This window comes from Pseudoliparis swirei, chromosome 6 (assembly GCF_029220125.1).
Source record: "Pseudoliparis swirei isolate HS2019 ecotype Mariana Trench chromosome 6, NWPU_hadal_v1, whole genome shotgun sequence".
NCBI lineage: Eukaryota > Metazoa > Chordata > Actinopteri > Perciformes > Liparidae > Pseudoliparis > Pseudoliparis swirei.
In genome coordinates this window covers 27,952,031-28,017,940 of record NC_079393.1, presented here as the reverse complement: position 1 = coordinate 28,017,940, position 65,910 = coordinate 27,952,031, and the positions used below count along the sequence as shown (strand labels likewise).

The following is a 65,910-nucleotide window of genomic DNA, read 5'->3' as shown; positions in this document are numbered from 1 at the left end:
ACATCGTGCTGTAGTGGCGTGCTGTAAAGGCGTGCTAGCTGAACAGGGCGTGCTGTGAGGCGTGCTGTGAGGGCGTGCTGTGGTGGGCGTGCTGTAGGCGTACTGTGGTGGCGTACTGTGAGGCGTGCTGTGGCGTACTGTGAGGCGTGCTGTGGTGGCGTGCTGTGAGGCGTACTGTGGGGGCGTGCTGTGGGGCGTGCTGTGAGGGCGTGCTGTGAGGCGTACTGTGGTGGCGTGCTGTGGTGCGTACTGTAGTGGCGTGCAGCAGGGCGTGCTGTGGTGGCGTGCTGTAGGGCGTGCTGGGGCGTGCTGTGAGACGTACTGTAAGGCGTGCTGTGAGGGCGTACTGTGAGGTGGCGTGCTGTGGGGGGCGTGTGGGGCATACTGTAAGGCGTGCTGTGGTGGCGTGCTGTGGTGGCGTGCTGTGGGGCGTGCTGTGAGGCGTGCTGTGGCGTACGTGCTGTGGGCGTGCTGTAAGGCGTGCTGTGAGGCGTGCTGTGGTGGCGTGCTGTGAGGCGTACTGGGGGGCGATACTAACAGCGTGCTGTGAGGCGTGCTGTGGGGCGTGCTGTGAGGCGTACTGTAAGGCGTGCTGTGGTGGCGTGCTGTAGAGGCGTGCTGTAGTGGCGTGCTGTAGGCGTACTGTAAGGCGTGCTGTAGGGCGTACTGTGGGCGTGCTGTAAGGCGTGCTGTGAGGCGTACTGTGTGACGTGCTGTGAGGGCGTACTGTAGCGACGTACTAAATATGTGTGACAACGTTACATCACAAGTCTTAAGACAACTTTTACTTCTGATTTCTCCTGGATGAAAGTATTTTGTTGATCCATCTACCAAAAGCCCTAACACCTACCTTTAGTTTTTTTCTTCTCTTTCACGAGTTATACTTGTTATTATACCACATAACTTTCACTAATGATTGCAAAAATTCAACATTTCTTACCATGAGACCGGACTCTTTTTCCCCCCTCACGCTTTTGTAGATCATGATGTACATTTGAAATGTTTAATTTAAGCAGCTAAAGCTCATCGTATTTCATGATATTCATGTAGCTCAAGCGTTAAAAGAAGAGTAGACGTTGTATACATGGTACACTTTCCACCTGAGTGTTAGAGAAGGTCGATTTCCACAAAATATGTGCACAAAATATGGAGCTGGGACCAACAGGCGATTAGCTTAGCTTAGCATGACGTGATTCGCTACTTAGAAGCACAAGATGTCCGCACTGGATCGTTAAATATATTTAGCATACAGTTGTATTTTCTCACAGTTTATACGGTTGACAGCAACGCATACTTCTGTGTGCAGCTCCCTGACACACCATAAAATATGAAAACAGAATTAAAATGTACGTATTGATGACTGAAGGAATGAACCCGAGGTAGAACTCATCTCACTGCTCTAGTGAAACACGGGGATGTTTTTGAGACCTTGACATGTCGGCTTTAAGTGCGAATGAGAGGTGAACAACCCGTCTGACGCCCAGCTCATGTCTGACTAAAATAAACCAGCCGTGTTGTTGCATGTGTGAAGCTCAACTTATGAAAAAAACAGAAGACTTCTCAAACAGATGCTGTAATGGTTCTCGCAAGTTTGTGAATTTTAGAGTTCAGACGTTAGCTAAGTCGAGTTAAACGCTGGCGTAAAGCACTCGCGGTGAAACAGAACCACGACAGTATTTGACGTTGAAGTAGTCATCAAATAAAAATGTGTAAAAGTGTGTAGCCATATGACTATATATTACCAACATATATATAGTTAATGTTCGTTTTTTAAGAATAGTATTGTATGGTTTCGTATGATAGTGTAACATTAGTAAGTATAGTATGCTATAGTATAGTTGAGCAGTATTGTATAGTAATATTGTAAAAAACATAGTATTACCGTATAGTCTACTATAGTAAAGTATGATAGTGGAATAGTATATTTTGGTATAGAAGAGTACAAAAGGGCCTTGTATTATGATATAATATTGTATGGCATAATATCGTATAATGTAGTATTATATAGTATAGTATGGTATAGTAGAGTGGAGTTTTATTTTAGTCCCATCTAACAAAAAGCAAAAATTAAACAAAAAATACTAAAATACAACTCGTGTTTACCAGCTCATTAATTCCACGTTGACAGATATACGGCTATTCGTTATGTGTGTCATGGCGTTTTAAACCTATTCCCCTCAATCCGTGCTGGCTCGCACAGCATTTGAAGGCATGTAAAATAACAAATGTCTTTTTACGATTCTTTGAGCTTTTGTTTTGAGGCCCCATGGTGGGCAACATGCAGCATCTAGGGGCCTCGACTGGTGGAGCCACAGCTGGTGGACCGCCTCCATCCTGAGTATCAGCCTCAGTGATATATTTAGCCATGTGAATCTACAGATATCCATCTTCCACCTCGTTTCTGTTGACTCTGACTGTTTACCCCAGTGAGCCGGCCAACAAAGGAAGATGAGGGAGGACACAAAAGACAACAAGATAAGAAAATGGAGAGAACAGAGAGGAGAGAGAGAGGAGAGAAGAAGAGCGAGAGCAACACACACACACACACAGGCGCATACCTTCCAATCCCCCGCCGGCATCAGCTGTTCACAGCTTTCCTGCACGCAGACAAGAGACACGACTTCAGGACAGAGATCAGTGAGTCTGAACACACACACACATACAGGACTGTCTCAGAAAATTAGAATATTGTGATAAAGTTCTTTATTTTCTGTAATGCAATTAAAAAAACAAAAATGTCATGCATTCTGGATTCATTACAAATCAACTGAAATATTGCAAGCCTTTTATTCTTTTAATATTGCTGATTATGGCTTACAGCTTAAGAAAACTCTAAAATCCTATCTCATAAAATTTTAATATTTCAGACCAAGTTAAAAAAGATTTATAACAGCTGAGTGTTTGTCAAGGCTCAGGAAACCCTTGCAGGTGTTTGAGTTAATTAGACAATTCAAGTGATTTGTTTAATACCCTACTAGTATACTTTTCATGATATTCTAATATTTAGAGATAGGATATTTGAGTTTTCTTAAGCTGTAAGCCATAATCAGCTATATTAAAAGAATAAAAGGCTTGCAATATTTCAGTTGATTTGTAATGAATCCAGAATGCATGACATTTTTGTTTTTTAATTGCACAAAAATAAAGAACTTCATCACAATATTCTAATTTTCTGAGACAGTCCTGTATACATAGAAACACACACACACGCACACACACATACACACACACACAAACACACACACACACACACACATATACAGTACACACACACATACACACACAAACACATATACATAGAAACACACACACATGCACACACACACACATATACACACACACATGCACACACACACCTACACACGCACACACATATACATAGAAACACACACACACGCACACACACATACACACACAACCAAACACATACAAACACACACACACACACACACATATACAGTACACACACATACACACACATATATACATAGAAACACACACACACACACATATACATAGAAACACACACACATGCACACACACACCTACACACGCACACACATATACATAGAAACACACACACACGCACACACACAAACACACACACACACACACATATACAGTACATACACACACACATACACACACAAACACATATACATACGCCCCCCCCCCCCACACACACACAAACATACACATACACATACACACATACACACATATAATTTAATAATAATTAATAGCGACAAAGTTCCATGCTGTTGGTAGTCAACTTGTACCGTAGACTAAATGTCCATGACCAATACGGCTTCTGACGAGGTCATTAAAATAACAATAAAGAATGGATGTAATGAATATTTCCGTGTCTGGATCATTGTCCTCTGACACGTCTCCAGTTGTTACATCACTTTTCTTCGTGCTTTAATTAGTTTCTATCAGTATTAGTTTCTACTTGACAGACTAACATTAGTCAAGTGGCTCAAAATGTTTGCTGATATATCATGAAAATGGTTTGAAAATAAATGTTCTTCCTTAGCATCAGATAACAATTCATACAGTGAAATTAGAATGAGTCCCCTGAGTTTGGCAACACATTTCAATTGAAACGGGCATATCCTAGGACACGAGCACTACTATGTGCCCACGTTGAGATAACCCTGGTGACATCATTATGACATCATCAGGGTTATTTTGTAGAAGTTGTGTTTCAACTGTTAGTAGAGAAAGAGTTTTTCTTCACAGTGAAGGTTAAAATTGGCGCGGTGGCCCTTTACAGTTTTTCTCGATTGCTTAAACACATTTTTTGAAAGCATGCCTCGTTTTCTCAAAACTCTAAACACAAATCCCAAAACCACTCACACAAAATACAAAACCCTTTATATCTCCTGCAAAATGCAACTTTGCTTTCTAAACAGTGTTATGTCACCTCAAAAGGGTATTTTGTTTTCAAATGACAAACACAGCCCATCATATGAGTAGACATTCTGAGCATCGATTGAACACTGATGTGCTCAATGGAAAACACGATGAAATGGGAAAACACCATGAAGGCCTCATCAGGAGCATCTCTGGTCTCCTCTACCTTCCATGTTTTCATCCATTCTTCTTCAAATCAGGAGGTCACCTGTGGCCCTTATATTGTTTGATTCCAAATTACACAACAGCCGTGGAAATGGAAGTTTTGCCAATTGAACAGCAGTGTGTTCTGTCTGGACACAAGGAGGTTTTGGCATTGATGACGTGTGCAAAGTAGAGAAGATGGTGTTTAGTGTTTTGAAGAAAGTGTGGTTAACAATTGAAATCTGTGTCTAAAGCAGATAATTGTGCTTATAGTTGAGCAGAATTGGTTTAGGGAGTTGGCACATGAGTTACAGGTTGTGGTCATTGTGTTATAAGTTCCAGTTTTTGTGTGTAATCAATCGAGAAAAACTGTAAGAGCAGCAACACGTCCTCTTTGCACACCTGTTGTTATTCTAGAGGGACAGTGAAGCGTCACATGGCTTTCTCATGCAACTGAATGGCCCTCGTTTAAAGGGGACATTGATTATTTCCTGGACTACGGTTGCAGTCTGAAACACAATAATATAGTAATGTTGTAAATAGAAACAAAAAACACAACAAAAATACTTAAAATCACAGGAATATTACACAAAATGTCCCGTTTTGCCCCGCCCACCACCCTCACCCAATGTGGAGTTATTTGTAATACGTCAAACGCAAAAATAATCCCCAAACTAAAATAAGTATCTCTTTGATTCCCAATGTTGTTGTATGTAAAAGTCACGTCGAGGACACTGTGTGAGGAACCTGGCCGTGACTCACTGTCACATGCACACGGCTGTGTTGGGAAATGACAACACGCCTCAGAGCAACACTCTGACCATCTCACGTGTTTTTCTCCTTTGTGTCATTTCGCAACACATCAGTTGCTGCTCTGGGCCTCCGTCACCGGAGCAGCACAGGAGCATCTGGACATCTGGACCCGAGAAGACGAAGGACATGCACATGAGTCCCGCCGCCTCATTGTTAGCCATGCACACGGTGATATTCATGCCATTATTTCAGGAGGAGGAGAAACATGTCAGGATTAAAGATGGCACACGGAGGAAGTGAAAGGGAAGAGTTGAGGATGAATGTGTGTCGGGGGAGGGGGACATGTGAAGGTGTTAAGGAGAGGCGTCGACACAGTTACATCAGGGACACGCCTGAAGGAAAGGAAGGAAGAAACAAGACAGCCACAGGACCGGGAGCTGCCCTTTAAGTTACGCGTGACATCATCGAACGCCATTTAATGAGCAGCTAGGTCGCCGTGGACTTCATGCAAATGACTCGTCGTCTTCAGGGGGAAGATGTTAGTGGCGACGCTCCGGTGGTCGGCCAGCAGGGGGCACTCTTCTCTTTCTCATCACCCCCCAACCCCCCCACCGGCCTTTGGCCCAGTGAGACGGGGGCAGCACTGGGAACGGGAGGCGAAGGGCGTGGCTCGTATCTCTTTGGGGGAAATGACCTGGCGTGGATTCCCTGAAGGGTCTTTCTCCTGGTCAGGACTAAAGTCTGAGGCCGGGGGCCTTTAGTCTAGCCCAGGTAGGGAAAACTATTTCTAGGAAACTGTCTGCGAGGTCAAAAGGCTGCTAATAAATGAAGTGTAAAGCTGTTCAGAGGATGATGTGTTGAGTGGCTCGTGACCATGTGGTCAGGAGGATGAGTCATCGCTGTAGCTGGAGGTCAGCAGACGAGTGAGGCTGCTCAGTGTTCAAGTGCTGACAGAGGATAAGGAATATAAACCAAGGGAACACATTTACGTTTTATTATTGTTCATTATGGAAAGAAACGGATTGTAACTAAGTGCACTATTGATTATTCTACTTCACTCAAATGGAGATCAATATATTCTATTCTCCAGTTCAGATAGAAATACTCAACTTATTATATTCATTCAACAACCAAAGTAACTTTGTGGATTAAGATTTTATATATAATACATATGGTATTCATAATGTGTTACTCTATTACTATAGTAAGGAGTACCTAAAACCGTAATAAAAAAATGGGTGTTAGGGTTCTATTCTTGGTCACATTGGATGTTAGGGTTCTACTTGTGGTCACATTGGGTGTTAGGGTTCTACTTGTGGTCACATTGGATGTTAGGGTTCTACTTGTGGTCACATTGGATGTTAGGGTTCTACTAGTGGTCACATTGGATGTTAGGGTTCTACTTGTGGTCACATTGGGTGTTAGGGTTCTACTAGTGGTCACATTGGATGTTAGGGTTCTACTTGTGGTCACATTGGATGTTAGGGTTCTACTTGTGGTCACATTGGGAGTTAGGGTTCTACTTGTGGTCACATTGGATTTTAGGGTTCTACTTGTGGTCGCATTGGGTGTTAGGGTTCTACTTGTGGTCAACTTGGATGTTAGGGTTCTACTAGTGGTCACATTGGATGTTATGGTTCTACTTGTGGTCACATTGGATGTTAGGGTTCTACTAGTGGTCACATTGGATGTTAGGGTTCTACTTGTGGTCGCATTGGGTGTTAGGGTTCTACTTGTGGTCACATTGGGTGTTAGGGTTCTACTTGTGGTCACATTAGATGTTAGGGTTCTACTAGTGGTCACATTGGTGTTAGGGTTCTACTAGTGGTCACATTGGATGTTAGGGTTCTACTTGTGGTCACATTGGTGATAGGGTTCTACTTGTGGTCACATTGGGTGTTAGGGTTCTACTTGTGGTCACATTGGATGTTAGGGTTCTACTTGTGGTCACATTGGTGTTAGGGTTCTACTTGTGGTCACATTGGATGTTAGGGTTCTACTAGTGGTCACATTGGATGTTAGGGTTCTACTTGTGGTCACATTGGGTGTTAGGGTTCTACTAGTGGTCACATTGGATGTTAGGGTTCTACTTGTGGTCACATTGGGTGTTAGGGTTCTACTAGTGGTCACATTGGATGTTAGGGTTCTACTTGTGGTCACATTGGATGTTAGGGTTCTACTAGTGGTCACATTGGGTGTTAGGGTTCTACTTGTGGTCACATTGGATGTTAGGGTTCTACTTGTGGTCACATTGGATGTTAGGGTTCTATTCTTGGTCACATTGGGTTTTAGGGTTCTACTTGTGGTCACATTGGAAGTTAGGGTTCTACTTGTGGTCACATTGGATGTTAGGGTTCTACTTGTGGTCACAATGGGTTTTAGGTTCTACTTGTGGTCACAATGGGTTTTAGGTTCTACTTGTGGTCACAATGGGTTTTAGGTTCTATTAGTGGTTGCATTGGGTTTAGGGTTCTACTTGTGGTCACATTGGATGTTAGGGTTCTACTTGTGGTCACATTGGATGTTAGGGTTCTACTAGTGGTCACAATGGGTTTTAGGTTCTACTTGTGGTCACAATGGGTTTTAGGTTCTACTTGTGGTTACAATGGGTTTTAGGTTCTACTTGTGGTTACAATGGGTTTTAGGTTCTATTAGTGGTCGCCTTGGGTTTAGGGTTCTACTCATGGTCACATGGGATGTTGTGGTTCTACCTGGGTCACCGTGTGTGTGTTAGAGTTAGTGTGCTGGCAGGATTCTGCTTGTTCTGGTTGTTCTGGTTGTTCTGGTTGTTCTGGTGGTTCTGGTGGTTCTGGTGGTTCTGGTAGTTACCGGGAGGACCCCGCTGGCCCGGCGCGTCTGGCGGAGCCAGTGCCGCGCGATGACATGCCAACGGTCAGCGGGGCGGCTGGGGGGAGGGGCCTGGCTACTGGGCGCGGGGCGCGGTGACCCCCCCGAGGCCTCCTCTCCTTTATCCTAAACAAAAAACACAACGTGGTTATTGCGTTGCAGAGAGATGTGACTTCAGGACTCGGTTCTCCAAAGACTCTCCTGGCTTCACTTCTGGTCCAGAGAGGGTTCCTCTGAAAGGAAAACAGGAAAAACCAGGACTCTAAAACCCGCAATATGCTGCATTCAGGGCACATGGAATTACTGTAAATGCAAGCTCCGTAATTAGTTATTTTTGATCAAGTTTAGTTTTAATTGTAGAACGCTACATCCGGTTTACCCATAAATAACCTGAAGGAATGATGGTTATGTTGAAAACAGAATGATCAAAACGAATGACGCCCATGTGGTCATATACAGTACTGTCTAGAATATAAGGACGATTAAAATGCATTGCCAAGAAAGAAACCCGTCTTTAAGCTTTAAATCACTTCCATAGAATAAAACTCTCTGTTGAACTAAATGCATCATGAGTCCAACATGACTCCCAGTGACCAGGAGGCAATCACCAGTAACACCAGAGCTTCGCACTTTAAATGAGCTGGGAGAGAAGAGAGGATGGAGATATGAGCAGGCCTAATGTGAATCATATTCATGCACAATATGATGGAACCCTCTGCTCTCTCAGCTTGCATGAGCTTTCATCTTTTCACGGGGTTGTTGTTGTGGCCGACTGTCTCAGCGGGGAGCGGCTCGTCCTTCCATCAGAGGATCGGTGGTTCGATCCCCGGCTCCACTAGTCCATGTCGTTGTGTCCTTGGGCAAGACACTTAACCCCAAATGTCTCCCGTAGCTGTTCTACGGTGTATGAATGTTAGAGACTGCTGATGAGCAGGTGGAACCTTAGCTCCTCCCATCAGTGTATGAAAGGGTGAATGATGTCATGGAGTGTGAAAGTGCTTTGAGTGGTACAGGTCCATCTACCATTTATCAAAGAGTCAAGGTCGGAGGGAGATCCTTCATTTCCTCCTCCGTCTATAGACAATGCATATTGTCCAATTATGAGCCAGTACGACTAATGAGCACAACACCTCTCAGTCACTTTCTGAGTGGCTTCCTGTCACACTCATCGGGAGGGTACTGAGAATAAACCAATCACACTCATTGGGGGGTACTGAGAATAAACCAGTCACTTTGATTTGGCCGTACTGTAAATACACACTCCGTGAATTGCCACCTTAACGTGGCGGAGGTGTTTGAGAGGCTCAGTGATCCTGTGATCTATGTTGTCCAGGGCATTCGCCCCTGGTAGGGACTCCCAAGGCAAACAGGTCTCGGGTGAGAGTCCAGACTAAGAGCGGTTCAAAACACCCTGATGGATAGCAGCCCACAGACTTCAGCTACCTCGCCCGGACAAGGAGAAACCAGGGCACCCTCCCGGAGCCACTCACGAGCCCCCGGCTGAGCGCTGCTGTGTTGGAGTTTTCCCCGGAGAACCAGAGGGTCGCCTCCCTGCGCCTACAGGTTGGGGAGTAAGGCTCTGACTGTGGTTTGTGCTCATGCACCAAACCGCAGTTCAGAGTATCCGGCCTTCTTGGAGTCGGTGGGAGGGGTCCTGGAGAGGGACCGCCTGCCGACTCCATAGTTCTCCAGGGAGACTTCAACGCTCACGTGGGCAATGACAGAGAAACCTGGCAGGGGGGGGGGGGGGGGGGGAATGATTGGGAGGAACGGCTTCCTGATCTGAACCCGAGCGGTGTTCTGTTAATGGACTTCTGTGCTAGCCACGGCTTGTCTTTAACGAACACCATGTTCCAACATAAGGTGGCTGATAAGTGGACCTGGTACCAGAACACCTGAGGCCAGAGATCAATGATGGACTTTGTAATTGTATCACCTGATCTGCAGCCGTATGTCTTGGACACTCGGGTTAAGAGAGGAGCAGAGCTGGTGGTGAGTTGGTGGTGAGTTGGATCAGACGGCGGGGGAGTCGGCTAGAAAGACCTGGCAAGCAAAGTGTAGTGAACTGGGAACGTCTGGTGGAGGACCCGGTCCGGGAGGTCTTCAACTCCCACCTCCGGATCAACTTCTCTAACATCCCGAGGGAGGTTGCCAACCTGGACATCGCCAGGTGGTGGAAAGAGTTCAACATGTCCCCTCTAGAGGGGGCAGTGCCTGTCGACTTGGGGGTGGCAGAGGCCGCTAAGGTTGTCAAAAAGCTCCTTGGTGGCAAGACGCCGGGGGGCAGGAACAGGGCCCTTGGACTGGGCTGGTGGTTCCCGTTTTCAAAAAGGGGAACCGGAGAGTCTGCTCGAACTATCGTGGGATCACACTACTCAGCCTCCCGGGGAAAGTTTATGCCAGGGTGCTGGAAAGGAGGCTCCGACCGTTGGTTGAACCTCGGATTCAAGACCAGCAGTGCAGATTCCGTCCCGGGCGTGGAACTGTGGACCAGCTCTTCACCCTCGCAAGGGTCCTCGAGGGGTCCTGGGAGCCCAACCAGTCTACATGTGCTTTGTGGACTTGGAGAAGGCTTTCTTCCGGGTCCCTCTGGGGTTTTTGTGGGCGGTGCTGCAGGACAATGGGGTTTTGGACTTGTTGTTATGGGCTATCCGGTCTCTGTACGCCTGCAGTAGGAGCTGTGTTCACATCCTCCATGTTCTCAGTGGGAGTTGGCCTCACCAGGGCTGCCCTTCATCACCGTTGTTTGTGATCTTCATGGACAAGATACCCGGGCGCAGCCTGGGGCTGGAGCAGGTCAGGTTTGGGGGTCTCAGGATCGCCTCTCTGCTGTTTCTAGATAATGTGGTCCTGTTAGCATCCTCAGACCGTGACCTCCGGCAAATCTGAGGCCATGGTGCTCTGCCGGAAACCGGTGGATTGCTCCCTCCAGGTGGGGACAGAGTGCCCACCCCAAGCAAAGGAGTTCAAGTATCTCGGGGTCTTGTTCACGAGTGAGGGTAAGATGGAGCGGGATGGACAGGCGGATCGGTGCGGCTGCAGCAGTAAAACAGGAGCTGTACCGGTCCGTCTTGGTGAAGAGGAGCTGAGCCGAAAGGCAAAGCTCTCAATTTACTGGTCGGCCTACGTTCCAACCCTCACCTATGGTCACAAACTTTGGGTCGTGACCGAAAGAACGAGGTCGCGAATACAAGCGGCTGAAATGAGTTTCCTCCGTAGGGTGGCCGGGCTCAGCCTCAGGGATAGGGTAAGGAGATGAGTTTCCTCTGTAGGAGCCTTAGAGATGGGGTAAGGAGCTCGGACATCAGGAGGGAGCTTGGAGTCGAGCCGCTGCTCCTTCGCATCGAAAGGAGTCAGCTGAGGTGGTTCGGGCATCTGATCCGGACGCCTCCTGGACGCCTCCCGTTCGAGGTTTTCCAGGCACGTCCAACTGGGAGGAGACCCCGGGGAAGACCCAGGACCCGCTGGAGGGATTACATCTCCTGGCTGACCTGTGAACGCCTCGGGGTCCCCCAGAATGAGCTGGAGAGTGTTGCAGGTGAGAGGGAAGTCTGGGTCAGCTGCTGGGTCTGCTGCCGACCCCGGAATAAGGGGATGAAAATGGAGGGATGGATGGACACTGATCGGAAAGGTACTATAAATAAACCTGGTGCACTGATGGATGGTACAGTAAATAAACCTGGTGCACTGATGGATGGTACAGTCAATAAACCTGGTGCACTGACCATGTCTGAGTCCACGCCGCGCTGCTCCGGCAGCAGGGGCTTCTCTTCCGTGAACTGCTGCTCCTTCATCCCCGACATTCTGGACAGCAAGCTGCAATAACCACGGCAACAGACACACACACACACACACACACACACACACAGTAAGGTTACACTTTTATTTCAGAATACTGTTTGACCTTAAACTCCATGCTTCTGCATGTGCTTCCCGTGTTGATGATGATGAGTTCGGTTTCAATTGAGTGGAATGAAACTTTGAGAAGTCAGTTCACGTCCTTATTGTGAAATGATGGAAGGACTCGCTGACTGAATGATGTGCATCATGCGAGCAGCTGATCGATGAGGACTGATTGGAAACGGAGATGGAACCAAGATGGGAATTAGAAACCTGCCCTAATTTATCGGAACAATTACTAGGAAAAGAAAGGAAAAACATCCACAGCTACAATGCAGATCAGGTTAAGTAAAAACTGGACTTTTCCCAGAAGAAAGCTGCTCTCTGGATCATAAAACAAATTTTTTTTAAATGTTGAACCCTGCCGAAACTAAAGCTCACCATTGACTTGAGGAATATAGCCTATTTTACTAATTTGCTTACAATGGTACATATACATATACAATTAATCAAATATATAAACATGGAGCGAACTACCCCACATCCATATCATGACAAGATAGGTTTTCTTCCTAATGTTTAGCATCCCCCACTGACCAATAACTCAAAAATGAACGAAGAACTCTCTAATATCCCAAAGAACCACATAACAAGTATGTAGAATCACCTGAGAGATGAAATAGTTCTTCAGTAGGTGATGCTTCTGCGTAAGACCACAAAGCCTTTTAAAGAACCATTTAACAACCATTATGTGTATGTGTGTACCAGTATGTAACATTATGTAACATTATGTGATGTAACATAACAATATGTAACATTATGTGACGTAACATAACATTATGTAACATTATGTGATGTAACATAACAGTATGTAACATTATGTGACGTAACATAACATTAGTTAACATTATGTAACATTATGTGACGTTTCATAACGTTACTTAACATTATGTGACGTAACATAACGTTACTTAACATTATGTGATGTTTCATAATGTTACTTAACAACTGGTCCTTAAACGCAATTGACACCATCTTCTCGACGAGAAGCTCGGGTTCGGGGGAACCTGCCTGTCCTGCCGGGACGTTGCAGCTGGTTACACGATGGACGTGTGTCGTGCCTAGCAGCCCTTTCCGTGGAGGACGTAGAAGACATCTACCTATTCGGAACTTTGATTACAGGATTTCTGCTGTTTGGATTTGGCGCTGCCCTGGTTTATCGGAAAATTAAGGAAACGGTGACAGCCGTTAAAAGCCCCCTAAGGCTGCCCGACATGATTGACGTTGGGCAGAGTTGTTGGCACTCAGACTTTGGCATTAAACCGTCAGAATGATAACATCGTGGAGAAGCTGACGGCTCTGCAAATGAAATTGGATCGATTTGAAATCCTATTGGCAAGCGGGAGGAAAATGGAGGAATAGTGGTGCGCAAATTGAATTGCAGCTACTGGAAGACCAAACAATCCCAATCTTATCTGCTTTGGCTCCCTCTACCAGGACGGGCCTTGGCCAAGGCCGTTACTGGAACAACAACTCCCGAAGATCACTGAAGCGAGACTCTCTCATTCCCTTCCCCCTATCCACAGACACCTGTGGTTGTTTTCTCCCCAGGACCCTTCAAGGCCATCTCCATGGCAACGACCATCTTGTGGACTGAGAACTTTGTCTGTTGTGGACTGGGAGGACGATACACCGGCCACTCACACACGAACTTCAACAAACTGAAATGCACTCACTACCCCACCATCCCACGCCGCCTGCTTTGCCCCCAGGGTGACAGGACGGGTCTCGTCAGCGCCGTGACGGCGAAGGACCGGCTGGCTGCTTGTCGGTGCTGGTTACCTTCTGCCCCAATGACGGGGCTATCGCCCAGTCTTTGGATTACCTCCCCTCCCCCCTTCCTACTCGTTGCAAGTCATGTCTAAGATGTATGTGCTTATGTGCAATGGTGTTTTTGTTTCTCCTGCTCCCACACTGTACCCCTCTAGGGGCATAGTCGGGGGGTGGCTTTTTCTTTTTCTCGCCTCTCTTCCCTCATGTTATGCTGTCATCTTTCATCCACCTTTTCCTAGATGGCGCCGCGGACGGCGCCTCGGTGTCTTGGTGCGCGATTCTTGCACCTTCCGCCAAAAAAAGTTCCTCGTTTGTTTGTGAAAACATTCCTTGGCAATAAACCTGTTTCTGATTCTGATTCTGATTCTGATTTCTGATTATGTTACTTAACATTATGTAACATTATGTGATGTTACACAACATTATGTGACGTTTCATAACGTTACTTAACATTATGTGACGTTTCATAACGTTACTTAACATTATGTAACATTATGTGATGTTACACAACATTATGTGATGTTTCATAACGTTACTTAACATTATGTAACATTATGTGATGTTACACAACATTATGTGACGTTTCATAACATTATGTAACATTATGTGACGTTTCATAATGTTACTTAACATTATGTAACATTATGTGATATTACACAACATTATGTGACGTTTCATAACGTTACTTAACATTATGTAACATTATGTGATGTTACACAACATTATGTGACGTTTCATAACATTATGTAACATTATGTGACGTTTCATAACATTACTTAACATTATGTGACGTTACTTAACATTATGTAACATTATGTGATGTTACACAACATTATGTGACGTTTCATAACGTTACTTAACATTATGTGATGTTACACAACATTATGTGACGTTTCATAACGTTACTTAACATTATGTAACATTATGTGATGTTACACAACATTATGTGATGTTTCATAACGTTACTTAACATTATGTAACATTCAGTAAAGTTACTTCTTTGTGCATATAACATCATGTAGGTTATGTCATGTTACATAATGCTGCTATTTTGCGTAAGCAACATCAATGACTGAAATACATCATAATCACATAATGTCACATAATGTTAATCTAGTAACAGAGCCGATTTAACTAGGTTACACAGGTCAGGTAATGGCACTTCGTTGTTTACGTAACAAGTCTGGCCGTTTCTGTGTAAAGGCAGTGTGCTCGACAGCACTCCTAGAGGTCAGAGCCCTCCACAGGGGAGCGTAACACAGCATCGTCTACTCATTGTGCTTAAAGTGCACAGAGAGACTGAGGCTGTATGAGGGTCTAATTAAACTGGCATTTTAGGTTGGAGGGCACACACACACACACACACAGGACACAAATACATTGTGACACATCAGCCCACACACACAATGGCGTATAACACTGCTGCAATCCATGATGAGATCAGTCCACCAACGCATCACTTAAATAGTATATTCAGTAGTTTATATTGACACTACATCACACAACTGGAAGTGGCAGATTGTTTTTTTCTGAAACAGTAAATAACATTTCTACGTTTCCTTATTTAATGTGAAGTTAGAGGGACGGCTGTAGCCGATGATGCAAGTGACCCCGGGGCTGACAACGTCTTCCACATATCAACACATGCCACCCCTCCGCCTCGTTCGGCCCTTTTCTCTCTCTCTCTCTCTCTAACCTCGAATGCCCTCTGCTTTTGTCTCTCTCTCTCCTCTCTCTCTCTCTCTCTCTCCTGGCAGTCGTTCAGCTCTATCTGTGTTTTTATTTGACACCCAAAATGGACAATGAGACACAACAGGACTTTGTGAGCACAGATAGAGTTGACCACCGCCTTTTGTCCAAATGACCTGCATCATTTCATGGATTGTGGAAATCTGGATCGTGGTCCATGCCTACGACTTATTATTCATAATTTATGTCATATTCATTGAATGTTTATGTAATTCTGTGACTCTGTTCATCTGGTCACATGACATCTATTGTTCTGTCCATCCTGGAGAGGGATCCTCGTCTGTTGCTCTACTGAAGGGTTCTTACCTTTTTTCCCTGAATGATTTTTTACTACTTCTTGGGAGTTTTTTTCCTGATCCGATGTGAGGTCAAAGGTCAGGGATGTCGTACGTGTACAGATTGTAAAGCACTCCGAGGGGAGTTTGTCATTTGTGATTTTGGGCTGTATAAAATAAATTGAATTGAAAACCTTGTTTTTCTGCTCTCCTCTCTCCTTCTCCTTCCCTCCTCCCTTTGCTCCCTCCCTCCCAGTGTGACCAGTGTATTAAATGGTCAACATGACCTTTTATGAGGCCGCTGGACTGGAGCCACGAGGATATGAGAACAGAGACCCAACAACACCAGCTCTCCTCCTCCTGCTCCCTCACTCGCACGTCTTCTGACAACGTGTTCATTTCAGTCGCATGTTTCATTATTCTGTGTTTCGGATTGAAATTACAATTTGGACAGAAATTAAGCAGTACATTGCAAGAACGGGCCCTCGGTAGAGCGCATACCTTCACATATCACAAGATTGGGCATTGCATTATGAACATTTTGGCATTAGTTGCATGACAATTGGATACAAATCGCGCTATGGTAAAAAGAAGATTTTGACCTTTTCATGACCTTGACCTTGACCTTTCACCCGATTGATCCCAAAATCTAATCAAATGGTCCCCGGATAATAACCAATCATCCCCCCAAATTTCATGCGATTCAAGAAGATTTTGACTTTTTCATGACCTTGACCTTGACTTTTCACCCAATCGATCCCAAAATCTAATCAAATAGTTCCCGGATAATAACCAATCATCCCACCAAATGTCATGCGATTCGGTTTAATACTTTTTGAGTTATGCGAGTAACACGCATACAAATAAATAAATAAATACACGGCGATCAAAACATAACCTTCCGCATTTTCAATGCGACGGTAATAATAAGATGACTGAATTCACAGCTGTGTTATTACTATTGCGGCCTGTCAGGCTTCCAGTTGATGCATTCCTATAATATAAAGCCATCGCCAGTGGAAATGATGCTGTATATATAGTTTAGTCTCTGGATAAAACCCCACATATCAAATGAGAGTTCACTCATGTGCCTGACTGACATCGTTGGAGACAGTGGAGCCTCCAGACTGTCGGGGAGATCTACCCAGTGTCTGTGAACTCTCCACAGCTCGATATCCTTGGAACAAGTGCGTGTTGCAGAGACTCTGTAGACAGCCACAGTTCACAGGGTTTTATTATTTCGGACGGATCGTGCGCTCTAACATGCCCCGCCACCACAACCCTCTTTTCTTCCCTCCTTTAATTTCTTACATAACCCCTTCCATTGCTTTATACTTTAACCTCCAGAACCATCATGATCGATTTACTCTAAATTTGCATTGCTTTACATGTTTACCTTCGCATTGAAAATGCGGACGGTAATGTTTTGATCGCCGTGTATTTGTATGCGTGCGTGCGTGTTATTCACATAAGTCAAAAAGTATTAAACCAAATCGCATGATATTTGGTGGGATGATTGGTTATTATCCGGGGACCATTTGATTAGATTTTGGGATTGATCGGGTCAAAGGTCAAGGTCATGGAAAGGTCAAAATCTTCTTTTTACAATAGCACGGTCAATTTTTATGTTCATAATTCAATGCCTAATCTTGTGATATGCGAAGGTATGCGCTCTACCGAGGGCCCGTTCTAGTTTATTGTGTGATTATTGATGCAGCAGCTGACAACGCTGCAGACCTGAGGACCGCCTCGACCACCGGTGTTACGATGTCCTATGTCTCTGCATGCAAGTGACAACATCTTTAGCAAATCCTACTCGCAAGTTCGTGCACATTTAAATGTAACAATTGATTTTGTCTTTATTTGGGGCCGTTGAAGTGCTGATTGATGATCACATCAAGTGCCTATTCCTGTTCCTTGGTCATGCATTGATCAAATAACATTTCAACCATATGTGCTCAATCTGTCACTACATCCTGGTACTTGTACAAGGAGGATCCGCTTCGTCTGCCTCATTTTAGTGCTCCTAATGCCATTACATACGCTGTCCTCTCGATTCCACGACGCCAGCAGGAAGTCAACCAATCAGAGCCTGGGAATCTCTAACCCAGCGTTGACAGTGTGATCATTTTCTTGAGGAACCTGATGTCATCCTAGATCTGTCTCGTGTGTGATAATGACCAAGAGAGTGTTTGTTATTATAGTTACCATCTGTAGCTGTGAGGTCAACAGATGAATGCTTGTTCACAGGAATAATGAGATTTAAAACAGTGGCCTTTACGAATGAGAGCCACTCGGTGTAGGTAAGATGATAAATGTGTTGTTTTTCTCCCACTCTCTCTGCTTCTTTTCGTTTCTCTGCTTTCCCAAGTTTGTCATCAATGTCTGACAGTTCAATTCTTTCCAAACTCGTTTCCCCACACAACCTCCTCTCCGTCTCCCAGCGTCTCAAACTTTCTTCACGCAGTCTTTTCATATTTATTTTCCGTCTCCTCTGACCTTTGTCTTTGTGGATTCTCTCTCTCTCACTTTCTCACCCCATCTCATCCTCCCATGTTCTCTCCTCATTCCACCCCGTCTCATGCCTCTCTTCTGATTCACTCTGACATGCTTATGTAAGACAGATGGTTGAAAAATCAATTTCCACTGCATTACACCGGCTATATACAGTATCCACGGCCTCGTGACGCCACTGCTGCCGGGGGAAAGGCAGCGCTGCCCTCCTGTGGTTTAAAGCCTTGTGCGTAACCTCTGCACAGGTAGTTTAGAATGTGCATGTTTTTGTGTTAGTGTCTACAAAGTGTGTGGATTTATGAGCCATTACATTTGGTCAATACTTAAGCATTTATAGTCGTTTGAGGATGATCCGAAAAACATTTAGCTGAATCACTCAGTGCGTTTACATGCAATCGAATTATTGGCTTAGTCGGACTGAAATCGAATTATCCGTTTCATGTAAACACCTTAGTCGGACTATGTGCGGTCCGACTTCGGTCCAATTAACACCCCTGGATAGCTCGATCCGATCCAGTTGATAATTCGACTCTCGCGGCATGTAACGGTGAATTCGATTCGGAACTGGACTTTGCGTCTTTGCGCATGCTCGAGATCCCGCCGCCCTCCTCCTCCCTCCTCTCTCCTCCTCCTCCTCCTCCTCCTCCTCCTCCCTCCCTCCCTCCCTCCCTCCCATGTCGTGACCCATGAGTGAAAGGAAAGATAAATTAAATTCTCCATGTACCTTCGGCGACGGCGTCTTCTCTCCGTAATCAACTCAGCCAATAGCGCCATTTGCAACCGCTGTACTCCTATTAACACCATGGAAGAATAGTAGAGGGATGTAGCTTCGCCTTGCTCTCTGTTCGCCATCTTTCTCGAAATGTTGTTGTTGGTGGTGGTGAAGAGGTCAAGCGGAAATGGCTGTATCACCATAAGTTGTAATGAAAACAGCGCCGCCTATCGTATCGGATATGACATGCTTTCAAAGGCCAATGATTCGAATTACTCACTGCCATGTATATTGGGATTCAATTCAATTCAATTCAGTTTATTTGTATAGCCCAATTTCACAAATTACAAATTTGTCTCGGAGTGCTTTACAATCTGTACACATAGACATCCCTGCCCCAAAACCTCACATCGGACCAGGAAAAACTCCCAAATAACCCTTCAGGGGGAAAAAAAAGGGAAGAAACCTTCAGGAGAGAACAGAGGAGGATCCCTCTCCAGGATGGACAGATGCAATAGATGTAATGTGTACAGAAGGACAGATTTAGAGTTTAAATACATTCAATGAATATGACAGAGTGTATGAATAGTTCATAGTAGGCATATTCCACGATGGAGACCTCCACCATCCATCAGGCAGATGGCGGTGGGGAGGAGGAGTGGGCGGAGTCTCAACAGTGGGCGGAAACTCAACAGGACAGTGGCGTAGTCAGGAGCAGGAACTCCACGACCCAGACCTCGATGATCCATCAGCAGATAGGATCTATGCCGTCTCATAGGGTCCGATGACCCCATGAGACGTGAAGTCACAAGGACTCCGGGGAGAAAGCAGAGTTAGTAACGTGTGATTGAGAGATGAAAATTCATCCATAAGGAGAGAGAAAAGAGGAGATAGGTACTCAGTGCATCCTAAACGTCCCCCGGCAGCTATAAGCCTATAGCAGCATATCAAGGGGCTGGACCAGGTGAACCTGATTCAGCCCTAACTATAAACTCTGTCAAAGAGGAAAGTCTTCAGTCTACTCTTAAACGAGGTGACTGTGTCTGCCTCCCGGACTGAAGGTGGAAGCTGGTTCCATAAAGAGGAGCTTGATAACTAAAGGCTCTGGCTCCCATTCTACTTTTTAAGACTCTAGGAACTACAAGTAGTCCCGCATTTAGTGAGCGTAGCTCTCTAGTGGGGCAATATGGTACTACAAGCTCCTTAAGATATGATGGAGCATCACCAATCAAGGCTTTGTAGGTTAAGAGAAGAATTTTAAAAGTGATTCTTGATTTTATGGGTAGCCAGTGCAGAGCAGCTAGTGCAGGAGTGATGTGATCTCTTTTCTTAGTTTTAGTGAAAACACGAGCTGCAGCATTCTGGATCAACTGGAGGGACCTAAGAGACTTATAGAGCAGCCTGATAATAAGGAGTTGCAGTAATCCAGTCTCGAAGTAACGAACGCGTGAACCAATTTTTCTGCATCTTTTTGAGACAAGATGTGCCTGATTTTTGAAATATTACGTAGATGAAAGAATGCAGTCCTTGAGATTTGCTTTACGTGGGAGTTAAAGGACAAGTCCCGATCAAAGATAACGCCAAGATTCTTTACAGTGGTGTTGGATGCCAGGGCAATGCCGTCTACAGAAACCACATCACCAGATAATTGATCTCTGAGGTGCTCAGGGCTGATTAAAATTACTTCGGTTTTGTCTGATTTTAACATCAAGAAGTTGCAGGTCATCCATGTTTTTATGTCTTTAAGACATGCTTGAATTTTACCGAGTTGGTTGCTCTCCTCTGGTTTTATCGATAGATATAGTTGAGTATCATCTGCATAACAATGAAAGTTTATGGAATGTTTCCTGATAATATTGCCCAAAGGAAGCATGTATAAGGTAAATAAAATTGGTCCAAGCACAGAACCTTGTGGAACTCCGTGATTAACGTTGGTGGTTATCGAGGCGTCATCGTTTACAAATACAAACTGAGATCGATCTGATAAATAGGATTTAAACCAAATTAGTGCCGTGCCTGAAATGCCAATCGACTGCTCCAGTCTCTGTAACAGGATGTCATGGTCAATGGTGTCGAATGCAGCACTAAGGTCTAACAAGACCAGGACAGAGAGGAGTCCTTTATCTGCTGCCATTAAGAGGTCATTTGTAATTTTCACCAGTGCTGTCTCTGTGCTGTGGTGTTTTCCAAATCCTGATTGAAATTTCTCAAATAAACTATTATGATGTAGAAAGTCGCACAACTGATTTGCGACCACTTTCTCAAGGATCTTGGAGAGGAAAGGGAGGTTAGAGATCGGTCTGTAGTTAGCCAACACCTCTGGATCCAGAGTGGGCTTCTTCAGGAGAGGTTTAATAACAGCCACTTTGAAGGAGTGTGGTACGTGGCCTGTTAGCAGAGACACATTGATAATATCTAATAGAGAGCTGCCAATTAAAGGCAAAACGTCTTTAAGCAGCCTCGTCGGGATGGGGTCCAAGAGACAGGTAGAGGTGTTCGAAGTAGAAACCGTTGAAGATAATTGGTCACGGTTGATGGGAGAAAAGCCCTCCAAATATATACCAGGGCATACAGCGGTTTCACAGCAGGATAACAGCAGATCCCCCAAAAGATAGCATAGTCCGACTAAAGCAAGATTCGAATTATACCATCATGTAAACGCACTGTATGATGGGACATTCCTTTACCGATAGATTTTTCTGGAGTCATGGTCCTCGTAAATAATTCCTTCGAGTGTTCTTGATCGCTGATCGCTTTCCTCCAGCACGGCCATCAGGCCCACGTTAGGATGGGAAGACTCTAGAGCAGCGGTCAGGAACCCATGGCTCGCGAGCCATATTTGGCTCTTCCGGTGATGGCGTATGGCTCCCAGACAATTTTGAGTAAAAAAAAAAAAAAATCTCCGCCCGCCCCCCTGTAATTTTCTCTATCGCACCAGATCACAGCAGAAGTAATTTAAGGTCCTTTTCTTAAAGACGTCTTTGTTCTTTTATTAAACTAAACGTCTGTTATTGATCGTCCCCCCCCCCCCCCCCCTAGCATCATGCAGCACCAGAAGTCGCATTAAAAGCAAGACATATTTAATTTATTATACGTTAAAAATACTATATGGCTCTCAATGAAATATATTTAGAACTATTTGGCTTGTATGGCTCTCCCAGTCAAAAAGGTTCCTGACCCCTGCTCTAGGGCAATGATGCAACACAATCTGGAGATGTCAGCGGAGGTAAACGGACTCAATGGACGACCACGCAAAGTGCCATTTCTACTCATTGACGGACAGGCCACTGTGAGACATTTGGGGTTCATCGTCTTGCCCCAGGTCACATCGATGTGGACTAGCCGAGTCGGCGATCCTCTGACTGAAGGACGACTTACTCTAGCACTGAGACACAGCCGCCCACTGACGACGTGGAGGTGTGAGGATAGTGGTGAGAAGGGGAATGGTTTCAGCCCACTGGCTGACTCTGCAACTGAGGGTTTAGGCCCAGTGCCAATATGTGGCTTTAATGCAGGAAATGATGTGACGGATATCTAGCGAGGCGTAACCTCCGGGTTGGGAGGTTCTGGTGGTGACGTCCACACAGGAGACTTTGTGTTGAGTCACAGATCCACAATTCATATTCACATTTGTATTAACCACAGCCATAATGGTTGAGCTTATGTTGAGGCAACAAGTGTTCAACTGTGCACATTGCTTCATGTCGACCTGGTCACACCATGGATACCCAGTTCACAAAGACCATCCAACATAGATCGTGCGATCTGTTGGATGTGTGTCCATCAGTGTCAGCACCTCCTTGTCTGTCCAAAGCTAATCTTGCATTCTTAAAAACGTTAACAAAAACAGGCATTTCATTGCCTGCTGACTCCTCACTCACGACTATTAACCGCACCCCGGCCTCTAGGGGCCGAAAGTGATAACCCAGAGTGCATCGCCCAACCCCCAAGCTGAGTGCCACGCCCATCTAAGTGCCATGTCCATCTAAGTTCATCGCCCAACCCCCACACTTAGTGCATTGCCCAACTGAGTGAGTCGCCCAACTGAGTGCGTCGCCCAACCCCCAAGTGCTGCTGTGTGCACTGAAACACAGTCTGTTTGCTTTGAGTGGTTCGGACCTGTGTTTGGCTAACGGCTAACTGTTCATGGAACTTGCAGTAGCTTGGTGAGTTTAATTGTTGGGGTTTGGCAAGATTGTACAACGTATCTTCCACAACGACTCTCATCCCATTGCCTGCATACTTCCAAACACTTGTTCTGGAGTTTGAATGAAGTGTGTTTTGCCAGGTGTTGAGAGGGGGGTCGGCCACTCGTGGGTTGTGTTCATGCATGTTACGTGTCAGTGTTGACTCTGCGAGGTGTGCAGGTTTGTGGTGGGAGGTTGAGGACAGTAGGTATACTTGGGGTACATTTGTGCACTCACGTAGGTACTTTGGGTCTAGAAACATTACACTATTGGTTGGTCCTCCCTCTGTATCGTTTTCATAAGAACTTTGTTCGAGAAGCATGTGAAGCCATTTGGTTTGTTTCCTAGAGGTAGTTAGCCAAGCCTAGCTTTGTTATCTTGATTTCTTTAGTTTGGCACAACCACAACTGTCCCAACCTCTCCCACTTCATAGAACCTTTGTTTTGTCGTGTTCACCCCGCCCACTTATCCCCCAGACGAGAAGGGGTCGTCACAATGCAGCAGCTGGTGTCGAGCTGACGCCTCTCTGGTTAGGCATGTTCTTTACATCCTCTATCGATCATGTACAGTCCTTTCTCCACGGTGGAGGGCCGGCCTTCAAGGCCTCTCTTCATCCCAACTGTGGCCAGTGGGTGAGAAGTTATTTACTGGCTTGTTTTCGATGTTCATGATGGAACACTGCCAGAAGAAAAGAAGAGCCTTTTCTCCCGGAACAAGTGGTTCTTTTTTTCTAGTTTGGGGGGGTAAAAAAGTGTTCACTGCAGTTTGTTGAGGAGAACAAAATAGACCTGTCCCCTTTGCTTCTTCTCTCACTCCTTCACTTCTTTCTTTTCGCTCTGCCCAGAAAGGGGTTGCTATGACAACCAAGCCCAGTCCCACTGAGTCTCCTTCTCCCCACTGCTTCGGTTATTTCCCCACCATCTTAAGAGGCGACGTGTCAAGATCACACATCTCCTGTGTTACCGTCGGCTTGGCATTGTCACGTTCACAACAATCCCGTGTCCTCCTGGCCAAAGAGCACCGCTGTGTGAACACCAGCGTTGCGTTGTCGCTGTATTAGATTAGAGAACTGGAATGATTGCCCTCCATACTGTCCTCCTTTGTTCACCATGGCAACCTCTTCTCTTTGTTTTATTTTCCTCCTCCAGTTCACATCGGGTTGTGAGACTCCGTTTTTATCATCTTTGCTTATTACTGACAAACTGAAGGTATCGTGACGCTTCAGCATCAGTGTCGAGATCCAGAGTTTTTGTGTCTTATTTTGAAGTCCCTGTCTCTCGTGTCCTCTGTTTCCCTGCACTTCCTGTCCCTGTGATGGTCCGCCCGGTTCCTGATAGTTTCCTCCTGTGCCTCGGTCCCCGGTGTATCTAGTCTTGGTAAACCTCTTGTTTTGGGTCAATTCGTCTCTAAATGTTAGCCGAGTAAAGACCTTGTCTTTTGAATCCGACTACCTCATCTCGAAGTTTGCTCTTGAGTCCTGCTCCACCGGCGTGGGGGTGAAAACACTCTGATGCTCATGCTTGAGAGGATGTCATCTCTCTGAGACGACACAAACACATCATGTTCTCCCCTTTCATTCCATATATACACCATATACCGTATATGTCCTCCATTGAAGTCCTGCTCGCAGACATAAAGTAAAGGCCGGTGCATCCGGATGACTGCTGGCGGTTTGGAGTCACTGTTGGATGCAGGGACAGGAAAGAGGCTCGCAGAGTCCCGTCGGACAGGAAATCAATAGCACAGCCGCGTGGAGGGGAAGCGTCCGAATGCACCCGATCGATGCCTGGAAACTGGGACAGGCCCGTCTGGGGGGGGGCGGGGGGGGGGCAGAGGGGGCAAATAAGACGGAAAGGTCACACGGTTACGACTCTGCTCAAACGCTGTGAAGTCAACTGCAGGTTTGAAGCTGGATTTCAACGACGGCTAGTTTTTCACAAAGAGAAAAAAAACATACTCTACTATCGTTAAAGGGCCAGTGTGCAGGATTTTTGGTTTGCTAATGAATGGCAGGAATGGAATATAATATGAATAACTATGTTCCCATCAATGTGTAATCACCTGGAACTAAGAGTTGTGTTTTCGTTAGCTTAAAGCGAGCCGTACATGTTGGCTCAGTTAGCGTCATAGTACTTGAAGGCCCATGTAGGTCTCAGCTAGTCTTGGAAATGGAGGGGTGAGCGGGTCGTCAGATGGGTGCAATCAACAACCGCACCACTAGATGGCATCAAATCCGACTCGCTGGCCCTTTAAGTGTCAAAGCACAGCGGTTATGTTACCGTATATATCCTGCTAGTCATGCTAGCAGCACGGACGTATGCATGATAGTGTTGTTTTGTCAGTGGGACGAATTATATCAACAACTATCGGACACATTGCCATGAAATGATATTATTAAAGAAAGAAAAAAAGAAATCTACATTTGTATTGATCCCTTTGGGTAAATTCTTCTCTGCCTTGTGACCCATCCTTCGTTAGCAGTGGACTGCAGGGAAGACCGCGGAGCAACTGGGGATTTGATTTGGCCATTCATGGGGCTAAGAGCATGTATTACCCTGACTTTGGTTGTCCTCATGCATCCGGTGCCACCGGCAGGTCAACATATGTTCACTTATCCACTGAAACATTGAATAATCGTTGGTGATCCTCTGAGTCTGAGGTTAAAACGAACAGCCTGATGCAAACTCTTCAAATGGTGCAGCGTGGTCCTCCTCTAACAGTCGAAGGTTCAGTGTTGGTTTCCACTTGCAAACACTGTCCATGTTCATCGGTAACAACATGGTTAGGTTATGGAAAAGATTGTAGTTTGGGTTCAAGTAGATCCAATTGTTAGGTATGGCCGATAACTGTGATATCAATGGTTCTTATGGGGTTTGGCTAATGTCCCCAACCTCTTTGACAGTCCTCTAGACCTCTAGAGAGGCCACGCATCTCTGGATGTCCACCAGAACCGGCTCCCAGACCACTTGCCCCTCAGTCTGTCCTATATATATACAGGACTGTCTCAGAAAATTAGAATATTGTGATAAAGTTCTTTATTTTCTGTAATGCAATTAAAAAAACAAAAATGTCATGCATTCTGGATTCATTACAAATCAACTGAAATATTGCAAGCCTTTTATTCTTTTAATATTGCTGATTATGGCTTACAGCTTAAGAAAACTCTAAAATCCTATCTCATAAAATTTTAATATTTCCTCAGACCAAGTAAAAAAAAAGATTTATAACAGCTGAGTGTTTGTCAAGGCTCAGAAACCCTTGCAGGTGTTTCGAGTTTATTAGACAATTCAAGTGATTTGTTTAATACCCTACTAGTATACTTTTTCATGATATTCTAATATTTAGAGATAGGATATTTGAGTTTTCTTAAGCTGTAAGCCATAATCAGCAATATTAAAAGAATAAAAGGCTTGCAATATTTCAGTTGATTTGTAATGAATCCAGAATGCATGACATTTTTGTTTTTTTAATTGCATTATAGAAAATAAAGAACTTCATCACAATATTCTAATTTTCTGAGACAGTCCTGTATATATATATAAAGCGTGAAATTGATTTCTATCCATCATCTATCTGATGTCTTTCCGTCCTCAATGCTTCTGAACTCACTGCACATGTCTGTACGTGTAAATCAGTCAGAAGCTCAGCTCTGCACCATTTTCAGAAAGACGTACGACTTATTTATAGCCCCTGAACGCCTCTAGGAATCTTCAGCGTGGCTATACCCAGAGCGGAGATATATACAGGACTGTCTCAGAAAATTAGAATATTGTGATAAAGTTCTTTATTTTCTGTAATGCAATTAAAAAAACAAAAATGTCATGCATTCTGGATTCATTACAAATCAACTGAAATATTGCAAGCCTTTTATTCTTTTATACTGATTATGGCACAGCTTAAGAAAACTCTAAAATCCTATCTCATAAAATTTGAATATTTCCTCAGACCAAGTTAAAAAAAAGATTTATAACAGCAAAACAAAATCAAACATTTGAAAATGTGTTTCCAGGTGTTTCGAGTTAATTAGACGATTCAAGTGATTTGTTTAATACCCTACTAGTATACTTTTTCATGATATTCTAATATTTAGAGATAGGATATTTGAGTTTTCTTAAGCTGTAAGCCATAATCAGCAATATTAAAAGAATAAAAGGCTTGCAATATTTCAGTTGATTTGTAATGAATCCAGAATGCATGACATTTTTGTTTTTTTAATTGCATTACAGAAAATAAAGAACTTTATCACAATATTCTAATTTTCTGAGACAGTCCTGTATATATCTACGTCGGAGTGTAGGATTAAGTATTAAATACCAGCGATCAGCTCCGGACTCAGCAGCTTCTTTGCCAGATGAACGCTGTGCGTCTGTAGAACGCGTGTCCATGAAGTCTGCCTCACCAGCAGTGGGAACAGCAGCTTTGTGTTCCACGTGGACTTATTGTACACAACTGCTTTCTGCCCAGATGGCTTCCAGCGGGGAGGAGGTGAGCAGCTCGGTATCTCCAGCCGTCTTCGTCCTTTAACTTGGAGTCGTGTCCGCTTTCTAAAGGACACATCTGTGGGAGCTTTAAAGACCTCTTTCATGATACTTGAAATTCAATTTGAGACCAATTGAAGATCCCAGATCAAGGGAGCAGATTTCCAGATGCAGCCTCGGACTCTAAACTAAATATAGACAATGAAACCCCGTTCGATCTCGATCTTGTTAAAAGAAGGAGAGAGAACGTCTCTCCGCTGTCTCAGAGCTTTCAATCATGATCTGTCAGAAGATGGAGTCAAGTGCAGAAAAACTGGACAAGTGAGCACAACAACACAACAACACAACAACACAACAACACGAGCTGCCAGTGCTGATGGAGGTCACGTGATCGCACAGAAAGACTCTCAAATCATCTTTTTAGGAAATGTATTGGAAAACAGTTGAATGAAATGGAAGTGAACCTGTCGATGGGGTTGGATACAGGTCCAGCATATCATCCATCAGACGCCTTCAGGGGGGCTCCTGAACACCCTTTGTCCTCAGGGACCGCCAAAATCAACACAAATAAAAGTCCCAGGTAAAAACGTTATTTCTTCTTCCTCACTATATATCATTGTGCATGTAGTAATAACAATGTTGTACAGTTTATTGAACTGAAATTTTTTTTTTACATACTTTTATTTTGCTGGCCTATTTCTATATTTTGTATTGGAGAAATATTGTGCCCTTATTTGACATTTTTAAATCTTAGTGGTTATTTCTTCATGGCCCGCCCCCTCTAAGGTGCGAATGAAGTGAAAGACGTAAATAAAGCACAAATAGTTGAGTAAACTCCCGCTTTACGCCTTTAGGTTGAACGCAGCATTATTCAATAACATTCACACAGCAGATATTGGTTTGGTTCGGCTGAGCGGCTCAGTCCACCAGCGTCAGCGGAGCAGCCGAGGTCCCTGTCGGTGGGCGTGTCCGTGAGGTCCGCAGGTCGATGCCAGCAGGGCAGACGGACGGACAGCGTGTGGCCACCAGCGGCACACCGGGGGGGCGGAGCGCTGCCGGACTCCTCCCGGAACCAAAGAGGAGCCGGATGTCGAGGAGCAGAAGCTCGGTGGAGCGAGCCGAGGGGGAACGGGTTCAGTCTGCAGAGACGCAGGGCGGTGGACCGGGGCCCACGGCGTGTCGAGGGGCTGAGCCGACCTCAGACAGGAACTATGGAATAGAGCTCCATAGAAATCTTAATGAACCTGTATTACATGAATATACATTGTTTTTTCACGTGACTTTATTTGGTCATTGACGGGAAACCAGGCTGTTGGCACAAAACCATCGTCAGGGTAATATGTGGAAGCGTTGTGAAATCAACGCGATTATAAAAGCCACGTGTCGAGGTGAGGCTGTTTGAAGTCACGTTGTCACGTTAGCTAGAGAGATTTCCGCGGCAGTGCAGCGGAGAGCGCTTGTTCGAGGCTCCCACTCTACAAAGATTATTATAAATAAACAAATTGTATTCATAAATTGTACAAATTGTCCATATTTGTGTTTTGGAGGTATGAAATATACCCATTAATATTTTTTAAATAGGATATCTTCGCAAAAACATGCTTGTCCTGCACGTCCTCTCCTGGCTGCATGGCTCGTGTCTCAGCTGGGGACGAATCCTTCTGGCCCAGAAGAGGCGGGTCTAAGAAGCAGTTTAGCCTATCACTGATAAACAGTTTGGCCGAGGTCTGAGCAAGGGCGCCAGAAATAGAAGGAATAAGGAGTAGGAATTTGGGAGGTGGCCATTGGCCCCACCACCCATCGTACGACGGATCACGTGGAATTCCTTTCACCAGAATGCAGAAATCCCAAACACTGCCAATCAGATGTGAACCATCTGAACCACCTGAACCATCTGAACCACCCCGTACGGCCACGGTCACCGGAGCCGTGGACCACACGCGGGGTTTCTCTCTGCTCAGGTGGTTCCATTCACGACACTCATTGTGATTCTGTACGACTTCTAGAACCGACATGTCACGAGAATGTTGAGACAATCGCTATCGCTAACCTCCAGACCTGGAGAGGCTGCTAGAGCAGGGGTTCCCAGACTTTTTAGGCCACGCACCCCCTTCTACATCCCGACCGGGTTCACGCACCCCCAATCCCCCACACTTTTCTTTTTAGTTTTCTAGTGAGTGTGCTCACCTGTGTGCGCGGATGTGTCGGCGCTCAACAGCAGCTTGCTGTTACGTGCCTGCTGCCAGTCTGACTCCGCTGTTTTGGGTGAATGCCGTCACGTGCGACCTGGAGGTGTTAACCAAAATCTTTCTAATTAAAAAACATCCGGGGCTTTTAGCCACTAAGTCTCACGCTCAATACGTGACACTTGAGAGCCCTGAGAATGTTTAATATTAATTATTACACCATTAGACCGCCATTACATTTTGCACCACACTTTGGGAATCCCTGTGCTAGAGGCTGAGAGGAGCTGGGGGACGCTGAGGATACACTGAGCTCCTCTCTCCTCTCTCCTTAAGGACGCTGAGGATACACTGAGCTCTCTCCTTAAGGAGGATACACTGAGCTCCTCTCTCCTCTAGGATACACTGAGCTCCTCTCTCCTCTCCTCTCTCCTTATGGACGTTTAGGATACACTGAGCTCCTCTCTCCTCTCTCCTTATGGACGCTTAGGATACACTGAGCTCCTCTCTCCTCTCCTCTCTCCTTATGGACGCTTAGGATACACTGAGCTCCTCTCCTCTCCTCTCTCATTATGGACGTTTAGGATACACTGAGCTCCTCTCCTCTCCTTATGGACGTTTAGGATACACTGAGCTCCTCTCTCCTCTCCTCTCTCCTTATGGACGTTTAGGATACACTGAGCTCTCCTCTCCTCTCTCCTTATGGACGTTTAGGATACACTGAGCTCCTCTCTCTCTCCTCTCTCCTTATGGACGTTTAGGATACACTGAGCTCCTCTCTCCTCTCTCCTTATGGACGTTTAGGATACACTGAGCTCCTCTCCTCTCCTCTCTCCTTATGGACGTTTAGGATACACTGAGCTCCTCTCTCCTCTCCTCTCTCCTTATGGACGTTTAGGATACACTGAGCTCCTCTCCTCTCCTCTCTCCTTATGGACGTTTAGGATACACTGAGCTCCTCTCTCCTCTCTCCTTATGGACGTTTAGGATACACTGAGCTCCTCTCTCCTCTCCTCTCTCCTTATGGACGTTTAGGATACACTGAGCTCCTCTCTCCTCTCCTCTCTCCTTATGGACGTTTAGGATACACTGAGCTCCTCTCTCTCTCCTCTCTCCTTATGGACGCTTAGGATACACTGAGCTCCTCTCTCCTCTCCTCTCTCCTTATGGACGCTTAGGATACACTGAGCTCCTCTCTCCTCTCCTCTCTCCTTATGGACGTTTAGGATACACTGAGCTCCTCTCTCCTCCTCTCTCCTTATGGACGTTTAGGATACACTGAGCTCCTCTCTCCTCTCTCCTTATGGACGTTTAGGATACACTGAGCTCCTCTCTCCTCTCCTCTCTCCTTATGGATGCTGAGGATACACTGAGCTCCTCTCTCCTCTTCTCTCTCCTTATGGACATTTAGGATACACTGAGCTCCTCTCTCCTCTCCTCTCTCCTTATGGATGAGTTTACATCTCTCCATCACACATTACTAACTCTGCTTCCTCTCCAGAGTCCTTGTGACTTCACGTCTCAGAGGGTCCATTGGACCTGGCTGGCTCTGATGCCTCCTGTCATGAACCTGCTGATTTGAATTTAGTTGAATCCGATTTGAGTTTTCTTCCCATCTTCATATCTCAAACCCCGAGGGGGAATGCGAGCAGATGTACAGAAACACAAAGCCTTGTTTTTGGGTTGATGTATGATGATCCTTTCCAGGCTACTCATTTTGTTCTGTACAAATATCCCACTTATCAACGCAGTCAGAGAGATTTACATCAGTACCAATCTGTCTTCAGCCACGTTTCCAATCTCTTCCCATGGCAGCAGAGTGCATACCGTTTGCTAACGAATAAACAGCGTCACTTGCTAACGTCTTGAGGACGTCCACATGGGACGTCGTGTGTGCCGCGCTGCATCTGTAGAGACATCCTCCACCATCACTGCAGAGACGTCCAATAGCCGATGTGTCGGCAGCAACGCTAACTTAGTGACGCTCTCCACTCGGACACGTACCTCTGCAACTCACAGTCCATTTGTCTGTTCTGACACGCAAATGAACGTTTACTCAGGTGAGCCCCTGAACCACAGGTACACCACTCGACCTATGCTGGGACCACGGTGACGCTCCATAACCAGAACGTGACTTCCTGCCCATGCAGAGACGGGCGGAACATGCAGTTCAGACCACCACACAGGCTGGCATTTCAAAAGGTGACGGGCGACACTAATAGATAACACACACCCATTGTGTGTGTGTGTGTGTGTGTGTGTGTGTGTGTGTGTGTGAGGAAAGCACATGCTGTTATTCTCCTTTTCCTTTAGGTTACAGTCATGTTAACCAACGAGGCGGCAATTTACCGACACATCCCCAAAACCTTTGTTGTGGTTGAGGACCTGAGAACTAGAGCGCTCCAGGAGGTGTTGGTTCAACGCTCGGGGGACAACGCTGTGTCGCCTTGGCAACGGGTTGGATGTCGGGCCTACGAGGAAACGTGGGACTCAGCATTTGAGCATAAAAATAATTTCAGATCAGCATCGTTATTGGGAATCCTTTTTCTCAAAATTGATAAATTACTGAAAAATCTCCTCACTGGCTCTGTTGTGTGTGTGTAGCTTTCAACGCCATCGGTGGCTGCAGTTTGCTCAGTTGTCATGGCGATGGCTCAGCTTTCATATGGCCTCGTATGGTCACATGTTAAGAGGTGCGGTCATGTATGAATGCTGGCAGACTTTTTATTTATTGTTTTGTTTCAAGGCTTGAATACTTTCCTGTTTCTATATAAGCAGATATAATATGTAAGAGTGTAACATGGTCATTGTACATCCTATAACAGGTGCAGGGCATTCATTGGCTGCTGGTTGAAGCAAACACTCGTCTGACATGCTGTAACACATTCGTTGGTATTTATGCTCGCGCTTCTACTGCTATTCAAAGTGGGGATTTTCACATTGTGATAGAGCGCCAAACAAACTGTCATCATTATGAATTACTGAGCGTTCGACGTCAACGTGTCTAAAGCTGCGTTCACACCAGAAGGGTTGAGAACTGTTCGCTCAAATAGATCAAAGTCACCGTACAGACGTGAATGACGCGAATTACGCGGCACGAAGAATTTGTGTTGAAATATTTCAACTTTGGCGAAAAATTCCCACGACGGTGAGATGCTAGAGCCAATCAGCGTCGAGCTGCTCCTCCGGTGGTGAATCTAACTGCTCTAGTGGAGCTGAAGAGACATTCAGACTAGAGGGGAAGGTCACCGAGCTGTGAGCCTACGGGTGATGTCATGAATAAATATATATATATATATATATATATATATGATATTAATGTAATGAACCCAAACACGAGGCGTTACATGTTCAGACATGTGTGTGATGTCCTCAACGAGTATGAAGCAGAACTACTGGTTAGTTCTTCATGGTTGATGAGGGAGATGATAACTGTTTCCACAGAGTAAAGCCACGGAGATGAGCCCCGCCCCCGCTAAGCCCCGCCCCCTCTAAGGCGCGAATGAAGCGAATTACGCAAAAACCTTAAAGCTTAAAGGTTTGGCAAAGCTGATTTAAAGTTGTCACTCTCAGTTCTGGTGTGTATCCAACAGTAAAGAGGGACGAGCTGCTCACTGCACAGAGTGTCACCTGGAATAGGTCCCCCCCCCCCCCAACAGCTGTGGAGGGAACCGTCTGGCTTCGCTCCCGGTATCTGTTCCAGTCTGTCACGATTTACAAAGGATTTCTAAATAGATATCTGTCAGATGGATGACTTGTCTGTGTTAACAACGAGAGCGCTGGTTCTCAAATGTTGGCACGTTCGCCCTGATGGTCCGTAAAGGCACTCCAGAGGGTACGGGAGACTTTAAATATATATATTTATTGTGTTGTTCCTGTGTTTTAATTAGTGTGATGATTCCTTCTGGTCACATGACATCTATGACACCTGTCCATCCTGGAGAGGGATCCTCCTCTGTTCTCTCCTCAAGGGGTCTGACCTTTTCCCCTGAAGGGTTGTTTGGGAGTTGTTCCTGATCCGATGTGAGGTCAAAGGTCAAAGGTCAGGGATGTCTATGTGTACAGATTGTAAAGCACTCTGAGACACATTTATAATTTGTGAAAATGGGCTATCCAAATAAACTGAATTGAATTGAATATAAAATGAGCATTTAAGTCCTTTAACGAGTTATTAATGAAATATTCAAGACAATATAAGTGTGCATTCATCAACGGCTTCGGGGTCCTAAGTACATGGTCTGCAGGAGGCTCTGAGGAACCGTGCAGCCGGCCTTGGGAGGGAAGTTCCACAACAATCCAGGCCCCATCGACAGAGTGGGCACACAGTCACACAGAGACAGGCGACTGGGCGGCGCTGGTGCACTGCAGCTGCAGGAGCAGTAACACGATTCACAGAGTTATGTCAGGAGGCTCCATGCAATGAAACTACGGAGCAGACGGGAGGTACCACTCGGAGGCAGAGACGATGAACGGACCCTGTGGAGATGTGAAGGTTAACATTTAACAGAAGACAAGGGTGATTGATGCTCATCTAGTTATCAGATATTACAATCACACATCCAGTGTGAGCTCTTTGAACGCTGCATTCATTGACTGTTACGGTGGCCAGAAACAAGTGCCACAACACGGACTGTATCACATGAATAATACCGTCGGCCCATTTCCCAATGAGAGCAGAGCATCGAGCAAAGAGGAAATCAAATCAGCATGCAGGACACGGTGATGACGACACTGCTTCTCCTTCTCTGGCCCACTTGCAGTGCCAGCCTTCATTGTTGACCATGCCAGTGGCTGGGAGGTGTTGACAGGAGGTCTGCAGACGAGAGACGCTCAGAAAGCTCTGGAGCTGTTTGACGCATGACTCAGCACTCTGTAGACGCTCCAGTGGTGCTACGCTGCTCATTAGCACTGTGTTCCGAACAGGACTGTCCAACAGCTATCAGTTGTGTTGTTTATATGCTCAAAATACATCCGCAATGTGCCGTTATCAACCGGTAATGCTAATAATAGCTAACCCGGCTGGAGCAAACCGCGCTAAGTGTTCCAACGTGTTGCGCCGCCCACTCCGGTGTGACGTCATCGCGGCTACGACAACCAACACCCGAGGTGAATGTACGCAGCAATGGTAGAGATATCTACACTGATCACCCTGATCCCTCCATGTTCAACAAGCTCACACGCCGTTAGCTACCAGCTGTTGGTAGCTAACGGAAAATAAAGGTTATCCAAAAATCAAACATTAAACATATTACAGGTTATGTTTTTAAACATTCTTCACAAGCTGATTTTAAGGGAAATATTCTGAATAAACAAAACTTAACTTTAATATGGAAAAGTTACATCAATTGCATTTGCGATCATGTTCAACAAGCTCACACGCCGTTAGCTACCAGCTGTTGGTAGCTAACGGCGGTCTGTCTGTTAACGGCCGTCAGGGAAGTGAAAGTATTTATTTAGAGTTCTTTCTCGCACACTGCCCCCGGGCAACCTTTACTTTCAGAGGTATGAGGTGGTGCTTTCTCTCTTTTATCACATTTTTGTTGTTCATATTTTTTAATTGTAGGAAATATAGGATATCCAAAAATCAAACATTAAACATATTACAGGTTATGTTTTTTGAACATTCTTTGAATATTTTTGGCCCACAAGCTGATTTTAAAGAAAATATACTGAATGAACTGAACTTAACTTTAATATGGAAAAATTACGTCAATTGCATTTGCGATCATGTTCAACAAGCTCACATGCCGTTAGCTACCAACTGTAGGTAGCGCTAGCTGTCTGTTAACATCAGTCAGGGAAGTGGATATTAGCTAACTAGCTAGTTAGCCTACCTTGCTAAGGTTAGCCCTGATAGACGTATGGGGATTTAGCTAGCTTTAGCTGTCTCTCACTGGCCCAGTTCATTCCGGTGTTGACTAACATCGGCGGTGAAGCTACTGCTGTCAAAAACTCCCAACTCTCGTCTCCACATGTGGGCCGGAGCGGTAACTCTAGGAACAACAGCAGCTCTTTGTAAATCTCTTTATAAACGCAGAGAAACCGACCCGCTCCCGAAGGCAACACGAGCTCGGCTCCAGCGGCTGCTTCGTGTGCTGATGAAAATAAAATAAATAAAAACCAATACGTTTTAAGCCGTTAAAACATAAGAGAGGGCGTGAGACACTCAACCTGCAGCACACAGAAAATGCAGATGCTTCTAAATCAAATAGCGTCTCTCCACTCCTGTGCTATTTGCACATATTTAAATGAGGTCAAATGATGAAGGCGCATAAATATGACCCCCTTTAAATGCAAATGATCCTCATTGGAATAACAATCCGATTCACAAAAATCTCCCAGCAGTTCCAGTGCAGTGATTACCAGAGAGCAGCTGGTAGCTGAGACTCATCAAGGGGCTGCACTCACATCGGTTATTCTGGGATGCGGATGGAAGTTTTGTCAGGAAAAGTTATTTTGAGGAGGAGATTAAATAAAAACTAGCAAAGAAATTATGACAATAAGGTTTTTATATGAACAAATCAGAGTATTTTCCCCTCAAAAAGACAGAACTGCAGAGCCTTCCGGCCGTGTTGACTCTAGTGAGGCGTTCAGGGGCAGGTCGGGAAGCGCAGCTCCTTGTGAATTGGCCCCAGAATGACGACATGGAACTAAATAATAAAGGACACCCAGCGCGTCGCTGTGGGATGCAAAACAACAGCCCGAAATGTTCCTGCTGACGGTCTCGTTCTGGTTTGACCCTCTGACAGAACTTATCAAAGTCGGAGTTACAATAAGTTACAAATCCCCAAAAGGACTTAAACCCTGAACCCTGTGAAGTTCGACTTGTTCTCGTCTTAATTTAGCTCCAAATCCAATCGACTGTCGGACCGTCGGTCCAGCTGCAGGACTATTCCACGGACACGCCCCCTCAGAGTGACACCAACAACCTTCACCGTCAGAGAAGCTCCCGGACTCCTGAGGTGTGTTCAAAGGCAGCGGCTGCAGCGTAAATGGCGCACTTTGTTTTTCTGCGGGGACGATAAACGCAACCTGCCGACGTGTGTGTGTGTGTGTGTGTGTGTGTGTGGGATGGGGAGGAGGCGGGGGTTGAAGTAAAGTATAGAGCACAAAGCAGCAGGGCTACACACACACACACACACACACACACACACACACACACACACACACACACTCGTCCTCATTTCATCGTCCTCTTCAAAAAGGAAAACAAATATTCTGCTCGTGTCAAGAGTTGTCTAGCCTTGATTTTGTTGGAGGGAAGGGGGGGGTCGGGGGGGGGTACAAACACAGTTTCACACACATTCCCAGACAACAAGTCACTGCTGCCGCAGACGGAGCCGACGGTACCTGAGGAGGAGGTGAGATCTGGTCCAGCCGGTCGAGCTCTTCTCTTCTCCTCTTGTCCTCAAGCTGCTGAGGATTGGGATCGGGAACGTCGCTGTGTGTGTGTGTGGTGTGTGTGAGTGTGTGTGTGTGTGTCTAATAAATGAAATGAGAGAGAGGGTCTCTGTCTCTCTCTGTCTCTACCTCCCTCCCCTTTGCCGATGATAAACAGAGTGCACGTGGCTTCACCAATGATGCACCGGGAAGTGAACGAGAGAGAGGGATGGAGGGAGGGAGAGAGAGAGAGGGAGAGAGTGAGGGAGGGAGAGAGGAAGAGGGAGAGAGGGAGGGAGAGGGAGGGAGGGAGGGAGAGAGAAAAGGGGAAAGACTGGAGTCTAGTTGAGAAAGAGATGTGTGTGTGTGTGTGTGTGCATACACACACACAAACACATATACATACACTCTCACACACATACACACACGTACACACACATTCACACACACACACACACACACACTCACACACACAGACACACTCACACACACACAGATACACTCACACACACACTCTCACACACACAGATACACTCACACACACACACTCACACACACACAGATACACACACACAGACACACACACACAGACACACTCTCACACACACAGACACACTCTCACACACACACTCACACACACAGATACACTCACACACACTCACAGAGTTAACTCCCTGCACAACAACAGTTCCTCTTAGTTTTGGAGTGTAAGCGTATTGTTGTCTGTTGACAGCCAATCAGGGGGCTTCGTTGACGTCAATGGAGCCGTGTTTGGGCGACTGGTGCATCATGGGAACACGGACACACAGCATGACGTCGTGTGGGTGTGTGTTACAGACGTTCTCCTACGAACCCTCCAACGCGTCGTCCCTCCAGATGTTTGAGGGTTCTTCTCCTGAAGACGACGTTCCTCTGCCACACGACGACCCGGCCATCCATGTTTAGAGGGAAACGTGTTGTGTTTTTTATATTTGCTTTTGAGGGATCAGAAACACGTTTGAGATGAGCAGAGGAAGAACCCAGCGGGAGGAACCCGACGTGTCTCCAGATCAGAGGAGAGGCTGCAGCCCGGAGCTCAGGGCACAGGCAGCATGTGGATCAACACATCCTCCACCGGGCAGGAGGCCGGACCACTGGGCAGGAGGCAGGAGGCAGGACCACTGGGCAGGAGGCAGGACCACCGGGCAGGAGGCAGGAGGCAGGACCACTGGGCAGGAGGCAGGACCACCGGGCAGGAGGCAGGACCACCGGGCAGGAGGCAGGAGGCCGGACCACCGGGCAGGAGGCCGGACCACTGGGCAGGAGGCAGGAGGCTGGACCACCGGGCAGGAGGCCGGACCACCGGGCAGGAGGCAGGAGGCCGGACCACTGGGCAGGAGGCAGGAGGCCGGACCACCGGGCAGGTCCAATGGACCCCATGAGACGTGAAGTCACAAAGACTCCAGGGAGGAAGCAGAGTTAGTAATGTGTGATGGAGAGATGTACATTCATCCTATAAGGAGAGAGAGAAGAGGAGAGAGGAGCTCAGTGTATCCTAAGCGTCCATAAGGAGAGAGGAGAGGAGAGAGGTGCTCAGTGTATCCTAAACGTCCATAAGGAGAGAGGAGAGGAGAGAGGAGCTCAGTGTATCCTAAGCGTCCATAAGGAGAGAGGAGAGAGAGGAGCTCAGTGTATCCTAAACGTCCATAAGGAGAGAGGAGAGGAGAGAGGAGCTCAGTATATCCTAAGCGTCCATAAGGGGAGAGGAGAGAGGAGCTCAGTGTATCCTAAAGGTCCATAAGGTGAGAAGAGAGGAGAGAGGAGCTCAGTGTATCCTAAGCGTCCATAAGGAGAGAGGAGAGGAGAGAGGTTCTCAGTGTATCCTAAGCGTCCATAAGGAGAGAGGAGGAGAGAGGAGCTCAGTGTATCCTAAGCGTCCATAAGGAGAGAGGAGAGGAGAGAGGAGCTCAGTGTATCCTAAGTGTCCATATGGAGAGAGGAGAGGAGAGAGGAGCTCAGTGTATCCTAAGCGTTCATAAGGAGAGAAGAGAGGAGAGAGGAGCTCAGTGTATCCTAAGCGTCCATAAGGAGAGAGGAGAGGAGAGAGGTGCTCAGTGTATCCTAAGCGTCCATAAGGAGAGAGGAGAGGTGAGAGGAGCTCAGTGTATCCTAAGCGTTCATAAGGAGAGAAGAGAGGAGAGAGGAGCTCAGTGTATCCTAAGCGTCCATAAGGAGAGAGGAGAGGAGAGAGGTGCTCAGTGTATCCTAAGCGTCCATAAGGAGAGAGGAGAGAGGTGCTCAGTGTATCCTAAGCGTCCATAAGGAGACAGGAGAGGTGAGAGGAGCTCAGTGTATCCTAAACGTCCATAAGGAGAGAGGAGAGGAGAGAGGAGCTCAGTGTATCCTAAACGTCCATAAGGAGAGAGGAGAGGTGAGAGGAGCTCAGTGTATCCTAAGCGTTCATAAGGAGAGAAGAGAGGAGAGAGGAGCTCAGTGTATCCTAAACATCCATAAGGAGAGAGGAGAGGAGAGAGGTGCTCAGTGTATCCTAAACGTCTATAAGGAGAGAGGAGAGGAGAGAGGTGCTCAGTGTATCCTAAACGTCCATAAGGAGAGAGGAGAGGTGAGAGGAGCTCAGTGTATCCTACACGTCCATAAGGAGAGAGGAGAGGTGAGAGGAGCTCAGTGTATCCTAAGCGTTCATAAGGAGGGAGGAGAGGAGAGAGGTGCTCAGTGTATCCTAAGCGTCCATTAGGAGAGAGGAGAGGAGAGAGGTGCTCAGTGTATCCTAAGCGTCCATAAGGAGAGAGGAGAGGAGAGAGGAGCTCAGTGTATCCTAAGCGTCCATAAGGAGAGAGGAGAGGAGAGAGTTACTAAAAGCCCTCTAGTGGGGTAACATGGTACTACAAGCTCTCTAGTGGGGTAATATGGTACTACAAGCTCTCTAGTGGTGTAACATGGTACTACAAGCTCTCTAGTGGGGTAATATGGTACTACAAGCTCTCTAGTGGTGTAACATGGTACTACAAGCTCTCTAGTGGTGTAACATGGTACTACAAGCTCTCTAGTGGGGTAATATGGTACTACAAGCTCTCTAATGGGGTAACATGGTACTACAAGCTCTCTAGTGGGGTAATATGGTACTACAAGCTCTCTAGTGGGGCAACATGGTACTACAAGCTCTCTAGTGGGGTAACATGGTACTACAAGCTCTCTAGTGGGGTAACATGGTACTACAAGCTCTCTAGTGGTGTAACATGGTACTACAAGCTCTCTAGTGGGGTAACATGGTACTACAAGCTCTCTAGTGGGGTAACATGGTACTACAAGCTCTAGTGGGGTAATATGGTACTACAAGCTCTCTAATGGGGTAATATGGTACTACAAGCTCTCTAGTGGGGTAACATGGTACTACAAGCTCTCTAGTGGGGTAATATGGTACTACAAGCTCTCTAGTGGTGTAACATGGTACTACAAGCTCTCTAGTGGGGTAATATGGTACTACAAGCTCTCTAGTGGGGTAATATGGTACTACAGGCTCTCTAGTGGGGTAACATGGTACTACAAGCTCTCTAGTGGGGTAACATGGTACTACAAGCTCTCTAGTGGTGTAACATGGTACTACAAGCTCTCTAGTGGGGTAACATGGTACTACAAGCTCTCTAGTGGGGTAACATGGTACTACAAGCTCTCTAGTGGGGTAATATGGTACTACAAGCTCTCTAGTGGGGTAATGGTACTATAAGCTCTCTAGTGGGGTAACATGGTACTACAAGCTCTCTAGTGGGGTAATATGGTACTACAAGCTCTCTAGTGGGGTAATGTGGTACTACAAGATCTCTAGTGGGGTAATGTGTTACTACAAGCTCTCTAGTGGGGTAACATGGTACTACAAGCTCTCTAGTGGGGTAACATGGTACTACAAGCTCTCTAGTGGGGTAACATGGTACTACAAGCTCTAGTGGGGTAACATGGTACTACAAGCTCTCTAGTGGGTAACATGGTACTACAAGCTCTCTAGTGGGGTAACATGGTACTACAAGCCCTCTAGTGGGGTAATGTGGTACTACAAGCTCTCTAGTGGGGTAATATGGTACTACAAGCTCTCTAGTGGGGTAACATGGTACTACAAGCCCTCTAGTGGGGTAATGTGGTACTACAAGCTCTCTAGTGGGGTAATGTGGTACTACAAGCTCTCTAGTGGGGTAATGTGGTACTACAAGCTCTCTAGTGGGGTAATGTGTTACTACAAGCTCTCTAGTGGGGTAATATGGTACTACAAGCTCCTTAAGATATGATGGTCCATCACCAATCTGGTGTTGTTAAAAGTCAAACATGTGTTCCTAAATGCAGAAGAGGAACCCGACCTGAAGGGTTTCCATGGCGATGCGCTGGCGGTCCAGGAACACGAGTCACCCCCAGGTCTGGTTCCATATCAGCGGGGGAGGTTATCCCTGTCGTCTCTGGGATTCCTCTCTTCTAGGACCATGATCTATAATCTCCAGGATTACAAAGTCGCATCGCTTGTTGGAGAAAGTTGAGGCGCTGATGAGTAAACGGAGACCAGAGGAGGAAGCGGCTCGCTGGCCAGGACCACGAGCACCAACACGGCGCCGGGCGTGAAAAGGTGGTCAACGAAAAGGTCTACTTGATGTTTTTAGTTTTTCAGAAGGAGGAGATGTGTAAACTTGTTAAACGCGTCTTGTTCAGTGAGCCAGATGATGGGGATGACCTCAACATGAGCTCTCTGAACGGTCTTACATGTATCAGTGTTGCCTTCTCAAGAGTTCATTAAATACCGATGCATGTGTTCTGTGTCGAGGTGTCTTTGCTACATCAGGACAAGATGTCATGAAGCTCGTTCAGTTGGGTCTCAGATGATCACGCGACTGAGAGGTCAGAGGAAAGGAAACATGGAGCCATGTTTCCTTTCCTCTGACCTCTCATCCCTCGAAGCGGTGGTCCAGGAAGGAAGACTCTCTTTCCACGGCGGGTGATGCACAGAGTGATAACGCTATCAGCTGATCTGATTAGATGTGGCACGATGTCTCTAAGCCAATCAGATCGTTGGTCAAACCTTAGAGGAGTTCTCTACTCTGCTGTCAGTTGTCGTTCAGCTCGAACCTGAAGGCGACCCTCCTGCCCCCCAAGTCACCTCCAGGCAGCACCTCCTTTCGTCACCACCACCAGAGTCTGGACTGAAGGGGGGGGGGGGGGGGGGCGTCACTGCCCCCTCCCTCTGCTTCCTCCCCAGGGTCTTTGAGACGTCACGTCTCATGGGCTCATGGCGGGTCTGAATCCTCCTGCCTCGCCCTGCTGGTCATCAGGGATGTCTCTGTGTACAGATTGTAAAGTCCTCTGAGGCAAATTCTTAATTTGTGATATTGGGCTTCATCAAATAAACTGAATTGAATTAAATCGTCCATGTTTTCCCCCACTAGTGTGTAGAAATGTATCGTTGCATTTCCTCTGCATACGAAGCTGTTGCATCCCAGTCGAGTTCGACTGTGTGTTGTGTCTCCTGACAGGAACCTGCTGCACACGCCCAGTTCAAATGTCACGATGTCATCATGTTGATTAACTACTAGTGACCACTGAGTTCATTCAATTGTATGTTTATTGTTCTTATTATCTTTATTTAAAAAGGACCATGAGCAGTTAAAACATATTCCACCATGTGATGCTCTGGACCAGATTGTAGCTTCAGCTCCTTTGCATCTGTAGCCCCTTGATAAACAATAACAAACATAAAACAATAACAAACATAAAACAATAATAAACATAAAACAATAACAAACATAAAACAATAATAACCATAAAACAATAACAAACATAAAACAATAATAAACATAAAACAATAACAAATATAAAACAATAATAAACATAAAACAATAACAAACATAAAACAATAATAAACATAAAACAATAATGAACAAAACAATAACAAACATAAAACAATAATAAACATAAACATAACAAACATAAAACAATAACCAAAGGTACAGGATAAGACGCACTACAACAGTAGAGGTGGTAAAAAGAACACAAAATACACAGAATGCGAAGCCACAGTCCATTAAAAGTAAGTAATAAAAACCTTTAAAAGTAAGTTATACATACTATTAAAAGTAAGTAATAAAAACCTTTAAAAGTAAGTAAAACATACTATTAGATGCGTCTCAGTTTAAACACATCGGTGGCCACAGATATGAAGCGAGGCCTCCAGAGTGTTGCTCTCCTTCCTCCGGCCCTGGCAACATGGGGGGGGGGGGGGCGTTGCTTCAGCGACAGCTCATCCTCACACCTCATGGCTTCAGCGCTCCCCTCCCTTTCTCTTCTCTTTCCTCGTCTCTCTTTCTGCTCTCTTGACATCCAGTCCAGTCATCTCTGTGAGCCCTCACCTCTTTCTAATGTTCTTCCTTCTTCTTCCTCTTTTTGGAGCATGAGCACAAAGGGCAGGGCAATTTTTCGGAGAGGAGAACATTTAATTGGATTCAAAAGATAAGATAAGGAAGGATGATTAAAGAGGACAAGAGAACACAGCTCAATGTCCCTCCTTTTGTTTTGGAGCACCGATACCAGGACATAGTATATATATATATATATATATATTAGTGCTGTGAAAAATAACGCGTTAACTCAGTTAATTAAATTACAGGATTAACTAGTTGTTGTTTTTTACCGCATGTAACGCATGCGCAGAATGAGCTTCCAATCCGTCTGTTGTTGGTCGTCTCTCCAGCAGCGTGTCATTCTGTCTCTAGTGTCGCGTTAACACGACTCAGAGCTCCGTCTCTCGCGCCGCAGAGCTCGGATGCCGGCGTGTGCGCGCATCGGGACGAAGAAAAGTCACTTGCCCCCCCCCCCCCCCCCCCGTCAACAACTCTTCTCTCGGCTCGCGCAGCAGAGCTCCGATGCTGGTGAGCAATGCAGGGCTCTCAAGTCTCACGCATTGAGCGTGAGACTCACGCATTTCGGTCTTAACTCACGCACTCCCGCCACACATCGTATTTCTCACGCTGAAAAAAACTCTCGGCTCTTTAATGTTTTAATGCAGGGGTGCTCAATATGTCGATCGCGGTCGCCGCAGAGTTCCGATGCCGGTCTGCGCGCATCGGGACGGAGCAAAGAAAAGTCACTGTCACTAGCACCCCCCCCCCCCCCCTTAAACACTTATTCCTATTCACAACCGTTACAAAAGAATAGCTGTGAAATTAATGTACTATATATGTTCTACTCATGTCTGTCTTTGCTTTATTTGTACTTTTTATTATTTATCTCACTATTAAAGAACTATTTGAGAACCATTATGTGTGAAGACATTCAGTGTACCTTCAGGTGCTAGCGTAGCATAGAAGGCTAGCGCTAGTTGGTGCTGTGCTATCGTTAGCTCCACAGGTCTTTACCGTAGACTGCAAGAAGTGGGCGTAGTTTTCATGACTCATCGGTTTGTGGACGTTATGAAGCCTCGAGTTTGGCTTCTTTTTTTTATGTCTCATTCCAAGCTCTCTGGCATCAGACCATGTTTAATCATGACTCGCTCAAAAACAGCCTGAAATCTAGAACGGGCACTCGGTAGAGCGCATACCTTTGCATATCACAAGATTGGGCATTGAATTATGAACATGTTGGCATTAGTTGCATGCCAATTGGATACAAATTGACCGCGCTATGGTAAAAAGAAGATGTTGACCTTTTCATGACCTTGACCTTGACCTTTGACCCGATTGATCCCAAAATCTAATCAAATGGTCCCCGGATAATAACCAATCACCCCACCAAATTTCATGCGTTTCGGTTTAATACTTTTTGAGTTATGCGAGTAACACGCATACAAATAAATAAATAAATAAATAAATACGTGACGACAGTCAAACCAAGTGGAACACAAAGGTCAACAATGGAGGACACAGAGTGGGGGAGGGGCAAGGAAAGGGGGAGGGGCAAGGAGCGGGGGAGGGGCAGGGAGCGATGGCCTCGGGCTCCTCTCGGCATTCCATCATGCACACAAATGGTTCCCCAACAAACCTCCGGCGCCAGAGGCAAAGGCCAGAGGCAGCGTCAGTGTCAGCTCGTCGGCCTCCCGGCGCCCGCGGGCTGGACGGCCGTAGATCTGACCCGAGTCGGGAAGGGTCCGATGCCCCCGGAGCTCACGCGGCTCACAGTTCTTCCCTGTGGGCGGGGCTTCAGACACCGACGCTCACATTCTATGTGACTGTTGCGTAATCCTGAGAATCATTGCTGTGGTTCTTCTGACCCGCCTTCCGGCGCCGCTCAGAAGAAGCCTCTGAGCCCCTGGGTCCTAGTGCCTGTCTGCTCGTAGTCTTCTAGGTTACAACACGAGCTCCACAGCGAGAAGGACGAGGCCCTCATGTTCTCTTTCAGCTTAACTCAGTGACTGCCAGGCGTTTCCCATCATGCATTGGGGTCCTGCGGTCACAGGAGAGCGACTGATGACACGTGTGCTAACGTTATGAACCGGAAATCATCCGCGCGATGACACCGAGCTAACGTTAGCGTTGAGCTTACTGGTTGTAATAAATGCTGATCATACCCAACGGCACAGATTGATTCACGCCGTTCCACCTGGCGTCACGTTGATTTGAACATTTAAAGTCACGGTACGCTCCTTTGGACTCTTAGTGCGGCGCTGAGGCTCCTCCCCCTTCCCTGACAGAAATGCAACCTACTAAGTTCCTGATGTCTTCGTGTGTACGCCTCCCTCTGTCAGGACAATCCCATATCAGGATCAATAGTTACGGTCGATAAGTTATCCCCAGTGACCTTTAACACTTCCGCTAGGAGCTACGGGGTCATCACATGCTACGCTAGGCTAATGCCCTCCGCACATAAATCTATCCGCTCAATGAAAGCGGCCTGCTGGTTCTGCCAGGAGGCAAACGGCTCCGGGGCTCGTGAACTGGATCCACATGTTTGTGTTCATGTGTACCTCATCAAACACTCAGATTCATTAAACCCTTGCTGGCCTCATGTCCCGCCCCCTACGCCGACACACCGGACCACAAAGCAGCCGCTGAACCACGAGGGGTCGAGTCTCCGTCAGACCTTTGGAGTCCGTCAGGAACTCTTCCCGTCAGGCAGCGATGTGACGTGAAATTGGGAATAGCCAGAAACTTCAAATAAGACTTTGCCAGTTGTATGCCTCTTGAAAAGATTACATGGAGTCTCAGAATATAAATTAAAGTTATTTTGGAATATCTGGCAGCCTTATTTGGAATACATGGGGACAACGCTAACGACACCATAGGACTGGATGTGGAGCTCTGAATTGTGCATTGTGTGTCATTGTATCTGTGCTGTGTCATCATCCTATGCACCAACTTTTTTGATTTCTTTCTCTTTGGGTGGGGGAATTATCTCATCTGATACGTGCTTCAATCACGTGGTTCAAGCCAATCGCACCAGAAGCATGAAGCACATCCAGGAGTTTTCAGTGTCGAGTTTCTGCTGTTCTGACGTCAGGGTTGAGCTCCGGTTCCATCAACAAGAGTCATGATGAACTGTTTATGGAGCACTTTTAACAAAGAAACATCACCTCCAAAAAAGGTATATATATATACATACATATATTTGAAATATATATATATATACATATATATAAATGTATCTGTATATATAAATACAAATATATATTTTAATATATTTTAATATCTATAAATAAATATATGTATCTGTATATATAAATATATATATAAATACAAAGCTATATATATATAAATACATTTATATTTATAGATACAGTATATATATATAAATATATGTAAATATATTTATGAATATAAATATATTTTTATATATATAAATAAATAAATCTGTATATATATATAAATACATATATAATTGTTTTTATAATCTAGTATAATGAAATGTTTAACGATAACCATATTATTCTTTATAGCATATGATTTGTAAATGGAGAATCCCATGAGATGAAGGTTCAATGAGTGAAAACAGATCCGCTGTTGTCCAGGAGATCATCAGAAGCCCCTCTCTGTGGACACTGGACTCGTGGGCGCCCCCTGGCGGTGGTATCAGACATGGCACCGTGGTCTGACTGAACCAATCCGTTTTCACCGTCCATTGTTTTATTTTTTAACACACAAAGACTCGTGGAACAATAACACTGGAGTCCAGAACCTTCTAGAATAGAAGTTAGGGTTCTTTTATTGACTCAAGAGGCTCTCTTTGGTCCTCAGCCCATCCCAGGTCTGCTTCCCTGAGGAACCAGCTCCACGGAGAACCTCGGGTTCTGGAGTTGGTGTTCCTTCGTCAACGTGTGTGTTCCTCTTTTTGGTGGGATTATTTATTTTTAAATATGTGAAGCACTCTTTAACTTCGTTTTGTTAAGTGCGTCATAAACAAAGTTATCATTATTATTATACGACCACAGATGTGGGCAGAAATAACATGGCAGCAGAACCCAAGAAGATATTAGTACTCTATATATAAAAGTATTGGTAAAGAATAAAATAAAAGTTAAAAATGTCATGACGGTACTAAGATAATAATGAATAATGTACCGATGGTACTAAGATAATAATTAATAATATAATGATGGTACCAAGATAATAGTTAATAATATAATGATGGTACTAAGATAATAATTAATAATATAATGATGGTACCAAGATAATAATTAATAATATAATGATGGTACTAAGATAATAATATAATGAAAGTACTAAGATAATAATTAATAATATAATGAAAGTACTAAGATAATAATTAATAATATAATGAAAGTACTAAGATAATAATTAATAATATAATCATGGTACCAAGATAATAATAAATAATATAATGAAAGTACTAAGATAATAATTAATAATATAATGAAAGTACTAAGATAATAATTAATAATATAATGATGGTACCAAGATAATAATTAATAATATAATGAAAGTACTAAGATAATAATTAATAATATAATGAAAGTACTAAGATAATAATTAATAATATAATGAAAGTACTAAGATAATAATTAATAATATAATGATGGTACCAAGATAATAATTAATAAAATGATGGTACCAAGATAATAGTTAATAATATAATGAAAGTACTAAGATAATAATTAATAATATAATCATGGTACCAAGATAATAATAAATAATATAATGAAAGTACTAAGATAATAAATAATAATATAATGAAAGTACTAAGATAATAATTAATAATATAATGAAAGTACTAAGATAATAATTAATAATATAATCATGGTACCAAGATAATAATAAATAATATAATGAAAGTACTAAGATAATAAATAATAATATAATGAAAGTACTAAGATAATAATTAATAATATAATGAAAGTACGAAGATAATAATTAATAATATAATGATGGTACCAAGATAATAATTAATAATATAATGAAAGTACTAAGATAATAATTAATAATATAATGAAAGTACTAAGATAATAATTAATAATATAATGAAAGTACTAAGATAATAATTAATAATATAATGATGGTACCAAGATAATAATTAATAATATAATGATGGTACCAAGATAATAGTTAATAATATAATGATGGTACCAAGATAATAATTAATAATATAATGAAAGTACTAAGATAATAATTATGGTACCAAGTAATAGTTAATAATATAATGATGGTACTAAGATAATAATTAATATAATGATGGTACTAAGATAATAATTAATAATATAATGAAAGTAAAAAGATAATAATAAATAATATAATGATGGTACTAAGATAATAATTAATAAAATGATGGTACCAAGATAATAGTTAATAATATAATGAAAGTACTAAGATAATAATTAATAATATAATGAAAGTACTAAGATAATAATTAATAATATAATGAAAGTACTCAGATAATAATTAATAATATAATGATGGTACCAAGTAATAGTTAATAATATAATGAAAGTACTAAGATAATAATTAATAATATAATGAAAGTACTAAGATAATAATTAATAATATAATGAAAGTACTCAGATAATAATTAATAATATAATGATGGTACCAAGTAATAGTTAATAATATAATGATGGTACTAAGATAATAATTAATAATATAATGAAAGTACAAAGATAATAATATAATGATGGTACCAAGATAATAATTAATAATATAATGATGGTACCAAGATAATAGTTAATAATATAATGATGGTACCAAGATAATAATTAATAATATAATGAAAGTACTAAGATAATAATTAATAATATAATGATGGTACCAAGTAATAGTTAATAATATAATGATGGTACTAAGATAATAATTAATATAATGATGGTACTAAGATAATAATTAATAATGTAATGAAAGTACTAAGATAATAATAAAAAATATGATGGTACTAAAATAATTAATAATATAATGATGGTACTAAGATAATAATAAATAATATAATGATGGTACTAAGATAATAATTAATAATATAATGATGGTACTAAGATAATAATTAATAATATAATGATGGTACTAAGATAATAATTAATAATATAATGATGGAACTAAGATCATAATTAGTCAACAGGTTATTTTCCGTTTCAGAACATCTCTTTAATATCTCCAGTTCTGCTTTAATGGAATCTTTTGCCATTTTATGATATAAAAGCATTTCTTTAAATCTACATTATACCACAATAACCAGTTTAAACCTGTAAGATGGAACATAAAACGTTTGCTTTGTCAAGCTGGAGCAAACATGAGACCTCTTTACTTAGACAATCCACCGTCTCACGTCCGCCCCTCACCAACGGTGATGAAGAACCCAGAGCCGAGGTCATGTGAAGGTCACAGGCCGCGACACCAGGAGCTCGACGTGAACTCAGAGTTGGAGGGCGGCAGTGAAAGTCTCTCAGGGCGGCCCGTCGGCCATCTTCCTCTTGCGGTAGTTGAGCACCAGGCTGGAGGCGGTGAGCTGCGCGGCGCGGCCCCGCTCCCAGCTCTGGAAGCCGTTGAGGCCGCTCTGCCCCGAGGAGAACAGCGCCTTCTCCAGGCAGTCCAGGCGCTCCACCAGCGCCGACGTGTCCTCGTTGTAGGCATTCTGGGAGGAGTCCATGTTGCGTCTGAAGCGGCCCACGAACGTCTGGGGGGGGGGGGGGAGAGAGAGAGAGACAGGGGGGGGGGGGTGCAACAAGGTCAACAGACGGGAAGACAAAGACGGCTCATGAAGGGCCCGGTGGGAGGATTACGGCTGTTGATTTGCAAATCAAAGGAAGACGTCAACCATCAAATGACTTTTTCTTCTGGTTTCAGTTCCTCTCTTCGAGTTAACCTCGACATGAAGAGAAGATCTTTGTTTGCCTCAAAGACTGTAAATAAGAAGTGGCTGTAGCCCATTGGTTTGTGGACTGCTGTCAATCACCTGTAGCCCCGCCCCTAAAGCGCCCCCTGCTCTATGGTCTGACTCTAAATGACCATAAATTATCAATGATGACATCATGATGTATAGAAGAAGACTTGAAACTAGAGACTGAGACATGAACTCATGTTTACAATGTTTACTGAGGGAATACATCAAGAGAAGTAGAGTCACTATATAGACTTCTATACAACCAGAGGAGCCCCCTGGTGGTTAGGAGAGAGAATGAAGCTTTAACACAAGAATAGACTTCTATACAACCAGAGGAGTCGCCCCTGGTGGTCAGGAGAGAGAATGCAGCTCTAACACATGAAGCATAGACTTCTATACAACTAGAGGAGTCGTCCCCTGGTGGTCAGAAGAGAGAATGCAGCTCTAACACATGACGCATAGACTTCTATACAACCAGAGGAGTCGCCCCCTGGTGGTCAGGAGAGAGAATGCAGCTTCAACACATGACGCATAGACTTCTATACAACCAGAGGAGTCGCCCCCTGGTGGTCAGGAGAGAGAATGCAGCTTCAACACATGAAGCATAGCCTTCTATACAACCAGAGGAGTCGCCCCCTGGTGGTCAGGAGAGAGAATGCAGCTTTAACACATGAAGCATAGACTTCTATACAACCAGAGGAGTCGCCCCCTGGTGGTCAGGAGAGAGAATGCAGCTATAACACATTAAGCATATACTTCTATACAACCAGAGGAGCCCCCTGGTGGTCAGGAGTGAGAATGCAGCTTCAACACATGAAGCATATACTTCTATACAACCAGAGGAGTCGCCCCCTGGTGGTCAGGAGAGAGAATGCAGCTTCAACACGTGAAGCATAGACTTCTATACAACCAGAGGAGTCGCCCCCTGGTGGTCAGGAGAGAGAATGCAGCTTCAACACATGAAGCATAGACTTCTATACAACCAGAGGAGTCGCCCCCTGGTGGTCAGGAGAGAGAATGCAGCTTCAACACATGAAGCATAGTCAAATTGTATGTTTAACTTCAGATATGTATACATTTATAATCATCATCATCTTTAATTTTGATTCATTGTTATGTTGAAAGATCAGAGAACTTCCTGGTTCTAACGTTTCAGAAGTCCAGCTGGGAAAAAGTCCAGAAGCTAGAAATCCTGATTCAGCCCTTGAATCTTCAGGAGGCTCTCCAGACGTGCAGCGAGGCTTCGTTTCTATTTGCAGACTGAATGGAGATGATATTAAAGATCACACGTTTCTCATCAGATGCTTTAAACAGCCCCGGTGTGATGTCATGTGTGACCACCGCGTGGCGTGGAAAGCTGCTTCATCTTTCTGAGATCAGAGATAATCTACCTGGCAACAGCTGCACCAGACAGCCAATAGAAAGCCATGGTTTCTGATCCCCTTGCACCCCCTAGTTGTAATTGTATATTTACTATATTATTAGGGTCCTCGTCGACTTCGTCGTAGAGGAACCTATTGTATTTCAAAGGATTATTATTATTATTAATCTCTCCCCGAAAACGTCGACTGTCCGCACTCCGTACGCCCCAGCAGACTTAAATTCCACATGCAGAAGCAGACTGGTGAAAATTTTCATATTATTGAGTTTTCGTATTAGTACATAAAGAAATGGCTCTATAGCGCCCCCTACAAACTTTCTTTTCAGTAGCAATAGTTTTCTTCCCCCGATGACCGATTGACTTGAGATTTGGTCCACAGGTCAGAATTGACCAGCTCTACAAAAAAGCCTCTCAGACCCCTAAGCTCCGCCTACTTAGATTTTCCGCCATTTTGAATTTCTTTAAAAACTGTTTTTTTTCAACTTCTCCTAAACGCTTCGTCCGAATCATACACAACTTGTTGTGGTTCATTATTGATTCAATGCCATCATAAATCTTTGAAAGATAGTTAATATGTCATTGCGTTCAGAAGATATGGACCAATGAACATCCAAGGGTGTGGCCTTATTTGTAAAGACACCTAACTTCCAAATCACTTGGACTATCCTCACCAAATTGGTAGCCTATGTCCACAAGGACACCTTTAACCTACCTTAATTTTTCCATAACGTTTGAACATTAGGGGGCGCTATAATCAATCCCTCAAAATATGCCTTTTCATGATTTTAGGGTTAACTACTCCTAGAGCTTAAACCCGATACATTCCAAACTTGGCCTATATGGTCTTGAGACCTTTGTCTTGAAATGGCCTTAAAAGATTTCAATAATATTAAACTTTGTGCGTTTGCCGGACCGGCAAAGAAACGCCATTCGCCATTAAAATTGACGTTGTTGTAACTCAGCCATACATAATGGAATCTGCTCCATATTTCTCATACATCATGACATAATGACCCTGAAGACATCCATATGCTAATTTTTCCATATGCTAATTTTTTTTCTGGAAAGAAACGCCATTCGCCATGTAAATTGACGTTGTTGTAACTCAGCCATACATAATGCAATCTGCTCCATATTTCTCATACATCATGACATAATGACCCTGAAGACATCCATATGCTAATTTTTCCATATGCTAATTTTTTTTGTGGAAAGAAACGCCATTCGCCATGAAAATTGACGTTGTTGTAACTCAGCCATACATAATGGAATCTGCTCCATATTTCTCATACATCATGACATAATGACCCTGAAGACATCCATATGCTAATTTTTCCATATGCTAATTTTTTTTGTGGAAAGAAACGCCATTCGCCATGAAAATTGACGTTGTTGTAACTCAGCCATACATAATGGAATCTGCTCCATATTTCTCATACATCATGACATAATTACCCTGAAGACATCCATATGCTAATTTTTCCATATGCTAATTTTTTTTCTGGAAAGAAACGCCATTCGCCATGAAAATTTACGTTTTTGTAACTTAGCCATACATAATGGAATCTGCTCCATATTTCTCATACATCATGACATTATGACATTATGACCCTGAAGACATCCATATGCTAATTTTCCCATATGCTAATTTTTTTCTGGAAAGAAGCGCCATTCGCCATGAAAATTAACGTTGTTGTAACTCAGCCATACATAATGGAATCTGCTCCATATTTCTCATACATCATGACATAATGACCCTGAAGACATCCATATGCTAATTTTTTCTGGACTTAGCGACAACAAGTGGCAGTAGGAAGTTACATGGTTTTTACTTTTATACACTCCTCGCGCAGATTATTCAGATCGCTCTCAAAATATACCAGAATAGACCTAAGACCTCGATGATGCTTCCCTGTGAAACTCGTAGCGACACGTTGAATCACATTCACATGTAATTTACATGACAAGGTCTAGACTTCACATGGATACACATGATGCATGTATATGTTCAAATTTTCACAGCCGCTGCTGGCAACCCTGGACTCGCTCAAATCTACTCCAAACTTCTCATGCTTCGTAGAATTCAAGGCCTGAGGATATCAACAAGCCTTTTTTCACTCAGTCAAAGCGCCACCGACTAGCAAAGTAAAATCAGTGTCGCGTGACGAACGGTCAAACGCCCGAGCCGTGCGCTCTCGGCCGAGGGGGCAGGCGTCCGGCCAGCACCCCCGACGTGCGAAGCAGGAAGAGGACCCGTTCATCGCTGCTTGCAGCTTTAATTACCTTTGCATTCTGCGGAAGGTTATGTTTTGATCGCTGTGTATTTATTTGTATGTGTGTTTGTGTTACTCGCATAACTCAAAAAGTATTAAACCGAATCGCATGACATTTGGTGGGACGATTGGTTATTATCCGGGGACCATTTGATTTGATTTTGGGATTGATCGGGTCAAAGGTCAAGGTCATGAAAAGGTAAAATCTTCTTTTTACCATAGCCGGTCAATTTGTATCCAGTTGGCAACGTATGCCAACATGTTCATAACTCAATGCCCAATCTTGTGATATGCGAAGGTATGCGCTCCACCGAGGGCCCGTTCTAGTTCTATATAGTATTAAATAACACTGGATGAGCATCTGGGCCTGTTGCGCACAACAATATGTATTACGACATGAGACCACACGTTTATTTATTAAGTGTGAAAAGACCCCTATGAATGATTATTTGTTGCACCCTTGCATATGCATCTCATGAACACATCAGAGATGCATATAAATGTTGATTCTTTGATCACGCTGCGAGCTCACCTGCAGCAGCGTCTGGGCGATCTCGGGGTTCTCCGGGCTGTCGAAGTGCAGCATCTGGGAGCCCAGGCCGTAGTAGTAGGGCCCCATCTTGTGCAGGTCCACCACGTTGGGGTCGGCGTTGAACACGGTCCTCCAGCCCTCCCGGTACACCTTGGGCAGCTCCACCGACAGCACCCTCCTCTTCCTCTCGTACAGACCCTTGGACAGCCACAGGGGGAGCTCCATCTTTGTGCCCTGGGGACAGGAAGTGGACTTCAGGCGGGGGTTAGGGTCTCTGGGGTTATGGTCCCCAGCTCTCTGGGGGGTCCCCGCTCTCTGGGGGGTCTCCCGGTCTCTGGGGTAATTCCCATGAACTAATGTGAAACTAAAGACGTAGACACGGCTGATGTTCAGACTTCGTGTCGTGTATCTTTATATTTCATTGTAGTTTAAGTGAACTACAGTGTCCCTCTATGAGATGGGAGTGGTACCTCGTTGGTTCTGCCGGTCACACACTTTAACGGAACCTTTCTCTTCCGGGTCCTGAGTAGCGGACCGGAAGTGGCAGCGTCCAGTATGACCGATGTGGACGTGACGTCACGGAAGTTGAAATGAGACCCGTTATTCAGGAGGGGGGTGCCTAATATATAATATCGTCATTATAATTATTATAACCATGAGGATTTCTTTAGTTGCCTACTGTGTGGAGCCCCTCAGGACGTGGTGCCCGACGCGTAGTGCGCTGTGAGCGGCGGCGCTGGTTGTACGTCACACAAACAGTTATCTCTGAATGAATGCACAGTTATCTCTGAATAAATGCAGTTATCTCTGAATGAATGGTCGCCAGTCTAACTCATCACCTCGGGGATGTCCTGCGCGTCCGTCGACCTCTCCAGGTGTCCCAGCCGGGGGAAGCGGCACTCCGTCCGGACGGGAAGTCTCTCGTGAGAGAGCAAAATATCGTCTAGAGACAGGAAGTTCTCCTCCATCCCCACCCCGGGTTCTACCGGTATATATGAATGGGTATCCATGTTGGGCCCGAAATAGGTTGAAAGTATCTTTATGACGATGTATGTCCTGAAATATTGAGCGAATACTATGTTCTGCTGTGTTTACAACTCTTCCTGTTTCCTCTTTTGGCGCCGGGACCTGTTGGCCAATCAGAACGCTCGTTGTGAGATCCAGACCAGAGCAATCGATATGTATTCATCCATGAGAAACCGATCGTTTTTCTTTCTTTTTCTGCTTTATATTCTAAAAGTTGCTTGATTGGTTTCATTGATTAAAAAAAAAAACGAATGTGTTGCTAAATATATATATATTCGTTTTCAAAATTGCATTCGTTTCCAGCAAATAAAATAAATAATAAAATGAAGTTCGCATTGTTTTGCAGAAAGATGTCAGGTGCAATTACGAATTTAGCCAATAGAGGTCAGAATATTACCGTTACAGCTTCAAAGCCTCCTTGTGTCGTGTTCATCAGTTCTCAAGCTTTGAAAATAATAATAATAATAATAATAATAATAATAATACAGATAGAAAATAATAATATTTAAAGAAGCTTGAAAAATATAAATGCTGTCCCATTAAACTATGAACAGGAATCAGTCAGCAATATATCTAATTTGAAATGTTTTCACATTATGAATTGTTATGTTTGTCATTATTAATATGACTCGTGCTGCAGATTACAAAGACTCATCAGACTGTAGCAGCAGATGAAGGTCAACTAGAACAGTCAGTTTAGACCTCTAGATGAAGGTCAACTAGAACAGCGGTCCCCAACCTTTTTTGAGCCACGGACCGGTTCCGTGGCAGAAATTATTTTCACGGACCGGCAATATAAATGACGTCATAAATATGACGTCATACAATTATACGAAGGGCATAAAGTGCCAAAACTACAACTCATCATGACGCCGAATGAGTGTGAGCCGTGCGCTTGTTTACCTGCAACGAGCCGCTAATGGAGACGGCGACACAGACGTGTGTTTGGTCCGCTGCTCCTAACCGAGTTCTGGTCGCTGTCATTAGAACAGGCAGAGTTGTTGTGTGAAATGTCCCTTAAGGCCACCGTCATTTGCATCTCCAACACATGTTCTTCTAGCTCGGACGGCTCGATTCGCCGGGTGGGTTTGTTTACAAATGGGTTGCAGGTCTATTCTTTTGCAGTCGGGTCTTTTGTGGTTGGAGTACCGCTCAAACTCTTTGAAAAGCCTCTTCCACCCGGTCAACGTCTGAAACATGTAGAATATTCCGCTGTTCACTCGCCCACACAGCAGCAACTTTATCGGCCAACTTGAAAACAGTTGTCATTTCCCTGAAGTGACAGAACTCATTGAGCAGGTTGAATCTGTTTAAGATTCTTTGTCACTGTGCCGCCAGCAGAGGGTTCGGCGCGTGAGACTCGCCTGCAGCGATAAACCCGAACTTTAAGACTCCTGAACGCGGCTCAGACGTACACATGGGTGGATCCGGTCCTTTTTCAAAAGAATATATTTTTCCGATTGATTATAATAAAAAAATGGTAAACTTTATTTATTCACTTTTTTTCCGCGGCCCGGTTCCAAACAAGCCACGGACCGGTACCGGGCCGCGGCCCGGGGGTTGGGGACCCCTGAACTAGAACAGTCAGTTTAGACCTCTAGATGAAGGTCAACTAGAAGAGTCAGTTTAGACTTCTAGATGAAGGTCAACTAGAAGAGTCAGTTTAGACCTCTAGATGAAGGTCAACTAGAACAGTCAGTTTAGACCTCTAGATGAAGGTCAACTAGAAGAGTCAGTTTAGACTTCTAGATGAAGGTCAACTAGAACAGTCAGTTTAGACTTCTAGATGAAGGTCAACTAGAACAGTCAGTTTAGACCTCTAGATGAAGGTCAACTAGAAGAGTCAGTTTAGACCTCTAGATGAAGGTCAACTAGAACAGTCAGTTTAGACCTTTGGATGAAGGTCAACTAGAACAGTCAGTTTAGACTTCTAGATGAAGGTCAACTAGAACAGTCAGTTTAGACCTTTGGATGAAGGTCAACTAGAACAGTCAGTTTAGACCTCTAGATGAAGGTCAACTAGAAGAGTCAGTTTAGACTTCTAGATGAAGGTCAACTAGAACAGTCAGTTTAGACTTCTAGATGAAGGTCAACTAGAACAGTCAGTTTAGACCTTTGGATGAAGGTCAACTAGAACAGTCAGTTTAGACTTCTAGATGAAGGTCAACTAGAACAGTCAGTTTAGACCTTTGGATGAAGGTCAACTAGAACAGTCAGTTTAGACCTTTGGATGAAGTCAGAAACTGAGAAGTTGTGTTTATTTTAGTTGGAAAAAACGAAGAGAAAACCCCCCATTGACTTTAGGAAAGTACCGGAAGTGCAGCACTGCTGACTCATGTCTGGGCTTTAGGACTCGTGCTCCATGGCGACGGTGACTAAGGATTACGAGGATCATCAAATCGGATGTCCATCCCATACATGTAGTGTTGAATCATCCTCCTGTACTGGTCGGGACCAGGGTGCATGATGGGAGATCTGGGTCGCAGAGGCAACGGGAAGAGAAGAGAGTCATCTAGCACAATTTATTCCACCATTTGTTTACAGCAGCTTTGTAAATGCAGTTTGTAGAAGTCTTCATACTCTGTGGGTAACACCTCACATGATTGGAATATTAAACAAATATTGTTAAATATGAACAAATGAATAAATAAGCCCCGTCCGATGGATCGTTAGTGGGACTGCGGAGTCCTTTTTATTTCTTCTTTTTTTTCCCGGGTCCGAGTGGCTCGCATCACCAGTCCAGACCTACTGCAGCAGAAACACACACACACACACACACACACACACACACACACACACACACACACACACACATGCACAAACAGTCATACGCACGGAGACACACACTCAAGACTCTCGCGGGAAAAGGTCAGAGAAAGAGAAGCCGGACGTCACGTACGATGTGAAGCGTCACGTACGACGTGAAGCGTCACGTACGATGTGATACGTCAACACACACACACACACACGGTGCTTTCCCAGCCAGTCCTCGACACTGACCTTTTACGCTATCTCTTTCACACACACACACACACACACACACACACACACACACACACACACAGACACACACAGACACACACACACACAGACACACACACACACAGGGTACATACACATACCAGGTGAAGCCTGACACCGGAGCGTCCTGAACACACACGTTACACAGTAGGAGCGTAATCTACACTGCTGCCCCGCCCCCACAAGCTGACCCCAAGTCTGGGTCTCCCCCCTCCGTCCCCCGTCAGCACTATTTGGGATCTTTTTGACGTTCTTGCTGAGTCATGTCTCTGGTTCCTGCAGCTCGTCTTCATCCTCCCCAGTTAAGGCTGTGGGAGGGCTGATTGGGGGGGGGGGGGGCTCTTGATCTCGAGTCGGCGGGGTGGAGAGTCGAGGAGGGGGGGGGTTCTTTGATGTCCGATGGATCGACAGTCACGTTTTTTCTGGCTTCGGTTCACAAAGTCTCTTCTCGGTGAGGACGGCGGGCCGTCGGGGTGAGTGTGTGTCGTGGTTTTGATTGTTTCTTCAGATTCGGGTCCAGACGTCCACCAGGACCCCGAGATGTCCTGGAGAGGAGAGGAGGGACAGACGGGGGACAACGAGAGGAGAGGAGGGACAGACGGGGGACAACGAGAGGAGAGGAGGGACAGATGGGGGACAACGGGAGGAGAGGAGGGACAGACAGGGGACAACGGGAGTAGAGGAGGGACAGATGGGGGACAACGGGAGGAGAGGAGGGACAGAGGGGGGACAAGGGGAGGAGAGGAGGGACAGATGGGGGACAACGGGAGGAGAGGAGGGACAGATGGGGGACAACGAGAGGAGAGGAGGGACAGATGGGGGACAACGAGAGGAGAGGAGGGACAGATGGGGGACAGATGGGGGACAACGGGGGGAGAGGAGGGACAGATGGGGGACAACGGGAGGAGAGGAGGGACAGACAGGGGACAACGGGAGGAGAGGAGGGACAGATGGGGGACAACGGGAGGAGAGGAGGGACAGATGGGGGACAACGGGAGGAGAGGAGGGACAGACAGGGGACAACGGGAGGAGAGGAGGGACAGATGGGGGACAACGGGAGGAGAGGAGGGACAGATGGGGGACAACGGGAGGAGAGGAGGGACAGACAGGGGACAACGGGAGGAGAGGAGGGACAGATGGGGGACAACGGGAGGAGAGGAGGGACAGATGGGGGACAACGGGAGGAGAGGAGGGACAGACGGGGGACAACAAGAGGAGAGGAGGGACAGACGGGGGACAACGAGAGGAGAGGAGGGACAGACGGGGGACAACGAGAGGAGAGGAGGGACAGACGGGGGACAACAGGAGGAGAGAGGAGGGACAGATGGGGACAACAGGGAGGAGAGGAGGTACAGGCGGGGGACAACGAGAGGAGAGGAGGGACAGATGGGGGACAACGGAGGAGAGGAGGGACAGACGGGGGACAACAGGAGGAGAGGAGGGACAGACGGGGGACAACGAGAGGAGAGGAGGGACAGACGGGGGACAACAAGAGGAGAGGAGGGACAGATGGGGGACAACAAGAGGAGAGGAGGGACAGATGGGGGACAACGGGAGGAGAGGAGGGACAGACGGGGGACAACGAGAGGAGAGGAGGGACAGATGGGGGACAATGAGAGGAGAGGAGGGACAGATGGGGGACAACAAGAGGAGAGGAGGGACAGACGGGGGACAATGAGAGGAGAGGAGGGACAGATGGGGGACAACGAGAGGAGAGGAGGGACAGACGGGGGACAACAAGAGGAGAGGAGGGACAGATGGGGGACAACGAGAGGAGAGGAGGGACAGATGGGGGACAACGAGAGGAGAGGAGGGACAGACGGGGGACAATGAGAGGAGAGGAGGGACAGATGGGGGACAACGAGAGGAGAGGAGGGACAGATGGGGGACAACGAGAGGAGAGGAGGGACAGACAGGGGACAATGAGAGGAGAGGAGGGACAGATGGGGGACAAGGAGGAGAGGAGGGACAGATGGGGACAGCAAGAGGAGAGGAGGGACAGATGGGGGACAACGAGAGGAGAGGAGGGACAGATGGGGGACAACGGGAGGAGAGGAGGGACAGATGGGGGACAACGGGAGGAGAGGAGGGACAGACGGGGGACAACAAGAGGAGAGGAGGGACAGACGGGGACAACGAGAGGAGAGGAGGGACAGGCAGGGGACAACGAGGAGGGACAGAGGGGGACAAGAGGAGAGGAGGGACAGACGGGGACAACGAGAGGAGAGGAGGGACAGACGGGGACAACGAGAGGAGAGGAGGGACAGACGGGGACAGGAGGAGAGGAGGGACAGGCAGGGGACAACGGAGGAGAGGAGGGACAGGCAGAGGAGAGGAGGGACAGAGGGGACAACAAGAGGAGAGGAGGGACAGGGGGACAACGGAGGAGAGGAGGGACAGGCAGGGGACAACAAGAGGAGAGGAGGGACAGATGGGGGACAACGAGGAGAGGAGGGACAGATGGGGACAACGGGAGGAGAGGAGGGACAGACAGGGGACAACAGGAGGAGAGGAGGGACAGACAGGGGGACAACGAGGAGAGGAGGGACAGACAGGGGACAACAAGAGGAGAGGAGGGACAGGCAGGGGACAACGAGAGGAGAGGAGGGGACAGACGAGAGGAGAGGGAGGGACAGACGGGGGACAACGAGAGAGAGGAGGGACAGATGGGGACAGGAGGAGAGGAGGGACAGATGGGGACAAAGGAGGAGAGGGGACAGATGGGGACAGGAGGAGAGGAGGACAGGCAGGGGACAACGAGGAGAGGAGGGACAGATGGGGACAACAAGAGGAGAGGAGGGACAGACGGGACAACAGGAGAGGAGGGACAGACAGGGAGGAGAGGAGGGACAGGGGGGACAACGAGAGGAGGAGGGACAGATGGGGACAACGAGAGGAGAGGAGGGACAGGGGACAAGAGGAGAGGAGGGACAGATGGGGACAACAAGAGGAGAGGAGGAGGGACACAGCAGGGGGACAAGGAGAGGAGGGACAGATGGGGGACGACAGGTTAACATGACAATCATGTACACAGCAGGGTCGTCTTTCCATCCGAGGATTTGCGGTTCGATCCCCGGCTCCATTAGCCCATGTCGATGTGTCCTTGAGCAAGGCACACCAACATGTCCCCCGCAGCTGTGTGGCTGTTAGTTAGCCCTGATGAGCACCTGGCTCCTCCCATCAGGGTGTGAATCGGTGAATGATGTTGTGTTCAAGTGCTTTGAGTGGTCAGAAGACTGGAGCAGGTCCATTGACCACGCCCACCAGGGGAGGACAGACAGGAAGTGGACCAAGTCGGAAACCGGTTTCCTCACCTGGATCAGGCCTGGGGCTCCGTCAGTCAGAGGGGTGCTCGGGGCAGGACCGATTGATCTCAAACCACGAGTCTATACAGCTGCAGGCACACAGACCAGGAGTTAGTACGCACCAGGAGTTAGTCCCACCAGGAGTTAGTACGCACCAGGAGTTAGTCACACACCAGGAGTTAGTCACACCAGGAGTTAGTACACACCAGGAGTTACTCACACACCAGGAGTTAGTCACACCAGGAGTCAGTCACACCAGGAGTTAGTCACACACCAGGAGTTAGTACACACCAGGAGTTAGTACACACCAGGAGTTAGTACACACCAGGAGTTAGTCACACACCAGGAGTTAGTACACACCAGGAGTTAGTCACACACCAGGAGTTAGTCACACACCAGGAGTTAGTACACACCAGGAGTTAGTCACACCAGGAGTTAGTCACACACCAGGAGTTAGTCACACCAGGAGTTAGTACACACCAGGAGTTAGTCACACCAGGAGTTAGTCACACACCAGGAGTTAGTCACACACCAGGAGTTAGTCACACACCAGGAGTTAGTCCCACACCAGGAGTTAGTCACACCAGTTAGTACACCAGGGTTAGTCACCAGGAGTTAGTCACACACCAGGAGTTAGTCACACCAGGAGTTAGTCACACCAGGAGTTAGTACACACCAGGGTTAGTACACACCAGGAGTTAGTACACACCAGGAGTTAGTCACACCAGGAGTTAGTCACACACCAGGAGTTAGTCACACACCAGGAGTTAGTACACCAGGAGTTAGTCCCACCAGGAGTTAGTCACACACCAGGAGTTAGTCACACACCAGGAGTTAGTACACACCAGGAGTTAGTACACATCAGGAGTTAGTCACACCAGGAGTTAGTCACACACCAGGAGTTAGTCACACCAGGAGTTAGTCACACCAGGGTTAGTCACACACCAGGAGTTAGTCCACATCAGGAGTTAGTCACACACCAGGAGTTAGTCACACCAGGAGTTAGTCACACCAGGAGTTAGTCACACACCAGGAGTTAGTACACACCAGGAGTTAGTCACACCAGGAGTTAGTCACACACCAGGAGTTAGTACACACCAGGAGTTAGTCCCACCAGGAGTTAGTCACACACCAGGAGTTAGTCACACACCAGGAGTTAGTACACACCAGGAGTTAGTCACACCAGGAGTTAGTCACACCAGGAGTTAGTCCCACCAGGAGTTAGTCACACACCAGGAGTTAGTCACACACTAGGAGTTAGTCACACCAGGAGTTAGTCACACCAGGAGTTAGTCACACCAGGAGTTAGTCACACCAGGAGTTAGTACACACCAGGAGTTAGTCACACTAGGAGTTAGTCACACACTAGGAGTTAGTCACACACCAGGAGTTAGTACACACCAGGAGTTAGTCACACACCAGGAGTTAGTACACACCAGGAGTTAGTCCACCAGGAGTTAGTCACACCAGGAGTCAGTCACACACCAGGAGTTAGTCCCACCAGGAGTTAGTCACACACCAGGAGTTAGTACACACCAGGAGTTAGTATGCACCAGGAGTTAGACCCACCAGGAGTTAGTCCCACCAGGAGTTAGTACACACCAGGAGTTAGTCACACACCAGGAGTTAGTACACACCAGGAGTTAGTCCCACCAGGAGTTAGTCCCACCAGGAGTTAGTCACACACCAGGAGTTAGTCACACACCAGGAGTTAGGTTAGTCCACCAGGAGTTAGTATGCACCAGGAGTTAGACCCACCAGGAGTTAGTCCCACCAGGAGTTAGTCACACACCAGGAGTTAGTCACACACCAGGAGTTAGTACACACCAGGAGTTAGTCCCACCAGGAGTTAGTCCCACCAGGAGTTAGTCCCACCAGGAGTTAGTCACACACCAGGAGTTAGTCCCACCAGGAGTTAGTCCCACCAGGAGTTAGTCACACACCAGGAGTTAGTCACACACCAGGAGTTAGTCCCACTAGGAGTGAGACCCACCAGGAGTTACTCACACACCAGGTCAGCACACAGAGGTTATGAGGTCATGAGGTGAAACACAGCTTCACTTCCTTCTCTTCCTTCTCATCTTTCCTCCTCGTAGTGACCTCGTCGTTTGAATGTGGGACCCTCCAATAACCGATAATGATCTCCATGTAAAACTACAGATACATCACTGCGTCTTTAAAAGGAGGCGGGGCCCCAAACAGCCCCATGTTCCCTCAATCCTCTCTGTGACGTCACTGTCTCTTCACTCCTAGTGTCTCTCACTCTGTGTTTCTGGTTTGTCACTCCGTGTTTCTCATGTTGCTGACGGTCTCGTCCAGGTCACCCTCCAAAAAGAGATGTTTCATCTCAATGGGATTCAGCTGCTTCAATAAAGGTTTGAATCATCAAATCAAAGAAAGCGATGTGTACTTGAGGAACACCCTTTGATCTGAACGCAGTGTTTCACGTTCCTGTAGAAGAGGAACGCGTTTGACTTCTATAGGAAGTGAAACGTCTCATTCTGACATTGATCATACGTTGTGATGCAAATCTTTTAGATAACTGGATTATATTAAATCAAACGATGAACATTGACACAGACTAGATATGATATGTCTGCTGATGCTGTTATTAATGCAGATTACTGTCATCAATAGCTGTAGAGACAGTAAACACATCTCACATGAGGGAAACACAACCGGGCCCAACGCACTAGAAGTATGAATTACGAAGTAAGTTGATAAAGTGTGAATGTGAGGACTCATAAAGGTACGTTTACATGGAAATAAAGGAGAAGTTCAACATTTATGGACCATGTTGAGCTCTTTTAGGCTCGTGTCAATGAACTCCTGTTGCATCATTGATGCTCCGCGTTGACAGATTGGAGCTTAAAGGATTCATTTCCTTCTTCACACTGTGGGTCGTGTTCATCCCTCTGCAGCTGACTTCTATCAGCTGTAACCTTGTTGTCATATGTTGATGATGGAACCCCGGAAACATTAGAAAGCTGCTGGTTCTGACATGGAGAGGGTATGGATACGGACAAACTATTCAAATATCGACTATTATTATTATTGGGAGTAAATGAGTGAAATAAGCTGAACACCGACAGCGGCCCGTCCTCCAGGAATGTGGATTTAATTAGAAGAAGTGCACATTTACATAGGGGCAGTGATTCAAATGTGTGTGTGTGTGTGTGTGTGTGTGTGTGTGTGTGTGTGAGTGTGTGTGTGTGTCACCTTTTATGGTAGATGCAGAGGCACGGCAGTCTGGCGATGGTGTCCCCTTGCTGCAGCTCCTCTAGACAGATCACACACTCACCGGCATCCCTCGCCAGCACATCATCTACACACACACACACACAGACAGACACACACAGACACACAGAGACACACAGACACACACACACAGACACACACAGACACACACACAGAGACACACACACACACACACAGACACACACACACACAGACACACACACAGAGACACACACACACAGACACACACACACACACACAGACACACACACACACACACAGACACACACACACACAGACACACACACACACACAGACACACACACACAGACACACACACACACAGACACAGACACACACAGACACACACACACACACACAGACACACACACACACACACAGACACACACACAGACACACAGACACACACACACACACACACACAGACACACACAGACACACACACAGACACACACAGACACACACACACACACACACACACACACACACACAGACACACACACACACAGACACACACACACA

General features: G+C 45.6%; 3 protein-coding genes across 4 annotated transcripts in view; all 3 read right to left on the bottom strand.

Moving 5' to 3' along the window:
- Positions 1-5,226: 5,226 nt before the first annotated feature.
- ndrg4 (NDRG family member 4) lies at positions 5,227-37,416 on the bottom strand. Its single transcript, XM_056416013.1, has 4 exons — positions 37,282-37,416; positions 11,886-11,976; positions 8,143-8,286; positions 5,227-6,260 (listed from the first exon to the last, which is right to left on the bottom strand). The coding sequence occupies exons 2-4, from the start codon at positions 11,961-11,963 to the stop codon at positions 6,207-6,209; spliced, it is 276 nt and encodes a 91-aa protein (XP_056271988.1). The 5' UTR covers positions 11,964-11,976; positions 37,282-37,416; the 3' UTR covers positions 5,227-6,206.
- Positions 37,417-49,831: 12,415 nt separating this feature from the next.
- On the bottom strand, positions 49,832-55,858 carry gins3 (GINS complex subunit 3). Its single transcript, XM_056415996.1, has 3 exons — positions 55,618-55,858; positions 54,779-55,012; positions 49,832-50,385 (listed from the first exon to the last, which is right to left on the bottom strand). Exons 1-3 carry the CDS (start codon positions 55,786-55,788, stop codon positions 50,155-50,157), a joined length of 636 nt encoding a protein of 211 aa, XP_056271971.1. The 5' UTR covers positions 55,789-55,858; the 3' UTR covers positions 49,832-50,154.
- A 3,229-nt stretch (positions 55,859-59,087) lies between these two features.
- znrf1 (zinc and ring finger 1) overlaps positions 59,088-65,910 on the bottom strand; it is a 51,534-nt gene continuing 44,711 nt past the window's right edge. The window contains exons 3-5 of one of the 2 annotated variants that reach the window (XM_056415982.1): positions 65,350-65,455; positions 62,140-62,219; positions 59,285-59,370 (exon numbers count right to left, since the gene is read on the bottom strand). In XM_056415982.1, the coding sequence (XP_056271957.1) occupies positions 62,162-62,219; positions 65,350-65,455 (164 nt within the window). In that variant the 3' untranslated portion in view covers positions 59,285-59,370; positions 62,140-62,161. Of the gene's footprint in view, positions 59,371-62,139; positions 62,220-65,349; positions 65,456-65,910 lie in introns of both variants that reach the window. The other variant, XM_056415981.1, reaches the window with a different exon arrangement.

What these genes read in the sequence shown, in the direction of transcription:
- ndrg4 (XM_056416013.1), bottom strand. Translation starts at nt 11,963, where the DNA reads ATGTCGGGGATGAAGGAGCAGCAGTTCACGGAAGAGAAGCCCCTGCTG. An exon ending in GCGGCGTGGACTCAGACATG is followed by an intron (nt 8,287 to 11,885) that starts GTCAGTGCACCA and finishes TTTTTTGTTTAG; the next exon opens with GATAAAGGAGAGGAGGCCTC. An exon ending in GGGCCAGCGGGGTCCTCCCG is followed by an intron (nt 6,261 to 8,142) that starts GTAACTACCAGA and finishes ATCCTCTGTCAG; the next exon opens with CACTTGAACACTGAGCAGCC.
- gins3 (XM_056415996.1), bottom strand. Translation starts at nt 55,788, where the DNA reads ATGGATACCCATTCATATATACCGGTAGAACCCGGGGTGGGGATGGAG. An exon ending in ACGCGCAGGACATCCCCGAG is followed by an intron (nt 55,013 to 55,617) that starts GTGATGAGTTAG and finishes TCCTGTCCCCAG; the next exon opens with GGCACAAAGATGGAGCTCCC. An exon ending in TCGCCCAGACGCTGCTGCAG is followed by an intron (nt 50,386 to 54,778) that starts GTGAGCTCGCAG and finishes CCCCCCCCCCAG; the next exon opens with ACGTTCGTGGGCCGCTTCAG.